Source organism: Triticum aestivum, chromosome 2B, assembly GCF_018294505.1.
Source record: "Triticum aestivum cultivar Chinese Spring chromosome 2B, IWGSC CS RefSeq v2.1, whole genome shotgun sequence".
In the NCBI taxonomy this organism is placed as follows: Eukaryota; Viridiplantae; Streptophyta; class Magnoliopsida; order Poales; family Poaceae; genus Triticum; species Triticum aestivum.
This window is the reverse complement of record NC_057798.1, coordinates 207,266,281-207,338,369: the sequence shown is the minus strand read 5'-3', so window position 1 is coordinate 207,338,369 and position 72,089 is coordinate 207,266,281. Positions and strand designations below refer to the sequence as shown.

The following is a 72,089-nucleotide window of genomic DNA, read 5'->3' as shown; positions in this document are numbered from 1 at the left end:
TATTAATTAACCCCCTTCTTCAAATTAGACGTGGCAGATGCGGAATGAACTCCTAGAACCAGATCGCATGAAAGCAATTCAAGAGGAATTGGCGGGATTCTTTCTTGACCACGTCATCAATAAAGCCGAGAATACCATGTGGAAGTTGATTTCAATTGCTAGGGGATTGTAATTAAGAGATCTTACATATTGTACATGTATGTAGCCAGTAGCGTCGGATACATGATACGAAAACTTGTTGTTCGACCAATCTCTCAGAGAAGGAGAGGTCGATCGATCACTTCTCTCGGTATGCATGACGAACTTCTGTACTCAATGGTTCTCTCGATCACTTATGTATATAGTACGTAGCGTCGACCAAGCACGGACATAAGAGAGGACACTTCTCTCTATTAATTAGCTAGCTAACACAATATATGAAACACCTAAATTAACCCCCCAAAACCCCCAACCCCCTCCCCCCTTTCAAAAAAACAAAAACCCCAGCCACTGGAATGCTGACGCGTGGATGCCTTTTGGTCCCGGTTGGTGCCACCAACCGGGACCAAAGGCCCCCCTACCTGGGCTTGGCGCACCGGCCACATGGAGGACCATCTGTCTCGGTTCGTGTTTGAACCGGGACTAAAGGGGGGAGGTATTAGTAACGACCCATTAGTCCCGGTTCATGAACCAGGACTAAAGGCCCTTATGAACCGGGACAAATGCCCTGTTTTCTACCAGTGTACTATCAACCCACAGGTACCAATATGATGTTTTGAGACAAAGATTGAATAAAAGAGTTGAACTAGGGTTTGAGAGGAGATGGTGCTGGTGAAGATGTTGATGGAGATTGACCCCCTCTTGATGAGAGGATCGTTGGTGATGACGATGGCTTTGATTTCCCCCTTTGAGAGGGAGGTTTCCCCGGCAGAACAGCTTCGCCGGAGCCCTAGATTTCTTCTACCCAAGTTCTGCCTCAAGACGGCGGCGCTTTATCCTGAAAGCTCTCTTCTGATTTATTTTTTCTAGGTCAAAACGCTTCATATAGCATAAGATGGGACCAGAGACCTGCCAGGGGGTCCACAAGCCCTGGGGCGCGCCCTGGGGGTAGGGCACGCCCCCCAGGCTTGTGGCCACCTGGTGGTCCCCTGTGGTAGTTTCTTCACCCAATAATTCTTATATATTCCAAAATAATTCTCTGTAAATTTTGAGGACTTTTGGAGTTGTGCAGAATAGGTCTCTCAGATTTACTCCTTTCCGGTCCAGAATTCCAAATGTCGGCATTCTCCCCCTTCACGAAATCATGTAAAATAAGAGAGAAAAGGCATAAGTATTGTACCATAATGTATAATAACATCCCATAATGCAATAAATATCGACATAAAAGCATGATGCAAAATGGACGTATCACGCACCTTTGATATGCTTGTGAGAGAGATGCCACTAGTGAACCTATGCCCCCGGGGTCTATTTATCCATTAATACAAAACTCCTACAATTTTCCAGTATGTTCTTTTACTTCCTTTTTGTTGGGGAACAAAGCGTGAAAATCAAAATAATTCCTACGAACACCCAAGATCTATCTAGGAGAAGCATAGCAACAAGAGGGGAGAGTGTGTCCAAGTACCCTCATAGACCAAAAGCGAAAGCATATATAACGCGGTTGATATAGTTGTACTCTTCGCGATCCAATCTAGTGCCGACGGACGACACCTCCGAGTTTAGCACACGTGCGGCTCAATGACATCTCCTCCTCCTTGATCCAGAAGGAAGTGAAGTAGATGAGATCACAACCAGCATGACGGCGTGGTGGTGATGGTGGTGGTGGAGTTGGAATACCGGCTGGGCTTCACTAAGCGCAAAACCGTGGACGAGAACTATGCAGGAGGGAGAGACGGGGCAGCAACCAAGACATGAGATTCTATCATCGCTATCTCCATACCTAGTTCAATCTCATTACCGGCAGGTCTCTTTACTCATTTCGTAATACAAGATCTCATGACTAACACGTTAGCCACATTGCTTGCAAGCTCTTTACGATGTTGTATTACCGATAAGTGACAAATCCCAGTCCTTATCCATGCCAAATCAACAGAACCTTTGGAGATACCTGTAGAGAATCTTTATGATCACCCAGTTACGAACTGACGTTTGATAGCACATAAAGTATTCCTCCGGTATCCAGGAGTTGCATGATCTCATGGTCTTAGGAATAGATACTTGACATGGAGAAAGCTATATCAATAAACTCAAGTGATCCGATCAAATGCTAAGCTTACGGTTGGGTCTTGCCCATCACATCATTCTCCTAATGATGTGATCCTGTTATCAAATGACAACTCATGTCTATTGTTAGGAAACCTTAACAATCTTTGATCAATGAGCTGGTCTACTAGAGGCTCACTAGGGACAACTTGTTTATGTATCCACATACATATTTAAGTTTCCGGTCAATAAAATTCTAGCATGGATAATAAACCTTTATCATGAACAAGGAAATATGATAATAACCAATTTATTATTGCCTCTAGGGCATATTTCCAACACTTTTTACTATTTTGCCACTTTGCCCTATCACTATAAGTTATAACCTTGTGGCTAGCCAGAATAAGGGGCGCGCCACAAGGCTACGAGCAGTCGCACTGCGGCAATATGTTTCGGCCACGCGCGAGTCGAGAACCACCGACTATCTAAGGTTGTGGCTACGGGACCATCCTAGGGTTGCTACATGTGTGCCCCATCATCTCAACCTCACAGCCACGCCGCAATCCCCTCTACCTCTCCTTGCTGCTATTTTGACTGGTTGGCGGTGAAGCTAGGTCGACACCCCTCTATGCTATAGTCGGTACATGGGTATGTTGGACCGCATCTCGATGGTGTGAAGCTGGTAACGGGGTGCGTTGTGACCGAAGGCATAAGACGTTGGAACCAGAAGCAGGGTCTGCTAAGCCCGTGGTGACTGCATGCTGAAACTAGTCGGCATGATGTTGCAAGGCCAAGATGCTGCAAGTGAGATGAATGCATGCTGGAACTAGTCAGTGTAATGTGGTGACCGCATGTTGAAAGTTGGAACCCCAAGTCTGCCATGTTGCAGACTCAACATCGACGATGTTGGAACTCCATGTCAGAGATGCTGGAACCCTAGTGTAATGATGTTGGAAGCCACAATGGCAATGCTAGAACCACATGGTGATGATGTTGGAACCCCGGACTAGCGATGCTGGAAGTGGCAATAATGAATCTGAAACACCCAGGCTGTCAGACTCAATGTCGGGGTTACGAACCAGCCGATGAGGACGGGCGATGCCGGTGTCCCACGGGATCGCGGAGGCGAGCTGCATCACCATGAACCGTGGTGCTGCAAGGGGGCGCATGACAGATGCTTTGAGTTGTAAGTTCTAACTATGTACCGGTGCGGCAAGCGATGATGAGCTGATATTGTAGTGGTGCTTACAGGTCGCAGGTACGGGGCTACCAGGAGCGGCATCATCGACAAGCTTCTACACGATAGGGTGAGTGTGGGGATGTTTGTCAGCGACAAGGTGCAGAGTACAGAGGAGGAGGCGCCAAGTTTAAACACGCGGCCCACACGCAAGCCTCGTCTTCCGTCTCGGCTTGATGGGCCTGAATGGGCCTTAGGCCATGTATGTATATAACCAACTATCACCACTGTAATCGGCACGACAAGGAAAACGACTGGAGACAGATAGGCAGAGAGAGAATAGCTCATGTTATCTTCCTCCTCGCTCCTCCTCTCGTTGTAATTCGAACTTCATCCATGGATATATAGATCGAGACCTCACAATCTTGCATCAGAGTCGTTCGATCCGGCGGCCGTTCTGGTCCACCACCACCACACCCGCCTCGCCGACAAGCTCTGGGTCGCAGCCATGGATCGAAATTCACCGGAGACCAAGGCCATCTACGATCTGCTCTGGGCGGATTTCGACAAGGCCAACAACGACTGCGCCGACTCGACGGTGCAAGCGATCGCCCAGATTGATGCCAAGCTCGATCGACTCTCGGGCCGCATCTGCGAGGTCAAGCTATCGATCGGGGTCGACATCGATGAGCTGCATCAGTGGCTTGACCAATCCGCGGCAAATTCGTCTGATCCACTTCGAGGCGCACCAGCTACGCCCGTAAGGGTACCTGGTAGCAGCCCAACTGACCCCTAAGGGCATCGCGTTGAAAATGAAAAGTGGGGGTTTGTACATAGGATCTATGTCCTGCCTCCGGTCAGAGGTATGCAGCACGATCAACTCATTCGAAGACCTCCACTGAATTCTAACAAAAATTTCTGACAGAATGCTACTGATGTTTTTGGCCTCGGTCCTCAATCGAACTTCCCTGTTTTAATGGAGAAAACCCCAAACTATGGCAGACGCATTGCGAGGACTACTTCAGGTACTGGGGCACTCCTTCAGTGTAGTGGATTTCTCTGGCAACTGCTTTGTTCGAGGGCACAACGGCGAGATAGCTGGAATCAGTGCACAGAAGAGTACCAAACAACTCATGGGATGAGTTCTGTCGCCTTCTTCAATTAAGGTTTGGCCACAACTTACATCAAACAATTCTGAGGAAACTTTTCAGCATACAACAAACTGGTTCAGTTGAAGACTATGTGGATAGATTCTCATAATTATTTGATCAGCTGTCAGCATATCAGAGTTCACCCAACACTGTTCATTACATGACATGATTTATGGATGGTCTGAAACCATCAATTAGACTTGTTGTAGGCATTCAACAACCAGTGGACTTGGATACTACTTACCAACTTGCTATGTTACATGAAGAATTGGGATCTGGTTCAGCACCTTCCCTTGTGGCCACTCCTTTTCAGCGCAAAGCTTCTGCTCTTCCACTCCCACCACCACCAGTTGCTAGTGGAAGTCAGTCTGTCCAGCGCCTATCTGAAGCGAAACGACCTCCTCTTGCTCATTCTTCAGCAGACAAATGGGAAGCTCTGCGTGCCTTTCGCAAAGCTAAGGGACTCTGCTTTACATGTGGAGAGAGATGGGGCAAGGACCATGTTTTTGGGAAAGAAGTCCAACTCCATGTAGTGCAAGAAATGATTGAATTTCTGCAAAATTCAGAGGATTTGGAGGCAGACAACTACATGGCACAGCATGAGGTTCACATGTTATCAATTTCAGTAGCATCACTGGGTGGGAAAACTGATGTGTCAGTTAAAACAATGCAACTCAGGATCCAGTTACAGGGACTTAATCTCACAGTCCTCATTGACTTTGGAAGCACACATTCCTTTCTGGATACTTCTCTTGCTTCCAAACTGCAAGATCTGTCACCTATACAGAAGGTTTTAGTTAAAATGGTCAATGGAGCTACAGTTCCCTGTCATCAGCAGCTACTAAAGGGATTGTGGTCTTGTTCTGGGCATAAGTTTAGTTGTGACTTCAAATTGTTTCCTCTAGGTAGTTATGATGGCATTATTGGGCTGGACTGGCTGTCAGCACACAGTCCCATGCTAGTTGACTGGGAGAACCATTGGTTATCCTTTTCTCATATGGGTTCAGAAGTTACACTGCTGGGTTCTGCAGCAGTTCTTCCCCAAGTGGCTATGTTACAGTTCTGTTCCCTGCTCACTACTGAGAACCTCCCAATTCATCTGGAAGTGAAGTCTGTTTTGGATCAATTCAAGCAAGTTTGTGAACCTCCCACAGGTCTTCCTCCTAGACGCGCTTATGACCACACCATCCCACTTATCCCTGGAGCAACACTAGTCGCATTGCGTCCCTATCGCATAGCCCCAGCTCTAAAAACCGAACTAGAGCGTCAGATTCAAGAGATGCTGGTCAATGGAGTCATTTGACCTAGCAACAGTCCCTTTTCATCTCCTCTTCTGATGGTCAAGACTCAAGAAAAAAGATGAGACATGGCGACCAGTCATTGATTACCATCATCTCAATGCCATAATAGTTAAAAGGAAACTTCCTATACCAGTTATCGATGAGCTCCTTGATGAACTGGTTGGTGCTGGCTGGTTTACTAAACTCGACTTGCGATCAGACTACTATCAAATAAGGTTAGCTCCTCTTGAGGAGTACAAAACTGCCTTCCAAACCCATCTTGGTCACTACAAATTCACAGTGGTATCGTTAGGTGTGACTGGAGCTCCCAACACATTTCAATTTGCAATGAATCACACTCTGTCCCCAGGGAATCGTAAATATGGTATTGTCTTCTTCGATGACATCTTGGTGTTCAGCATCACCTTTGAGGAGCATTTGCAACATCTGGAACAGGTTTTGTCAATGCTTGCTAAGCATCAATGGCGAGTCAAGCTCTCCAAATGTGAGTTCGCCCAACAGTAGGTTGGGTGTCTTGGACACATAATTAGCGCAGCTGGTGTTTCCACGGATCCCACCATGATCACAACATTTGACACATGGCCTACACCAACTAATGTCAAGGAAGTTCGTGCCCTCCTTGGTTTGGCAGGATACTACAGAAAGTTCATCCGTCATTACGGGATAATCTGTCGCTCTCTCACTGCACTTCTGAAGAAAGGAACAGTGTTTCATTGGTCTAAAACTGAAGACACTGCTTTTCATTCCCTCAAACAAGCCTTGGTGGCAGCACCGGTCCTCGCCTTACTGGACTTTAAGAAATCCTTTGTGATTGCTACTAACGCTTGTGATGTGGGCATTGGTGTAGTACTGATGCAAGACGACCACCCCCTCACTTATATCAGCAAGGCCTTGGGCCCACGTAATCAAGCCCTGTCAGTATATATGAAAAAGAATTTTTGGCCATTCTCCTAGCTGTTGAACACTGGCGTCAGTATCTGCTCTTCAGTGAATTTTTTATACAAACGGATCAGCACGGTCTAACTAGTTTGTCTGATCAGCTTCTACACACCAGTTGGCAGCAAAAAGCACTGACAAAATTTATGGGGTTGTGTTACATTATTCAGTATCGCAAGGGAACAGAAAACAATGTCGTTGATGCTCTTTTGCGTCGACCCCATACTACAGTTGAACTTCAAATTGTCTCCAATGCATATCCAGCTTGGTTTCCTGATATTATTGCAAGTTATCAGCATGATGAAGTGGCTCTCAAACTCGTCCAGAAATTAACCATGGATCTACAGGCAGATAGTAAATTTTCCTTGAAGAATGAATTGTTATGCACAGATGGATGCATTTGGGTGGGTGCAGATAGTGAGCTACTATCCAGAATTGTCAGTGCATTTCTTAGCTCACCTCTCGAAGGACATTCTGGGTTCCCAGTAGCATACAAGTGTATTCGTCAGCTATTTAGATGGACTGGTATGAAAAAACTTCATCAAACAAGCAGTTCAATGTTGCCTTTTCTGCCAGCAAGCGAAACCAGAGCGGGTACCATACCCTGGTCTCCTTCAACTGCTGCTAGTCCCTAATCTTCCATGGGAAATGGTTACCATGGACTTCATTGAAGGGTTGCCGCAGTCGGGGCGTTATAACTGTATCCTAGTAGTGATCGACAAGTTGTCCAAGTATGGTCATTTCATACCACTTCACCACCCATTCACAGTGCAAACAGTGGCCGAGGCCTTCTTAGATTCTGTTTACAAGCTACACGGTATGCCCTTGTCAATAGTCTCTGATCGCGATCGTATATTTACCAGCCAGTTTTGGAAGGAATTGTTCCAACATGTCCAGGGGACGCAACTGCATATGAGTTCAGCTCGACACCCTCAATCTAACGGGCAAACAAAAAGAGTAAATCAACAAGTTGAGTGCTATCTCCATTGCTTTGTCAGTGCACATCCCTCCAAATGGTCGAAGTGGTTATCTCTGTGTGAATATTGGTACAACACCAACTGGCATTCAGCCACTTCAAAAAGTCCCTTTGAAATTATCTATGGTCACCCCCCTAGGCACTTTGGCATTGCTCCAGATGGTGCCATTGCTTCCACAGACCTGTCCTTATGGCTTGAACACAGACAAGTGATTTTTGAATCAGTCAAGCAACAACTCCTACGAGCTCAGCAAAGGATGAAGACGCAAGCTGATAAATACAGAACTGAAAAAGCTTTTCTGTGGGTGATCAGGTCTTTATCAAACTGCAACCATATATATATAAGTATGTGGCTGCGCGTGCTAATCATAAGCTAGCATACATGTTCTTCGGTCCCTACACTATTCTGGAGCATGTGGGAGAAGTTGCCTATCGTCTGGATCTCCCAATCACCAGCAAGGTCCATCCGGTGTTTCATGTGTCTCTTCTACGCAAAGTTCTCAAGCCCACACACCAAGTTCTTTCTCAACTACCATCGCCTGAAGCGGCAGTGCAAGTACCACAGAAAATTCTACAGAGGCGAGTGATCCATCGTGTTGACAAGAAGGTGGTCAGGTCCTCCTTTAGTGCTCCGGCGATTCAGCTGATCTAGCAACTTGGGAAGACTTCAAAGCTATCAAGCAAAAATTCCCGCGCGCGCCGGCTTGGGGGCAAGCTGTATCTCAACAAGGGGGCATTGTCAGCGACAAGGTGCAGAGTACATAGGAGGAGGCGCCAAGTTCAAACGTGCATCCCACGCGCATGCCTCGTCTTCCGTCTCGGCTTGCTGGGCCTGAATGGGCCTTAGGCCATGTACATATATAACCATCTGTCACCATTGTAATCGGCACGGCAAGGAAAACAGCTGGAGACAGATAGGCAGAGAGAGAATAGCTCATGTTATCTTCCTCCTCGCTCCTCCTCTCGTTGTAATTCGAACTTCATCCATGGAAATATAGATCGAGACCTCACAATCCTCCTCGCTCATGGGTCATGTGTTGCAGAGGATGTGGTGAGAACAAGGAACAAGTTGGCTAGCGATTCTGGATGTTGATGAGCGTTTGATCTGACGGCTCACTCAGCCACCGATCTAGCTTTGCGTCGGTTTGCGCCGGCCAGCTATTATTTGTATGGGTGAATTATTATTATTTTTGAACAGATGAAGGGACCCAAAGATTCCACAAACTAGCTTATATTATCAAATGGGATACAATTACACACAAAGGACTCCAAAAAGGGATAAAAATATATAAATAGGTCCTCTCAAAATGCAAACCGGGCCCTAGAAGATACAAGAGAGAAGATACAAGGGGAATGCAACTAGGGCTTGACGCGACCAACGACATCGTCAGAGACCCTATGGTCACCATCTCCGACAAAAACCTTGCCTTCGCAGAGCAAGCAAAAAATGGGCCTCTCGAGAGGAGGTTGAAAAAGGAAGCATCAGGGTTTGTGGCAAAACCAACTAAGGCCACTGATGCATCCTGGTCATTGGATAATCTTGCTAGGTCTTGTTGAAGTTTGATCTACAGCTCTAGCAACAGATGTCGGAGCAGAGGGAAAATATGGTGAGGATGATCCTTGCGGCCAACTTCTATTATCCCTCGATCACCTGATCGAAAGCATCTCCAAAGGAAGAAATCATCTACATTTTCACCACCACCACCACCACGTAGCTCGAGGAAGAGGGTCGGATGACAATTGATATGCTAGATCTTGATCTACATTGGACTTATTGAGAGGGAGACCACCATGGAGGAAAGCACAAGGAGGAACATAGCCTATACTAGACGTCAATCCGCTAGCGCAGTTGAGATCCTTATAAAAAGATGAGCTTGAACAGACTACATCAAAATAGTTATTGGGTTGATAGAGTATAAAGATTTATATATACAAAAATTGTAATAGCAAATAAAACAAAGCCGTAATTTCGTTTTCTTATGGGCATATTGAGTCCACAAATAGCTAAAGTAGTGATGTTTTTGGTGTGGAAATTAGAAGTTAGATTAAAATAATATAGCTCATTCTTATAAATGAAATTAGAAATAATACTCCCTCCATTTCTCAAAATAGGGTGCGATTTTTCTGGCACTAAGACCATCAAGTTTTCATAATTGCTTTGGGACTCAATTTTTAGATGGCCCGAACTCTGGGACGTTCTGTTTAGTGCGTACCAAGCGCAGGTATGTGGCGCCCGCAGCGAGTTGGAAGAAGACCTAGCCCGCGTTACCTCATACATAGGTCAAGTGGGTCCCCACTCGCGAGCAGTACAGGCGTGAATTGGAGCATGCACGTTAGTTTGTTTTCTTTTGTTCATATTTCCAAAAGATAATGTCACTTAAACTAAATAAATAACTTGAATTTGAAAACGGCGGTACACATATCCAAAAAATGTTATATGTTCTTTGTAAAAAGCATGTATATAAAAATATTACCTATATGTACAAAACATACAATGTGTAGGATAGAAAAGTAGACATCAGAACTTATATTAAAAAAACTGTTAACAATTTATTTAACAAATGCTAAGGCAGTGTTTGTTTGTTTGTTAGCATAGTTTAAAAAATGTGTAAACGGATGCAAACAAAATTTAAAAAACATGTGTTTGAAAAACAATGCTAATTAGGTATTTGAAAAGTGCATAACATGCATAAAACAATATTTTGGGGGTATTGGAAAAATATTCAATGTGTATGAAAAAAGTATACATCAAAAGATATATTTAGAAAAACTTAACCATGTATCTAGAATGTGTTTATTTGCGTAAAAAATATTTTACATGTATATGAAAAATGTAAAATGGGTAAGAGTAAAATTAGATAACAAAATATATATGAAAAACATGTATTTGATTGTTTTAGAAGTGTATAGACAATGTTTCCATTGTATATGAAAAATGTAATATGTGTATGAAAAAAGATAGACATGTGTTATAAAAGAAAAAAAAACAGCAGAAAACTCATGAAGAAACAAAGAAAACCGAGAAACAAAAGAAAAAAAACTGATACAAAAGGTGAAACGCTGTGCAAAAAAGCATTAAACTATCGACAAATATAAAATTAAAACAAAACCGTTGAAAACCGGGCGGGCGAACGAATGAAGCAACCAAGTGAGCAAAACGCACTAATAGGACAGGTAGAGAAATAGCCATGACGCTACATAGTGAGCAAAGGCGGACGAACGCTGGCGCAGGCTGGCCCGACCTATTGGGCTACAATGGGAGGTGCTTAGGAGAGGTGTTTAGAGAAATAAACCGGGCTTTTCTTAAGCACCGGTACTTATTTGTACAGGATAGACGCTTAACTAAGCGTCTCTTCTGTAGAAATAGGCACCGGTGCTTCAGAAAAATCAGGGTTATTTTTCTAAGCATCTTTCTAAGCACCTCCCATTGTACAAGGCCTTACCCGGTTTGCTGTATTATTCGTGGCATCAAGCAGGCTTCCGCAGCGGAATGTGCAAAAACTGAAGGTGGCATCGGATTGCTAGGAGTGATAAACGATATAAATCATGGGACAGGTGGTTTTCACTCAGCTATTGTTCATGAAATAACAAACAGTAGACTAGCTTTACTTTATGTCCTTTGTCCATGACCGCAGGAACTATAATTTTGAGGCTAACAATCTCGTCAACTTTCCTTGTAATTTAGGCATAGGTAGACATGTTTGGGTGGGCATCCTCATGCCCGAACTATTCTACCGATGAACATTGTTATCAATGAATAAAGTGGCGGGATTTCTCAAAAAATAAATTCAAGCTGGCTTCTGCTACTGTAGCAGTTTTAAAATTCTTCATGAATTGCAAAAATGTTGACGAATAACATAAAATGTTTGTGAAATTTGAAACATGTTTTTGAATTCAAAAGACTTCATGAAGTAAAAAAAACATCACAAATTTGAAAAAAAAATCATGAAAACAAAACCCATTTGCGAACTTCAAAACTTGTTTCCAAATTTCATCAAATGATCACCGATTCAAAAAATGTTCCAGCAATTCGAAAAATTTGAAAGACTTATTAAAAAACTTCCCTGAAATACATCAATATGCACAAATTCGAAAAATAACCCGATTCCTAAAATGTTCGTGTTTCAGACCTTCTGTTCAACCATGGTGGATGGAACATGGAGCGTCTCCAACAACATTTTTGGGATGTAGATGTGCAGCAAATTCTGAGAATACGTACATCTCCGAGAGGCCGGGAAAATTTTATTGCCTGGTTTCCGAAAAAAGTCTGAACAATTTACTGTTAAGAGCGCCTACAAACTCGCTACTAGAGAACATGACGATTCATTTGCAGGAGGGGCTTCAAGTATGTGTCCAGAGGGAGATCGATCAATATGAAATTATGTTTGGTGGGCTAAAGTTCCTCTTAAAATGCGTATTACAGCTTGGAAGGCCGCGTCAGGTGCTCTTGCCACTGATCAAAACAAGTTATACCGACATATTGGTACTACTGATTGTTGTAGGGTGTGCGTCCGGGAGAGGGAAGGTTCTTACCATGCCCTAGTTGCATGCCCTCAAGCACGACTTGTGTGGCAGAGGATGCGAGAGTTATGGCCATTGCCAACTGATGATGTGTTACTAGGTAATGGTAAAGAGTGATAATAAGGTACGTGATATGGTCATTCTACTTATATGGAGAATTTGGCAACTTCGCAATAATGTTGTGCATGGCAAGGAAGTACCACCGGTTGATGTTACTATGGAATTTCTGGATAGCTATTATAAGTCTCTGGATCTAGCCAGGAATTATATGGAAGAAATTTTAAAGGGAAGATGTTGGCACAGAAGGAGGTTATTACTATTAGTATTCAGCAGGCCGCGGCTCCTGTTCCTTGGCCACCACATCCAGCAAATTGGGTTGCACTGTCTATTGACCGATCTTTCTCAGCTCATGATGGCAAGGCAGGTGCTGGTATGATCTTACGTCGTGATGATGGCTCTATTATATTTGCTGCGTACCGTGTTATATTTAATTGCAATGAAGCGCTCGAGGTGGAGATGCATGCAATAATGTAAGGGATGGCCCTTGCTTTACAACATACTGATTTACCAGTTAAGGTGCAATCTGATTCCTGTAATGCACTTTGATACTCTCTGGTGATAGTATGTCCCGATCGGCCTATGGCCATCTAGTAGCAGAGATTAAATTTTGTATGGATGAGAGGGAGTTTGTTCCACAAAAAAATAGTAGGACTCAAAATAGGGTAGCAGATTGTATGCCAAATTATAGTCGTACTGAGTCTTGTACTGCGGTATGGATGAGCAGATGCCCTCCATGTTGTGAGGACTTATTGCCTCTCGACTGTAACCCAGTGACTTTGAAATAAAATTTTCGTATTATTCGCAAAACAATGTACATGAAATAAATGTTCACAAATTCAAAAAAACACGAATTTATACAATTATTCTCTAATTTTGAGAAAGGATCTTAGTTCCTAAAATAAACATACAAAGAGGGGAAAGGAAAAAAAACTGGAAAGGATGGAAACACATAGAAAAAGAAACCGGTTCAGAGAATATTCTAGAACCTTTCCAAAACTAGTGGGAGAACATGCACGGTGAAAAATCAGAATATGGGTCCGTCCAAATTTGGTTCAGAAATTCTGAACAATGTTTACATTTGCAAAAATAGATTTTTTTTCAATAAGCGTGCATGTTTTTATATTGTGTTTGAAAGTTTTATAAATGTCCCTCTTTTTAAAATTGTTCACAAATACAAAAAAGTTATTATTTTATACCCTATTTAAAATAATGCTAGGATTTTTTGGCATATTATAGAAATGCGCTTGTTTTTCAAATATTTGTTCACACATTTTTGAAAGTGTTCCCATTTTCAAAATTTCTTCACAAATTAAAAAATTGTTTGTTTTAAAGAAAAGTCTCGAGTTTCAAATATTATTTGGAATATTAAAGATCTTCCTGTTTTCAAAATTAGTTCAAAAATTCAAAAAATATTTAGGATTTTCCAAAGAATGTTCATGTTTTATAAACTTGATCAGAATTTCAAAAATGTACTTATTTTTGAAAAAAATCACAATTCAAAAAACTTTTTGCATTTCAAAAAGTGTTCAGATTTTTAAAATGTGTTTGTGTTTACAAAGTTTATAGTTTTTTCCTTGTACAATGAATTGCTATATTAACCGGGGTCTATAATAAACCGCTATAGTTTACGGGAGATCTAGTAAACCGGGGATCTACAACACTCTCTCCCTCCGCTAGTGCTACAACGGTATGGGTGGCCCATCAAGATGTCTCTTGTCCAGCAACCTCCTATTTGATGCAAAGAGCGTCGAATAGAAGCTCTCTTTGTTCGCGTGTTGACTGTAGTTCCTAGATTTGAAGTTCTCTTTGCTCGTGTGTTGACTATAGTTCCCTGATTAGGAGCTCCCTTTGGGTGGCCCATCAAGATGCCTCATGTGTGGCAGCCTCCTTCTTGATCCCACGAAAATGGAATTCACAAGGATGCACTAAGTGTTGCTTTTGTAGCAATGATTAGTCAATTCAACATGTATTCATTCATTGCCCACATGCCAAGCTATTATGACGATCTCTCCATATAACTTTTAATCTACCCTCTACTCATGAGTACTATGAATATGCTCGGAAACAGGCTAGCGGGGTTGCATCCAAAGTTGAATCTCATATTCGTGTGGGAAATTCACTTTTGGTCATTTTGAACACTCGTGACGATTATATTTTTAACAGAAGAAAATTTGCCAATGTTTTGCAGGTTATCTTCAAGGCTACCAGTTGGATCCGTATGTTTTTGTTACAACGCAAGGAGGAGGATCAACTGTCCAAGATCTTTGGGTGCAACCTATGGGAGTTGTTCTATCATAATTTGTTCAATCGATTTGGTTGGCAGCCTGCTAGTAGAGTGATGCACGAGGCTCATTTTCCCTACATTTTTTCTTCTTAATTTGCCCTTTGTGGCAGCCATGTGTGGCCGTCTTTTGTTGAACTTAAATGTGTTCGGATAATAAACTTTTGAAATTATCAATATGATTTTGTGTGCATCACCTGATGCAGAGGCTGGGGTGTCCCCTCTTTTCGAAAGAAAGTACAATTCATTTTGTGGGCCATTTCTCTCATCGTTTTCTCCTTCGGGTAAATTTGTGATTGATCCCATTTTTGCATGCCCTTCTGAATTGTGATTGATCCCATATATTTCTCCATCCTGGAACTGTCAAAGGAGAGAATAAGAAGAAGAAAAACTCGGAGGTGAAGGCCCAAAAGAAAGAAGCCCGACAAGATTAGTAGATTGGGTTATTTCCCGTTTCATTGTAAAATTAATTTGAGGCGGGCTTAACTTCTCTTATGGTAAACATAGGGTAGCCTCGTGTGAAGGTGAGCGTAAAACCAGGTCCTCCCAGCATCATGCCAAAGGTCGCAACCTCCTTTTCTATTTTCCTTGTTTTTTGTTATTAGTTTTTCAATTTTTTTTCTTACTTTCATTTATATTTCCAAATATTCCAAATATAATAAAAAAAACTTTCATAAACATTTACTTTTTTTATCAAACATTCGAAAAATGTTTAATGTATATAGGAAAAATGTTTCTCATGTATATGAAAAATATTTTTAAAAATTGATAATGTATTTTAGAAAATATTAATCAAGAATCAAGTGTTTGAATTTTTTTAATCAAGCATTTGAAATTCCTCATGTATAAAAAAATGTGTACAAATCAATATAAAATGCGTATGGAGAAAATAGATCTTGTATTGAAAAAATGTTAATCAAGTATTTGAAAATGTTAAATTCGTGTAGAAAAAATTATTCCCATGTATAACAAAAAATATACAATTTTTATGAAAAACAGTTGATCATGTATTTTAAAAAAGTTAAATCTGTACAAAAAATGTTCCTTATGCATACGAAAAAAGTACAATGTACATTGTATAAATGTAGACATCAAGAACGTATATTTCAGAATAGATAATTCTATATTTAAAAAAAATTAAACATGTATATAAAAATGTTCTTGATGTATATGAAATTTGTACATTGCGTGTGAAAAAAGTGTTTTCCCATTAAAAAATTGTTCACCTTGTATTTGAAAAATCTTGATCATGTATTCATAAAAGTGTTCGAAACTTGTATATAACGAAAAAAAATTTGTTCATCGTGTATTTGGAAGACAATGAAAACCGAGAAAGAAACAAAGAAAAAAAAACAGTGGAAAACAAAGAAACAAAGAAAGAACACCAACGAGAAAGAAAAAGGGAAACCACTAAAAACCGACAAGGAAACGAAAAGGAAGGCGGAGAAAATGAAGAAACCGAGAAGGAAACAAAGAAAATCCACATATTTAGAAGAAAACTGAAAAATAAGGAAAAGCAGTGAAAACAGGAAAAAAGGTATAACGAAGAAGAAAAAGAAAAACAAAAGAAAACCGGTGAAGAAAAAAAAAGGAAAATAAATACCATAATAAAAAGAAAAAGGAAAAGAAGAAAACAAAGAAAAACTGAATTAGGTAGGAGAACCCAAAGAAAACCATGCGATGGAAATCAGTAAACTTGAACGAAAAGGAGCTAATCTTTACCTAATAATAAAGACAATTGAGTTTCTTTCGTCCGTCATGGCATTTTTTTTAAAAAAGTCCCTCTATTTCAGAGAATTCAACCCGCAGTCCTGTTTTAAGTCAAAACGAATCTTTTTTTCGTATTTTACACAAAAGTCTGTGTATTTTCTTGAAATCAACCCGCCGACTGGATTTAAGTTATACCCGAACCGTTATTTTACGTTTTACGAAACCCCCCCTGATGTTTTACGTAATTCATCCGCGGATCATATTTAAGTCAAACAAATACTTTTTAAAATCATTCATATCTTTCAAACCGTAACTCCAATTTGAACATGTTATATATGAAATTTGATTAGAAAAATATGTAGAATATGAATATGAGATCATATTTACCTATTAAGTATTTTTCAATATTATTTTGGAATGTATTTAAATCAAACAAATGATTTTCTATATTATCCATATCTTTTAAACCGTAACTTCGATTTTAACATATTATATATGAAATGTTATTAGAAAAATGTGTGGAATCTAAATATGATGTTAATTTTTCCTATTAAATATTTTTTAAACATTGTTTTCGAAGCAAACTTATAATTTATAGTGCAAGATCGATTTTTCTTTCGTACTGCGGCGATCCGGATTGCAAATAAACACCCCACTATAACCATATGGGGAAAAACATCGATAACTACACATGCATACCTCTGGAAAATGTCGCAGGAGAAAACAATAGATTTCTCATCGCGAGAGTGAGAGAAAGCGAGAGAGAGAGGGCGAGGGAGGAGAGAGGGAGAGAGAGAAACACCTTAGAATTAACCATATTCAAACATGTATTTTGTTGTTTTGTGTGAACACCGAGGTGATTGCCGGCGAGGGTGAGAAGGAGGATAAGCGGCAACACAAATGTGATGCCTCGCAAAAATAAAAGAGATGGACCTATTGAGTGATGGTTGTTGGGTTAAGAGCTTGTGTTATGTTTTTTCTCCCGTTGCAACGCCACGGGCTTTTTTGCTAATAATAATAAAGCAAATTGGGTTTCTTTTGTCCGTCATGCCATTTTTCAGAAAAGTCCCTCTATTTCAGAGAATTCAACCCGCAGTCCCGTTTTAAGTTAAAACGAATTGTTATTTTCGTATTTTACACAAAAGTCCCTGTTTTTTCTTGAAATCAACCCACCGTCCGGATTTAAGTCACACTCAAACCGTTATTTTACATTTTTCGAAAACCCCTCTGATGTTTTAGGTAATTCATCCGCAGATCATATTTAAGTCAAACAAATGCTTTTTAAAATCATCCATATCTTAAACCGTAACTCCGATTTGAACATGTTATATATAAAATTTGATTAGAAAAATATGTAGAATATGAATATGAGATTATTTTTACCTTTTAAGTATATTTGAATATTATTTTAGAATATATTTGAGGCAAACCAAATGATTTTCTAAATTATCTGTATCTTTTAAACCGTAACTTCGATTTTAACATATTGTATATGAAATTTTATTAGAAAAATGTGTGGAATCTAAATATGATATTAATTTTACTTATTAAATATTTTTAAAATATTGTTATGGAAGCAAACTTATAATTTATAGCGCAAGATCCGTTTTTTCATACCGGCGGCGATCCGGATTGCAAATAAACACTCCACTATGACCATATACGGAAAAGAAAACATCGATAACTACACGTGCATACCTCTAAAAAATGTTGCAAGGGAAAACAACAGATTTCTCATCGCGAAAGTGAGAGAGAGAGAGGGGGGGGAGGGAGAAAGAGGGAGAGGGAGGATAGAGGGAGAGAGAGACGCCTTAGGATTAACCATATTCAACACATGTTTTTTGTTGTTTTGTGTGAACACTGAGGCCATCGCCGGCGAGGGTGAGAAGGAGGATCGGCAACACAAATATGATGCCTCGCAAAAATAAAGAAGATGGACCTATTGTAGTCTTGAATGATGGTTGTTGAGTTAAGAGTGTGTGTTATGTTTTCTCTCCCGTTGCAACGCACGGGCTCTTTTGCTAGTTAAAAAAAAGACAAAACTAGGCCATCCCAATAGTTATACCGAGTGCAAAAAAGTTCAGGCGAGGAGCACCTATACAGCGCTGCAGGCGCCCGTTAACGATCCGGCGCCTGCAGTGCTGCTAGCATGGGCTGGCCCACTAGTCTGCTGCCCTATTTTTTTAGTTTTTTTAGCGAAAAAATATGAAATGAAGAAAGGTTTACAGATTTAAAGAAAAAAAGTTGATCCATTTGAAAAAATATGTTCATATCATTAAAAAAGGTTCATAAAATTTGAAAAGTTCATCAATTTGAAAAAAAGTTCATTCAAATTGAAAAAAGTTCATCCAATTTTGCAAAAGGTCATTAAATTTGAAAAAAGTTCATAGAAATTGAAAAAAAGTTCATGTATTTTTAGACAAAGTTCATGGAACTGAAAAAAAGTTCGTAAGTAAAAAAAAGTTCATCCATTTTCAAGACAAAGTTTTGATTAAATTTAGAAAAAGTTCATCAATATTCAAAAAAGTTCATCCATCTCAAAAAAGTTCACAGATTTTTTTTAAAAAAAATGGTCAACCGGCGCCTAGATGGACCGGCCCATTTACGGACGCCACAGGCGCAAGTTAGCAAAATGCACGTTAACTGGCGCCTATGGCGCCAAATAGGAAATGCCAGGGACACTCGCTAAAAGTGAAGTAGGCTAAGCAGAGAAGAGGGAAAATCGTCCATATAGGTTAACAATCATCCTCCCCGCCATCCAAGGAAATTTGTGATTATTGGCAATACATATATGTTCTATAAAAATAGTACACTTGAACAAAATCTATATATACACTTTTTAGAAAATGGAGGCAAAAAATCTATCTCATATATCTACTATCACTGTAAAAGAAAGAGAGGGCGAAGAACCAGATCATCCTATCCATCGAAACCTGTAATCTGATTTACGCTTTAATTACCCACCATGTCATTACTTTAATTAATTACCCATCATCTACTACCACTATAATCTTCGTTAACAAAATAGTCTTCGTTAATGAAATGCTAATCCCCCGCTTCCTCTCACCCCGCACGTCAACAACCGCTCTACCGTTCGGAAAAAAGCAAACAACACACGCCCCCATGTCCTCTCGCCCCGCCCGCATGACCTCGACCTTTCGCCCACTCCTCCTCCTCCCGCGTTGTTCCTCCCGCAGCCGGAGCCACCCGCCACACCCTTCGCTGCCGGATCCGCCCTTCGCTGTGAGAGACGCCGCCGAGCCCGTCCGTCGCGCCCGAGCCGCCGCCGGAGCCGTCCTTCGCCGCAGGAGCCACCGCCGCCGAGCCCGTCCATTGCGCCCGAGCCGTCGCCGAGCCCGTCCATTGCGCCGGAGCCGCCCTACGCCGCGGGAGCCCCTTCGCCGGGAGTCCGAGGACGAAGATGACAACGTCGACTACGAGGAGCATCGGGAGGCCAGGCGGCGCCTGATCCGCACTGTGCCGATCGTTGACTGGTTCGATGTCAAGAGCAACGAGGTATCCGCCACTCTGCTCCCCGTGTACCTGTTTCCCCTCCTGCGTCCTTTATTTCGTATGCGGCGAGGTGTTTGACGCGTGTTGTTCATGCCGCGCGCGTGGAATGCCGTGAGAGCGGTGACCGTCGACTGCTACTGATTTTGATTAGCTTCAGCGTTTGTCATTGGGTTGGAGAATTGCGAGGACTCTAGTTTTCTGCTGTGCGTTTCGGTGAAGCTCTTGAAGAAGATCGAGGTTCAGGTTTGATCAGAATTTGTTCTTTTTTTCATTTTTCAGGTCAAGACGACGTCTCCGAGGAAGTACTTCGTCCGGCCGAACGCGAGCATCATCCACCCGTGGGATTCTTGCACGATAACAAGTAAGCATGCATACATGCATACATACTCCAGGATTCTTCATTTGGTTCTGATGTGCGCGCATCTGCCTTCTTGTTTTGGGTTATAGTTACCCTACAGTTACAGAAAGAGTACCCCACAAATATGCAATCAAAGAATAAATTCTTGATTCAGAGCACCAGGGTGGCTGCCAGCACCGACATGGATGAAACCCCCCCTGACACTGTGAGCATAAAACTCATAATCACTGGTTTCTATGATATGATTTAGCCTTGCATTGTCATCTGGATAAAATGATTGGCATTCCTCCAACTATATTCCACCTTTATATGTATTCCTCAGTTCAACAAGGAGGCTGATAAGGTGATTGAGGAAATGAAGCTCAAGGTTGTCTACACATTGCCCAGTGGAAGCTCAGACGACTCTGGTGTCACATGTTCAGCAAATAGGAGCTTCAAGCAGGGCGACGACGATCTCTCGGTGAGATTTGCTAGCTCTATCATCTACGTAGGAAACATATGTTGGATCTGCTAATAAAAATTTATTACAAAGGCTAACTGTATTTCACATGTTTATGCTTTACCTTGTAGATGCTGAAGAATGCAAGCATTGAAGAGGTAACGCGCTCTTTCCAAACAGAAATTTCACATGTTTATTTAGAAATCTGACCAAAAAACTGCTAGCAAAGACATTTCCCCTGTTGAGTTCTGAGAAACAATTATTCTACCATTTTGACTTGACAGGCTTGAAGCCTCTACCGAACTTTGTAATGTTGCGTTGTGCATTTCCAAAAAATACACATTACATTCATCTTAAGATCTTTTTAATACTTTGCAGTACGCTTTTTGCACTGAGGTAGTTGCTATAGTCTTGCAAATACTATTTCTCTCTTAGATTCTTAAATGCAGAAGCAAATACACGCTACCTTTTCTTATATAAAATTGTGAAAAGAGCAAATATGGGAAATAGGACAACGTTCAAGCACCATCAAATCAGTGTTGAAATCAGCTTAAAGTTGATCGAGCATGAGAAAAGGTAGCTATACTTCTAGGCCGGTGTCATAATTGAGGTAGGAAGGGATGCCCAGAAGCCCACGAGCATGTTGCCCTATGTACATACTTAATTGTGCAATGGGACTAGAATTTGAAATTTTTTACCCACTTTTGTTCATCTGGAAAGGATGCCTAGAAGCCTACAATTCACTCTCCTGCAATTCAAGCCTTGGGATTGATCCAACAGTGTCGGAGTAATGGGCCACGGGTAGGCTCACCCGAGTCCCTGGATTTATCAAGACTTTGGGCCAACTCCGCCTGGCTGGACCCCGAGCTGAGGCTCCGCCCTTTGGGGCCGGCTGGCTTAGCGGCCGGCTGCCAGAGGGCGGCCGACCCAAGTCTACGGCGCTCCGAATGACCGGCTCCTGGCGGCCGCCTTGTAGAGAGGGCGGCAACGGGCAGGCGGCCACCTCACGACTACGGTGCGGCCGAGCCCTCATCGAGAGTACAAGTCAAAGCATGGCTACAGTGAAGCACGTCGCCTCCCACGCTCAAGACGGGCGTGGCAACAGTGCTCCGTATAGATGGAGATCTCCGCACGACGGAGCACTGTGCCGAATCAACCCTGACATCGCTCCGGGCAGGCGGAGCCCTGTTCCCCACGACGGCCTGTCGGTACGGTCTGCCAGAGGCGGGCCCTATCGGGCAGTGACCCTAAGGAAGACGGCGGAAGCTCGACCAGGAGGATTTCGAGAGGGGTCGGCCTCCAGCAGGTGGTCGTCCCTTGTCCCGAGGCGAGCACACCATTAAGATGATAAGACCAGGTGTGGCTACAGTGGCCTCCCGCCAAGCGGCGGGACTGTAGCCACGCTAAGATGACCAAGCCCCCGTCACCAACGACACGGCTACAGTAAGCAGCCACCAACCAGTCAGCGGGGCCCACCAGGCGGCGGGCACCAGCGGTCGGCGGAGAAGCCGGAGGCTGGGCCCAGCAGTCGGCCAGATTACCATTGTACCCCTGGGGGGTAGGCCTATATAAACCCCCCAGGCCACCCATGCAAAGGTTTCCCACTCCATTAGAACTAGCCACTCCCCTAGAGCAGGAAGAGAGCTAGCCTTGCCTCCTTCTGCCTCTAGCACACAGCTCAAGGAGCACCATTGTATCACTTGTGCCTTGGTGATCATGCGGAGACCCCGCAGAGCAGGACTAGGGGTGTTATCTCCTAGGAGAGCCCCGAACCTGGGTAAAGTACGCCGGGGTTCGTGTTCACGCCTTATCTCGCTTCCAGGCACCGGCGACGTTCTACTCGCTCCCACCATGATAAGCCATCCATTGGCATATGTCGCACCCAACCCCCGACATTTGGCGCCCACCGTGGGGCGAGGTGCATCGTCTCCCGAAGATCTGCTCTGGACAGGAACCCTGTTCCTTCCTGGCGAGCGAAGCCAGCCCAGCACGCCCGACGGCGCCAGCCTCGACGCGCTGCGCGGCGCAGAGATCGCCTGCGCGGCGAGCTGCCTCGCTGACCTCGTCGGCGAGATCAACCTCTCCGACGAGTCGGCCTTCGACGCGGGCACAAGCTGCCCTGAGAGCCGCCTCATCAGGCTCCTCGACCAGCTCCATGTCACTAGCGAGCCTGCTGTGGACCTGGAGTCCATCGGCTCGACCGATCCGATGATCGTCGACTCCGACACGGCGTTGCTCGACGCGTTCCCCACCAACGTGGTGGTCTACGACGAGCCGCCTCCTCGCGAGTATAATGGCGGGAGCACCGTCACGGAGGTACTCGTCATCAACAGTGAGGAGCACTCGGACAGGCGTGCTCAAGATCCCATCGACGCCACTCTGTGCGACCTCATGGCACCCATTCCCGAGGGCGCGGACGCTGAGGCGCTGGAGGCACGCCGCCTCCAGCTTGTCGAAAATTCTGGCCGCCTGGCCAGCACGCGCTGGCTTTCGGACGCCTATCGGCGCGAGATGGACCGGGCCGTAGGCGGCACGCCGGCTCCTGGGGGGCCTAGCCTCCTGGGCACAGTTCAGCAGCGTGGCGCGACCATCACCAGCATGTTCGGGGCAGAGTGCCCCGTCTACGCCACGCCTGCAGAGAACATCCGGGCCGCCCAGGCGGTAACGGATGAGATGAACAAGTACAACGGCGACGAGCTCCGCCACATGACGGAGTTAGTCCAACAGCTCCTGGACGCGGCTGTCGCGCAGCACGAGGCCGCCTGCCGCGTTGAAGTCCCAGTCGGACGAAACGACGAGCCGCCCCCACGCCGAGATCATGGGGCAACCTCCCGGACGCCGACTGGTGGCGCCCGCGGAGGAAAGGGCAATGAGCCGGCTGCTAGCTGCAGTCGGACGCGCCTCTCCATCGAGCGGGACGAGGACGGCCGCCCTCGCGCAGTAGAGCGGCGAGGCAACCTGCCGCCTCCCTTGCCTCGTGGAGCGAGGTACCCCACTCCGCCTCCTGTCACGCATCCGACACTCGGCGACCGCCTTGGCCGCCGAGAGGGAGTCGGAGAGAATGATGCTCGCCATCGGATCGATCGTCTCAACCGATCCCTGGCACTTGAAGAAGAAGATGCGCTGGGCCCACCCTGTTTCGGCCCCCGAATCTGAGATGAGCCTTTCCCCAAGGGGTTCACCCTCCCGCGAGACTCGCCCAAGTACACCGGCTCCGTGAAGCCGGAGGACTGGCTGGTCGACTACTCCACGGCTGTCAGCATAGCAAACGGCAACAAGCGCGTCGCCGTGAAATACGTCCCGCTCATGCTTCAAGGCACTGCCCGGACGTGGCTCAACAGCTTGAAGCCCCGCAGCATCAACACCTGGGTTGATTTCACTGAGGTCTTCATCCGCAACTTCACCAGCACCTACAAGCGGGCTCCCAAGCCCCGACAACTCTCCTTGTGCGTCCAAGGGCCCACAGAGTCGACTCGCGACTACCTCACGCGCTGGACCGAGCTGCGCAATTCTTGCGAAGGCGTGCACGAGGTGCAGGCGATCGAGTACTTCACTGCTGGGTGCCGAGATGGCACCCTCCTCAAGCATCGACTCCTTTGCGACGAGCCCGAGACCCTTGATGAGCTGTCGGTCATCGCCGACAAGCATGCCACGGCCGACTCCTCCATGAAGGCGGAAATACTGGTAGATGCGTCCGGCAAGGTGGCACCTCAAGCCCCTCGGACTCCGGTTGGTGACACCAGTCGACGACAGCAACCAGGTGATAACAAGCGGAAGGCCACCCAGCCGGCTTCTACCAGCCAGCAGGTGGCAACGGTCGAGGATCAGCAGCCAGAAGGGCAACCGGCCCCCAAGCGGCAGAAGGGCGGCAAGTCCAATTGGTTGCCCGCCTTCTCTTACAAACAAACCTTGGATGCACCCTGCAAGTTCCATAGTGGTGCGAAGCCGTCCAACCACACCACCCGAAAGTGTCACGGGCTCACCAGAATCGCCAAGGGAGATGGACTCCTGCCTCCTCCGCCTGCCGGACCGCCGCCTCCTCAGTCCCAGCAGCCGGCAGCCCGGCCAGTCGACGCCATACAAGACGAGTACCCGGAGGAACATGGAGCCTATGTTGTGTTTACTAGCATGGCCGACGACAGACGTAGCAGACGGCAACAACAACAAGAAGTGCAAGCAGTGGCCTCCAACACTCCAGAGTTCATGCACTGGTCCGAGAAGCCTATCAGTTGGAGCAGGGCCGACCACCCGGAAGTGATGCCTTCCCTTGGTTCATATGCCCTGGTCCTAGAAGCAACCCTTGCAATGGAGAGGCGAGCAGCCCGTTTCTCCAGAGTCTTGATAGATGGCGGCAGCTGCATCAATATCCTGTACCGTGACACAATGGAGAAGTTGGGAATCAAGCAGAAGCAGTTCGTCCCCAGTCGGACTGTATTCCATGGCATATTCCCTGGCCTTTCCTGCTCACCAATCGGCAAGACCCAGATTGATGTCCTCTTCGGAGACAAGAATCACTTCCGCCGAGAGCTAGTTTGGTTTCAAGTGGTGGACCTTGAGAGCCCCTACCATGCACTGCTGGGCCGGCCTGCTCTGGCCAAATTCATGGCGGTCCCCCACTACGCCTACCTTAAGATGAAGTTGCCGAGTACCAAGGGGATCCTGACAGTAGTCAAAGACTACAAGAAGTCGATCACTTGCGCCGCAGATAGCAGCCGGCTGGCCGAGTCCCTCGTGATTGCAGCCGAGAAACGGCTCCTTGACCGGGTGGTGGCATTGGCAGGCAAGAAGCCAGAAATTTCACCCACACCCCAGGAGTCGAAGGTTGAGGGCTCATTCAAGCCGGCCAAGGAAACAAAGAAAATACCCTTGGACCCGGAGCACCCGGAGAGGCACGCTGTCGTAGGCACATGCCTTGACATCAAATAGGAAAGCGAGCTCCTCGATTTCCTCTGTGAGAATCGGGACATCTTTGCATGGTCTCCCAAAGACATGCCGGGTGTTCCAACGGATTTCGCCGAGCACAAGCTACATGTCCGACCTGGCGTCAAGCCAGTCTGGCAGCCCTTGCGCCGCCTGTCGGAAGAGAAGAGAAGATTTGTCGGAGAAGAGATAGCCCGGCTTCTTCCAGCCGGATTCATCATGGAAGTGTTCTTTCCAGAGTGGCTGGCCAACCCAGTCCTAGTGTTGAAGAAGAACAAGTAGTGGTGCATGTGCATTGACTTCACCAGCCTCAACAAAGCCTGCCCCAAAGATCCCTTCGCTCTGCCAAGCATTGATCAAGTAATAGACTCCACAGCCGGATGCGAGCTGTTGAGTTTCTTGGATGCATACTCAGGTTATCACCAGATAAAGCTGAACCCGGCCGACAGGCTGAAGACCGCCTTCATCACACCTTTTGGAGCCTTCTGCTACCTGACTATGATGTTCGGCTTGAGAAACACCGGCGCCACATTTCAGCGTTGCATGCAGAAGTGCCTCCTCAAGCAACTCGGCAGAAATGCCCATGTATATGTGGATGATGTGGTGGTGAAGACGGAGAAGCGTGGCACGCTGCTGGAGGACCTCAAGGAGACCTTTGAGAATTTGCGCCGATTCCAGATCAAGCTCAACCTAGAGAAATGTGTCTTTGGAGTATCAGCCGGCCAGCTTCTCGGCTTTCTGGTCTCAGAGCGCGGCATAGAGTGCAATCCCGTGAAGATCAAGGCAATTGAGATGATTAAAGTACCCACCCGACTGCTGGACATGCAGAAATTCACCGGCTGCCTGGCGTCAGTTAGCCGTTTCATCAGTCGGCTGGGAGAGAAGGCTCTTCCCCTGTACCAACTCATGAAGAAGACCACTTTTTTCGAGTGGAACGACAAGGCAGACGAAGCATTTCTCCAACTCAAGAAAATGTTGGCAACCCTGCCTATCCTGGCGGCTCCGACTGAGAAGGAGCCCATGCTCCTCTACATTGCAGCCACCAGTCGGGTTGTCAGCATAGTCATGGTAGTAGAGCGCAAGGAGAAGGACAAAGCATTGCCGGTCCAAAGACCGGTGTATTACTTGAGCAAAGTATTGTCCGCTTCCAAGCAAAACTACCCCCACTACCAGAAGATGTGTTACGGCGTGCATTTTGCCGCCAAGAAGCTGAAGCCTTACTTTCAAGAGCACCCAATAACTGTCGTCTGCACAGTCTCGCTTGCCGAGATCATTGGAAGCCGGGATGCTTCTGGCCGAGTGGCCAAGTGGGCTATTGATCTGGCCCCTTATACCATCTACTACCAGCCTCGCACCGCCATCAAATCACAAGTGTTGGCCGACTTCCTTGTCGATTGGGCCGAGACCCAATATTTGCCACCTGCACCAGACTCCATTCATTGGCGGATGCATTTTGATGGTTCAAAAATGCGCACTGGTATGGGAGCCGGCGTCGTCCTCACCTCTCCCAAGGGCGACAAGCTCAAATACGTGTTGCAAGTCCACTTCGCCGCCTCCAACAACATAGCAGAATATGAGGCACTCATACACGTGCTCCGGCTTGCCAAGGAACTCGGCATTCGCCGGATCCTGTGTTATGGTGACTCCGACTTGGTGGTCCAGCAGTCGTCACGCGACTGGGACGCCAAGGATGCAAACATGGCAAGCTACCGCTTCCTCGTACAGCAACTCGGCGGATACTTCGACGGGTGCGAGTTCCTTCACGTGCCAAGAAACGACAACGAGCAAGCAGATGCCTTGGCACGAATTGGCTCCACCCGACAAGCAATACCAGCCGGCGTCGCCTTACGCCGCCTTCTGAAGCCATCTGTCAAGCCGTCTCCTGATTCAGACTCCATCTTTGTGCCCCCCCGAAGCAGTCGGATCCGACTTGGCGACCCCAGAGGCCGGCACGGGGATTTTGATAGGCGGCCCGGGGACTGCTACAGCTGCGCCCGGCCCGGGGACTTCAGAACCCGGCCCGGGGACTTCAGCAATCGGCCCGGGGACTTCTTCAGCACAGCAGGCGGAAGCAGCTGCCAACCCGCCGCCTCCCGGCCCAACCGCCCTCGTACAAGTTGCAGTGGTCGCAGTCGAAGAAATTGTGGCGCCCTCATGGGCTCAGCCGATCCTCAAGTTCTTGGTGAGTAAAGAGCTGCCAACCGATGAAATCTCAGCCCGACAAGTGCAGAGGCGAGCTGCAACTTACACCATAGTCAACAAAGAGCTGGTGCAACGAAGCGTCATAGGAGTTTATCAGCGGTGTGTGGAGTCGGACCAAGGCCAAGCAATACTCAGAGATATCCACCAGGGCGAGTGCGGCGACCATGCGGCTTCAAGATCACTTGTGGCCAAAGCTTCCCGCCACGGGTTCTTCTGGCCGACTGCCCTGGAAGAGGCCAAAGAGCTAGTTCAGAAGTGTCAAGGGTGCCAGAGGTTCCGCTCCAAGCCACACCTGTCGGCTTCTGCACTCAAGACCATTCCCATAGCCTGGCCCTTTGCTGTATGGGGACTGGATATGGTAGGACCATTCAAGACGGCCCGCGGTGGCATGACTCACTTGCTTGTCGCTGTGGACAAGTTTACCAAGTGGATAGAGGCAAAACCAATCAAGAAGCTGAATGGGCCGACTGCCGTGACTTTCATCGCCGACATCACCACGTGATACGGCATCCCACACAGCATCATCACCGACAACGGCACCAACTTCGCCAAAGGAGCCTTGGCTCGTTTTTGTGCAACATAGGGCATCCGCCTGGACCTAGCATCCGTTGCCCACCCACAGTCAAATGGCCAAGTGGAGTGTGCAAACGGCCTCATTTTGTCCGGCCTCAAGCCCCGACTGGTCGAGCCTCTGGAGTGTTCGGCCGGCTGCTGGCTCGATGAGCTGCCGGCCATCCTCTGGAGCCTGCGCACAACTCCAAACAAGTCAACGGGCTTCACGCCTTTCTTCCTTGTCTACGGTGCCGAAGCCGTCATCCCGACAGATATTGAGTTCGACTCCCCAAGAGTCACCATGTACACTGAGGCGGACGCCAAGGAAGCACGAGAAGACGGCGTCGACTTGCTGGAGGAAGGCCAGCTGTTGGCACTCAGCCGGTCGGCCATCTACTAGCAAAGTCTATGCCGATACTACAACCGCAAGGTGAAGCCAAGATCTTTCCTGGAGGGAGACCTTGTGCTCTGGCTGATCCAGCGAACAGCCGGACAGCACAAGCTCTCGGCACCCTGGGAAGGCCCTTTCATCATCAGTAAGGTATTGGGCAACAATGCCTACTATCTGATCGATGCCTAGAAGCCCAGAGCGCGCAAGAGGGATGATTCAGACAAAGAGACGGAGAGGCCATGGAATGCAAACCTCCTCCGAAGGTTTTACAGTTGAAAGCAGTATGTATCACACTACCTTTTGTACTATGCATAAAGACTCCGGGTCCCCCGAGAAGAGCTCGGGGACTGCCCTCTTTTATCTATATGATAAGTGTCATGCCTATGAGAATGTACAGTCTATTTTTTCTGCCTGGCACCGGGTTCGACCAGTCGGCCCGGAGCCTTGCCGCCTTCTACAATATGCCGCCTCCTGCAGCCGGACAAGTAGTGTGCCGGCACCAAAAACTTCCTTTGTCAGAAGCCACAGCTCGCAGAGCGATTGCATGGCGGGCAAAGGTTGCAAAGAAGTGCCCCACACGAAAGAATGACCAAGGAAGAAAACGCATATAGTAGAGGGCGGCATCGCACTTAGCCGTCTGGCTGCTTGGCAGCCAGACGGCCGGCCTCCGCCTCTATTACCAAAGAAACTCCGAATGGCTAAGTCCTAGCCCCCCTCACAAATGGCTAGAGCACTCAAATCAGCCGCGGTCCGCAGAGCTGCCGCCCGGCTGGTGAAAGCAAAGCCTAAGGGTTGGCGGCAAAGGAAAAAACCAAGGAGAAAAAGGGAAAAAAGGCTGGAGGTCGGCACAGCAAGCATAAGCAACGATAAATATTTACATGGATAAAGGCCTCTGGCCGGCATTCAAACAGAGTTTGATATACACCCCGAGGGTGGAATTGCACGAATTTAACAAAATGTTCAAAACAGCAAGCAGAAAGCAGATAAAACCCTAAGGAGTAGCAGAAGACTCCGGCTGGGCGGTGCCGGCTGGCGCGGCAGAAGGATCCGGCTGGACGGTGCCGGATGGCATGGCCAAGGACTCTGGCTGGATGCTGGAGTCGGCTGCGCCACCTGGCGCAGCAGGCGGCTCCGTCTGGGCGGAGGAGTCACCAGCGGCAGGCGGGGCATTGGAGTGCCGGAGGACGGTGTCGATGGCGTCCGTCGGAGGAACGGGCGGCGGGTCTGCCCCCACTTGGACGCCTCCAGTAGCGGGCGGCACCTCGGTGCGTGGCTTGTTGCTTGAGGCCCGGTCAGGCTGGGGCTGACCGTCCGCCCCGACCTCCGGCATGTCGACGTCGCTCTCCTCGTCTTCCTCCTCCTCCTCCTCTCCTTCCTCCTCCTCGTCTTCCCCTTCGTCGCTGGAGTCGATGACTTCAGCTGAATCTTCGCTGTCCTCTAGATTTAACCCGAGCCACTCGTGCGGAGCTTTGCCGCCTTCCTCGACCACCTCCGGCACAAAGACACTGGTGTCGGTGAAGTCGGCAATCGCCGCCGCCGTGTTGACGAGCTCAGCTTCCACCGCCGCCAGCTCCTCCTGCGCCTCCAGCCGGAACGTGGCTAACTGGGCTAGATCTAGCCCAGGGTACCACGCCTTGACGAATTCCAAGGCCCGGCGCGCCCCTGCCCGGGCTGCTGAGCCTTTCCAGGCCTCCAGGCGGCCGGCCGCCACCTCCAGCCAGTCGGCAGTCCGACTTGGGGTGCGCGGAGACGGTAGGCCTGGCCAGAGGGCGGAGACTGCCTGGGCTCCGACGCGCTGGAGGCGGCGCAACAAGCAATGAGCAGGCCGAAACCGGGCCAGAATGCTGAGGACCTGTTCACCAAGAGTCCGTCGGGAATCAGCAACGATCTGCGCACCCTCTGCCCTTCGCTCCTCGCGCTGGGCCTCGATCATCTGGATCGCGGCTATGGAATGGCCCGGGAAGAAGTCTGTCTGGGCAGAAGAAGAAAAAGGCCAAGGCCATAAGCAACGGCCGATAGCTCAAAACAAGAAACTAAGAGAATAAGGCTTACCGTTGACCAAATCTTCGATGCTGCTGAAGCAGACCGTCACCTGGGCTTCCTTGTCGGCCCAGGCGGAGCGCTCGACCTCAAACTCGGCGAGGAGGCCGGTCTCCGTCGTCTCCGCCTTAAGCTGGGCCGCCTTAAGGGTTTCTGCCTGCTCGGCAAGTTGGGTGACCAGGCGGTCCCGCTCCTTCGCCAACTTGCTGCACTCCGCCTCCTTGCCAAGCAGGGCGGTCTTGGCTTCGCCCAGCTGCTGCTGCAGGGCAGCATTGGCCTCTGAAGAAAGAAAGAGCAGAAAAAGGCGTCAGTCAAGCGGACAAGACAAAGGAAAGAAACAACCGAGGAGATTCGACCCGACTGCTTAGCAATCGGCCTGAACCTCGGGGACTACAGCCTGCGGGCGCGCCTTCGCGCCCCCGCGGAAAAGAAGTAGTTGACGAAAGAAAGTTACAACTAAGGAGATTCGGCCCGACTGCTCAGCAGTCGGCCCGAACCTCGGGGACTACAGCCCGCGGGTGCGCCAGCGCGCCCCCGCGAAGAAAGGAGACAGAAACTTACGCTGGCTGTCGGTGTCAAAACCGGCGGATCTCGGGTAGGGGGTCCCGAACTGTGCGTCTAGGCGGATGGTAACAGGAGACAAGGGACACGATGTTTTTACCCAGGTTCGGGCCTTCTCGATGGAGGTAAAACCCTACTCCTGCTTGATTGATATTGATGATATGGGTAGTACAAGAGTGGATCTACCACGAGATCAAGGAGGCTAAACCCTAGAAGCTAGCCTGTGGTATGATTGTTGTCCTGTCCTATGGACTCAAACCCTCCGGTTTATATAGACACCGGAGAGGGCTAGGGTTACACAGAGTCGGTTACAATGGTAGGAGATCTACATATCCGTATCGCCAAGCTTGCCTTCCACGCCAAGGAAAGTCCCATCCGGACGCGGGACGAACTCTTCAATCTTGTATCTTCATAGTCTTGGAGTCCGGCCGATGATGATAGTTCGGCTATCCGGACACCCCCTAGTCCGGGACTCCCTCAGTAGCCCCTGAACCAGGCTTCAATGAAGATGAGTCCGGCGCGCATATTGTCTTCGGCATTGCAAGGCGGGTTCCTCCTCCGAATAATTTATGGTAGATTGTGAACACCAGGATAGTGTCTGGCTCTGCAAAATAAATTCCACATACCACCGTAGAGAGAATAATATTTACACAAGTTCAATCTGCTGACGTATTTTGTGGCGTGACGTCACACCACAACCAAGCTTTTACTCGAATCATTTTTATTATACCGCCTCAGTGCATTTAGTGAAGCGGTTTCCTTGGCACGTCTTATCGAAGCAGAGATCGTATTCCCCTTATTCCGGGATTCCCATCAATACGGACGTGGGTAACCCAACCGCGCCATTGATTGCGGCGCTTGGGAGATAAGCGAGTTTTACCAGGCCGGTGGGGACGCATAGTCTTGTCCGCCCATATATAAGGGGATAAGGATCCACCTTTTTTACCTACGCCTTCTTCCTCCTTTGCTTATCCATCTCCGCGCACTCGAGCTCCAGCGCCCAAGTCCGCACATCTCACCTCGACCTTCTCCAGCCATGTCCGGAGCGGGAGGCAAGTGGATGGCCTCCTCCATTACGGAGGGACACATCAAGAAGCTGCGCAGCGCCGGATATCTGTCCAGCGACATCGCGCACCGGCTCCCCGACGAGGGGCAGCTCATCCCCACCCCCGGGCCCGATGAGAGGGTTGTATTCCTTCCCCATTTCCTCCGTGGACTGGGCTTCCCACTCCACCCCTTTGTCCGGGGGCTCATGTTCTACTACGGCCTGGATTTCCACGATCTGGCCCCTAATTTCATCCTCAATATCTCGGCGTTTATCGTCGTGTGCGAGGCCTTCCTCTGCATCCAGCCCCACTTCGGCTTGTGGCTAAAGACCTTCAATGTCAAGCCGAAGGTTGTGAAGGGCAGCCAAGCGGAGTGCGGAGGCGCCATGGTGGGATAAATGCCCAACGTTACTTGGCTCGAGGGCGCCTTCGTGGAAACCATCAAAGGGTGGCAATCGGGGTGGTTCTACATCACCGAGCCGCATGACCCTAAATGGGCAGCGACCCCCGAATTCAGATCTGGCATCCCCATGCGGCTCACCTCCTGGAAAGAGAAGGGCCTGCTATGAGGTAGTTCGGAAGAGCTGACCGGACTCCAGTCCTGTCTCCAAACCCTGGTGAACAAGAAGCTCAAGCTTGTCAACGTGATCCAGGTCATGCTCGTCCGCCAGATTCTCCCCTGCCAACAACAGGACTTAAATTTGTGGGAGTTTGATCCGGCACAGCACCGGACCTTGAGCGGGCTCTTCGACACTACATACGAAGATGCCTGGAGGGTGCTGTTCAAGGGTGCCGAAGCTCCCGCATCCGCTACCGAAGATCGCGGATTCAGCTCACAGCGTCCGGCTGGCGAGGTAAGCCATGTTATCCTTTATGGGACACTTGCTTTTCATGTTTTGACTTTTTTATGCAGGATCTAAACTCCCAACACCTTTAACAGGCCTAGCAAGCGACGTCCGGACAGGTTAAATGTCTGCCTCCCCTTCCAGAAGACCCAGCGGATGCCCGTCTAACAGGGCTGCTGGTCCCGGCACTTTACGTAGTGCCGGAGAAGAAGGCCAAGAAGAAGGCCACGGGAACCCGAAGGAGTTCCCGGCGTCAGGTGGTATCGGATTCATCGTCCGATGACTCCGAGGCGGACTCCTCCCATGAGGACAAGGAGGAGAAGAAAGAGGCCTCCCCCCCAGCGGGGGGAGAGAAGAAGAGGAAGGCCTCCCAACGAGGGAGGCCAAAGGGTCCAAGAAGGGAAGGACCCTTCCCCCGGACTGTTCCGCCAACATCGGCGACGGCGACGAGGAGTGGCCCTCAAGGGCCAAGCCCCTGGCGAGATCGTAAGTATCCGGACTCCCGAATAACTTCATGATTTTTCTTTTCGCCACACGGTGTCTTTCTAATGCCGCATACAACCCTGCAGTCCGCCCAAGGACGATCTTCACGCTTCGTCGAGCAGGTCCTTGGGTACGTCGGATGTGGATAGCACTTCACTTCCGACCGCCTCCACCCCCCATGACGCCGACGACGCCGAGGTGGGATCCCAGAGAGGGACCCACCCGGAGGAGGAGGCCCCGGAGGTGCCACAGGGCAACCTCCCGGACTTCGTACCGGACTCCGCACCGGAACCTGCAGTGGTTCCGGAGTCCGGCGGGCGGCCCCTTCGTAAGAAGGGCAAGACTGTGACGCCAGCGGCCTCCGTCCAACCGGAGGCGCCGGATAACTTGCTGGAGGCGCTCAACGGCGCTTCCATCAAAGAGGAACACCACACTGTCATGAGTGCGGTGATTCAGAAGGTTCAGCTCGCCAAAAGCGGGCTGACCGAGGCCTGCAGCAGCCTTCTAACAGGCTTTAAGGTAAGAATTTTAATATATGTAAAATAGTACCGCATAGACAGTAGCCCCTGATGCTCGGTTCGGTGTTCGGAAAGAAAAGCCGGACTGAGGATCTAAAAAGATATACGCAGGAGTCTTAAAAAATATGTCAATATGGGATTGTAGGCTGCGCTGCTGACCTCTGCCGCACTGACTTCGGAGGTCAATGCTTTGAAGCAAAGCCTTGAGCGGTCCGAGAACAAGCTCGGCCGTGCCAAGAAGCAACTCGAGGACAAGGAAGGTGAGTAACACCTTATTAAAGTTGTACCTTACAGAAAAGGATTTGGTTGCAAGAGAAATGACAAGGATAACGTGGGTACTCCAGGGGCCACAAACGAGGTGGTGACCCTGAAGGAGGCGGTGTCCGCGGCCGAACGTAATGCGGCCGCCGAGCGTGCTAGGCGAGAGAAGCAGGAGGCGCGGGTGGCGGAGGTACAACAAGAGCTCCAGGCTCTCGTGGAGAAACATGAGAGTTTGGAGCGCGACTTGAAGACTCGAGAGTCCGAGCTTGAATCGGCTCTTGAGAGTGCCAAAGCCGCTAAGGCCGAAGCCCACAAGGCCCTCCAGGAAATCAAGGCGTTGAAGAAAATAGCGGCGGGTAAGGCATTTTTCATGCAAAGCAAGCATGTGAATGTGAATTACCTATCACTTACCCGAATTCAGAGCTCTCCAGGAGCGTTCGTAGATCTGCCCCACAGCGTGTCCGATGCTGCCGCTTTCTACAGGGCCGAGGGGAGCTCGACGGAGAAGGTCTTCTAGTCTCAGTATGCTGAGGCCGGACATCCGGTGCCCCTTAGCGACTAGCTGAAGCAGCTGGTCGAGCTCCACAAGGTGGCCGAACAGGCCATGAAGGGCCTCATAGTTCGGCTGTGGCCCAAGGAGGCCATGCCTGGGAGCTACTTCGGCCTGGTGCGGCGGCTGGTGGATGCTTCTCCATGGGTTGAAGTCATCAAGCACTCCGCCTGCATTGAAGGTGCACGTCGGGCCCTTGCCCGTGCTAAGGTGCACTGGGGCAAGATGGACGCTGAGAAGCTTATGACGGACGCGCCACCGTCGGGCAAGGAGTATCGCACGCCCTAGATGTATTATAAGGGTGTCCTGAAGGGTGCCCGCATTATTGCGGGTGAGTGCTCCAAATATGTAATATTTGAGTAGACTCGCATTTTGTTATCCTGTGCGCTGAAGACTTTGTTCATATGCGCTAAGCAACGCTTGTTAATTTAAAATATTACCTTTTGTGCGGCCGTTTATCAAATCTGAGAGATGGCAAGTTGTCAGCTTCAGCCCCCATGCCACGAGTGCTGGGGTGTTCGGGATAAACTTGAGTGCTCTTGTTCCCATTTTTGGGTCCATCTAGGGAGGCGCTCAACACAACGAACAAGGCAACTAGACTTATAGTGCTTGAACACTCTCACTTAGCCATAGAATTCTATAATTTTAAATTTCGGCAAAGCCCCTAGTGTTAGGAAGATCGAGTTCGGGGCGCTATCCACGCCTGGGCCGGACGAAGCCGGTTCCTCGCTCTAAGCGGCATAAGTCTTTAGGGACTCGAAAAAACCTCTCGAACAGCGACCAGCTCTCGCCTCATCATGACGGTCAGTTTTAGCTTTCTCCACTAAGGTGCTCGCCCAGCTCAACTGGGGCACAATCATAGTGGTTCTCCCAGCGCTACCTTAGCCGATATAATGGAACGTAAGGTACCAAAACATGGGAGTCGGGCAAACCCAACTATTGACCCAAGACATGATTCGGAGCCGATGCATATAATGCTATAAGTTCAGGGTGCCGCACTTGTGAAAGTGTTCGGACTTATCACACCATAATGTGGGGAACTTAAGCCCCTGGTGTATTTAGCCGTACCAAAGTGTACGGATGCAACATGTCATAAATGAACATATGTATAAGAAAGGAATGCAATTATAAGCAAAAAAGAGATGCATTGTTTATTCAAGAAATACTGCCATGAATGCAGAACGATACAAATAGTGCGGTAAGCAAGGGGTGGGACTATTAAACATGTCCCCCTCCAGGGGTAGGCTGCGGAATGGTGTATAAAACAGATTTAATGCTCGTAATGGAGACCACCTGGATACTCGTCGTAGCCTTTCTCCTTCCCTGGCTGTTGCATCGTGAGTTCGGCAGGTCTACTGCCGGACAGGGCCTCTGGTGAACGGAGTCCTGTGGACAAGAAGAGAAAAAAAGGAAAAAAAGGATGACACATTTGGGAGCCCCTGGTGTGGTTAAGCCGCATTCTGGGCCTGTCGTGGTCGTGCCCCTCCCCCTATGCCCATGGTATCTCCAGAGCGTAATGATGTACGCGAAGTACCGGTCTTGCAATTTTCCACGAGCTGGGGTTGGGGCCGCATTGCTACGCGTGCTCGGGACGTGCCTGGTGGTCTTGTTGTAGGTTACTCTAGACACGTTTAGCAGTGTCCGGTCGCTTAACGGCCGGACTCGAGAATTGCCTTAAGTGGCTGCTCTGTACTTCTGCCGCGAGAGCCACTGTGTGTTCCTCCGTTCGGAGGGAGCGTTCAGTGTTTCCGTTGACCGTTATGACAACTCGAGGGCCTGGCATTTTGAGCTTGAGGTATGCATAGTGCGGCACCGCGTTGAACTTTGCAAACGCGGTCCGTCCGAGCAGAGCATGATAGGCGCTGCGGAACGGAACTATGTCGAAGATTAACTCCTCGCTTCGGAAGTTATCCGGGGATCCGAAGACCACTTCCAGTGTAACTGAGCCTGTACAATTGGCCACTACACCTGGTATGATGCCTTTGAAGGTCGTCTTTGTGGGTTTAATCCTTGAGGGGTCTATGCCCATCTTGCGCACTGTATCCTGATAAAGCAGGTTCAGGCTGCTGCCCCCGTCCATCAGGACTCTGGTGAGGTGAAATCCATCGACAATTGGGTCTAAAACCAATGCGGCGAATCCGTCGTGGTGGATGCTGGTGGGGTGGTCCCTTCGATCAAAAGTGATCGGGCAGGAGGACCATGGGTTGAACTTCGGGGCGACTGGCTCCATCGCGTATACGTCCCTGAGTGCACGCTTCCGCTCCCTCTTGGGTATGTGGGTTGCGTATATCATGTTCATCGTCCGCACTTGTGGGGGGAAACCCTTCTGTCCTCTATTGTTCGGCGGTCGGGTCTCTTCCTCGTCATCGCTATGCAGCCCCTTGTCATTGTTTTCGGCAATTAGCTTGCCTGCCTGCTTGAATACCCAACAGTCCCTGTTGGTGTGATTAGCTGGCTTTTCGGGTGTGCCGTGTATCTGGCACGAGCGGTCGAGTATTCGGTCCAAATTGGACGGACCTGGAGTAGTTCTTTTGAATGGATTTTTCCGCTGACCGGGTTTGGAGCCTCTGAATCCGGCATTGACTGCCGTATCCTCAGTATTGTCGCCGTTAATGCGGCATTTGCGCTTGTTGCGAAGCGACCTGCCGTTGCGGTCCTTGGTATCCGGACTGCCAGAATTTTTGCTGAGGTTGTTGCTGCGGGCTAGCCAGCTGTCCTCTCCCGCGCAGAAGCGGGTCATGAGTGATGTGAGGGCTGCCATGGATTTCGGCTTTTCCTGTCCCAGGTACCGGGCAAGCCACTCGTCGCGGATGTTATGTTTGAAGGCCGCGAGGGCCTCCGCATCCGGACAGTCGACGATTTGATTTTTCTTAGTTAAGAATCGTGTCCAGAATTGTCTGGCCGATTCGTCTGGCTGCTGAATTATATGGCTTAGGTCGTCAGCCTCTGGTGATCGCACATACGTGCCCTGGAAGTTATCAAGGAATGCGGCTTCCAGTGTCAGGACCCCGACTCAATGCCACATCGATCTAGCATGTAACACCTCATATCACTTTGCGGCCTCACGCACGGTATCCCCAGGGTGTCACCTTACCTTTGCCCGGGACCGTTTGCGCCTTTTGGCACACGTATATGATAGTGTCGCTAGCATCCATATGATAAGGAGCCCGGGCTGACATGACTAGTCGTAAACCCAAAGTGGCACAAACTTACAGGGACAGGCATCCATGACCCAGCATCGAACGTGTCGGTCATCAGTGAGTGAATCCAGGCTGTAGCACTGGGCTAGCAGGACTCCGGTGAACCGGGCTGTAGCGGGCTAACAGGACTCCGGTATTCATCGCGTGACATTTCCCCGAAGGGACAGACACAGGAACGAAGAAGGACACATGCCGGCCAGCCTAAGTGTTCCGGAGCAGTAGCAAGCTACCATGGCTCAGTGGAAGCACTAGGAGACATTTCCCGGTAAGAGAGGCTACTAAGGATAAACAACTAGATAGTCAGATCCCACACATATCAAGCATTTCAATAACATACACACAATATGCTCGATATGTGCAAATACAACATGGCATCACAACATGACTCTACAACTCAAGTATTTTATTCAATAGGCTCCGAGGAGCGTGATATTACAAACATGGGTCTCACGACCCAGCATTCAGAGCATACAAGTCAAAGCACAAGCGGAAGCTTAACATGTCTGAGTACAGACATCTACAAATGAAAAAGGCTGAGATGCCTGACTATCTATCAGATCCTGCCGAGGGCACAAGATCGTAGCTGAGGTAACAAGCTAAACATCGAAGTCCACGCGGAACTACTAGCGAGACTAAAGTCTCTCTGCAAAAACATAAAATAGGCAAACATGAGTACAAATGTACCCAGGAAGACTTACATCAGAACTACCTACAAATGCATCATTATCAACAAAGGGGGTGGTGGAGTTTAACTGCAGCAAGCCAACTTTGACTCGGTGGCTAACTTGAACTACGACTGCAAGTAACTCTTTTGAGGTGGCGCACACGAGTCCACATATTCACCATATCAATACACCACTATGGATCCTCTCCCGTCTCCTGACGAGAACGCCATCCGTAGCACTCACGCTTATCTTGCGTATTTTAGAGTATCCACTTTCACTTGTCTATGAACTGTATAGGCAACCCAGAAGTCCTTTTCCGTGGACACGACTATTCGAATAGATCATATTAACCCTGCAGGGGTGTACTTCTTCACACACGCTCTCACCACTTACCGCCGTTTACACGACATGTACTCGGCAACCTTCAAGTGGAATCCCTGCAAGGGTGTCGGCCAAGACCTGACTAACCACACAAGTCTCTCGTCCAGGTTTATCGCCTATTCGGGTTCCATCCGCAAGGAGATCCGGCCGGGGTGTCGCTCACGGCCCCAAACGATGTGTGCAGGGTTCCCAAGCCCACCATCCGGGTGCCACTTGGTACACCAGGCCACTATGCCTAGTCTGTCCCAAGCCCACCTGTACCGGGTGCCACTTGGTAGACTACTAACACTACCTACAAACACCAGAAACTAGTTGCAACTCCTGGACAGAGATCAGGTTGATTAATAAGTCAAGAGAGCTTGGAGCGCCCGGAGCCCAATGTGTGGTAGTAACTGTTCATGGATCACAAACACAGAACTCAGTTCCTGAGGATGGCTGCAATGAGACAACCCACCATGTACTCCTACATGGCCTCTCACCGCTACCTTTACCAAATCGTGTTCACACACTTAGCTCTCAACAGTAGGACATGTTCACCACATTCCAATTCATCCCCGATGAATCAGACCTGACACAACTCTAAGCAATAGCAGGCATGACAAACAAGCATGAATGAGTAGGCACATCAGGGCTCAAACAACTCCTACTCATGCTAGTGGGTTTCATCTATTTACTGTGGCAATGACAGGTCATGCAGAGGAAAGGGGTTCAACTACCACAGCATGTAACAGTTGAATCGTTGTTGTCCTAATACAGTAAAAGAGAGCAGGAGCGAAAGAGTGGGATTGTATTGGAATGAACAAGGGGGTTTTGCTTGCCTGGCACTTCTGAAGATAGTATAGCTCTTTATCGGTGTCATTGAACTCATCGTCGGAACCACGTCTATCGAGAGGGGACAAACACCGGCAAACAAGGAAGAACACAATCAATGCAATGCACAATATGATGCATGATCATGACATGGCAATATGCTGTGGTTTGAGATAATGCAACTAGCAGCAAGTTAAATGGAGTTGGTTTGAATTCAAGATTCAAATTCAAACTCCACATGTAGTTATTTAAATGCCATTCATTTTATTTGTCCTAAACAGTAGCCATAAGTTGTTCTAACATGCTTGAAACCAGTATATATGGATAGATTGGATTTTTCTGATCATTTTTCATATATAAATTATTTCATTTGGAGTTACGGTTTATTTTCTATGGATTTTAGAAGTTTTGGGCATTTTCTAAAATTTATAAATCATTTCTGATTTATTTTAATTCCAGAAAATAAATACTGCATCAGCATTGAGTAAGCATGATGTCAGCAGGGTCAAAGGGCTTCCCCGGGTCAAACCTGACCATGGGTCCCACTGGTCAGTGTCACGGGCTGGTTAGTGTCGCTGACATGTGGGCCCAGTCAACGGCCACGTCAGCTTGGTCAAAGCTGATGCGTGGGCCCACTAAGGTTAATTAATACTAAAACATAAACTAAGCTATGTTTAGTTAGACAGTGGGGCCTGTCTGTTAGTGGCTCTAGGGTTAATTAGTAGGGTCATTAGAGGCTAATGATGGGCCACGTCGACATCGCGGGAGTTCGGCCGGCGGCGACCCAAACCGACGACGGAGACGCTGCGGGAAGACGCTACAGGGGACGGTTTTGAGCGCGGTTTGCGGCTATGAGTTGCTGGCAGTGCCGCGCATCCGGTGGTGGCCGCGTGGTGTGCTGGGGGTGGGAGTAGCAGCGGCGGCGACGAGCCAGGCGGCCGCCGGAGTTCGGACCTTGACGGAAACGAAGCTATGGTGGACGGGAGGACGAACGGATGCTTGTTCTGGGCTCCTGGGACCATGCTGAGACAGACACGCGCTCAAACGCAGGCAGCAGCAACTGTGGCCGTGGCAGTTACGTGGCCGGCGGAGCAAAGCTCTCGGCCACGACGGCGAAGCTAGCTAGAGGGAGAAATCGACACGGGAAGTAGAGGGGAACGACGAAGGGGCTCACTGCGAAGTTGAGGAGAAGGTCGGCGGCTCAGGGGAGGCTTGACGGCGTCGGAATTCCGGCGGCGATCTCCTATGGCCGAGGGAGAAGATGAGGTCGAGGACGATGCGTCGGGGCTCTTCCAGTTGCGTGAGCCAGCGGAGAGGATGAGGGAGGCACTGCGGAGCTCGGGGGCGCGTCGGAGAGGAGAGGGGGAGGCTCTAGTCGCGGTGGTGCTCGTCGGCGGCGACGAGCTCACTCGGTTCGGGAGAGAGAGTGAAAGAGGCGAGGCAGGGAGAGAGGGGAGTGGTCGAGGGGGTCCAGGGGGGGTGCGTGGCGTCCAAAGCGACGTCGGGGAGGCGGCAGACAGCAGGAGGTGGCCGGGGCGCGTGGCCGCGCGCGCGGGGCACACGCCCGGCGTCCTTCTGTCCCAAGGAGGAGGACAACTGGCAGCTGGGCTGCACAGCACTGGGCCGTCCAGGAGCTGGGCCGGCCAGTGGGCCGCGAGGTAAGTGGCCCGTCGCCTTTCTCTCTGTCTCTCCTCTCTCTTTTGTTTCTGTTTTGCTATTTTATTTTTCTGTTTTGATTTAGTTTCTAAACCAAATCATTTTTGTAGCTTCTGAAAATTATTATGTGGCCTGATACAAAATATTTAGAGCCACTCACAAGTTTTTAGAATTTTTTGGAGTTATAAAAGTATTTATAGGAATTTATATCTCCAATTCAAATAAGTATTGATTTAATTCAAAGACCAAAATGTCCTGGAAAAATGTGTATCATCTCTGGTTAAGGTTTTCACCTTTTCCCATAAATCATGAACATTTATGAGGGCATTTTGGGTTTATTGAAAAAGATTTTATTTGATCCTATTTGAATTCTTTCTGATGCTAGGGTTTGATCAATCCCCATTTCAACTTAAATAATATTTAAACATGATGCACCAGACAAGTGCTAGCCTAGTGCAAGGTAAAGCTAGGGATGTGACAACTCACCCCCACTAAACAAGAATCTCGTCCCGAGATTCAGGCGTAGGGTAAGATGAGGGGGGGGGACGCAACTCACACAATCTTCATGATCCAGGTTGCACTTCATAAGGATGTTGATTCGATCGTCATCTTTGTCTCGACGTCTTGCTCTGAGAACTCCATCTAACATGACAACGAGAGGAAAGGGACAACTCCAGAAGAATCGATCTTCTCAAAGATCGAGCAACTCAGGATCAACTCATGAAGTGAGGCATTGAAAGATCTCTTGAGCTGACACACAAAACACACATCAAGAGGGATGGAAAGATGACGGAGGTTCAATTTGGTAGGCAATATTCCACACCTAAGAAGGTGGTGAACGGTTGTCAACGTAGCGAGGAGTTGAGTTGCAATGATACCATAACGGGGCACCTTAGGGAAGGTGACTCATAGAAATATCCCCTTAAGTGGCAAAAAGAATTACCTTTGATTCAGAGATCATTGAAACTCTTATACCAGCCTAAGGCAATTCTCGAGCGATCGTTTAGAGGGGTTCGGTAGAATGGCATACCCGGATTAGAATGGATGATGTGGATTACCTTGTTGAAAACAACACAAGGGATGAGTTTAGTAACTGGGGAGAGGCCCAACAGTAGAGAGTGAGTCCACTGTTGAAAAGTTATAGCATAACCAAGGAAACTGAGAGCAATCCCAGTTAGTGCTGATGAAAACACCTAGCGCTTGAGCATGCTCTCAAGAACTTGAGCATTTCCATATTCATCAAGGTTTTACCAACATCCATGATAGGGATCCCGGCAACACAACGTACTACCATAATGAATAGTGATGGACAATGCAGATGCAAAGGAAGATAACATCCTCTCAGATTTCACCTTAGCGAGGCCAAGGGGACAAAATCTGGATGATCGACCGAGAGACATTTAGCACTCGACTTCTAATGTTCTCCTTGATGTACTAGCGTATCCCATTCATAGATATGGTTTGGTATCTAGAACATCAAGTAAAGGTCGGACTTCGGGAGCACAAAAATCCATAAGGGACAACTAAGGAGTAAATCCTATGAAATCCTTATGGGGGGGTGGCCAACTTTTTCAATCAAGATACTACAATAATAGGTCTTCCGGCTGGGTGTGTTGGCCATGACATCCACTTTACCGTATTACAGAGAGACCAATATTATAGTTCTTGGGAAATGTTCCAACCATCATATCTGCCTGAGATTCAGATCTGGTTGGTGTCAGGATAATCCAGACTCATCGAGTCTAGAAAGAAAAATGAAAGTTTGCAACACAAATCGACGAGATGACGTTGCGAGATTCTCGGGGGATGAACTACGACAGTAATATCCAAAACATGAGCCATCTCTGCTACATACATGTGAACACGCTGTCGCAGACAAACATGACCACGTAGTAGTCTTATAATAAAACACTATCGAGTTCAGGTGGGGAACCATCAACGAGGATAATGAAGTCTTGTGCATGAACTAGTATTCGCACAACAACTCCTTTTCCCTTGAACAAATCAATCAGTGGCTTGGTGTGCTAGGAAACCCATATAGAATGGAGGCGGCCAACCTACCAACCCATAGAGTACTTCGCACATGTGCATGACCAACTTGGGACGATTCCAGAGGAAGCAACAACAAGCTTTCTCGAATTCACGGCGGCAACTTGCATCGATTGCACGTGAATTAAAGAAAGTCACTCCTTTCATCCAAACATATACCTCATGAATGGAACACGAAGGTAATGTTTACAAAAGTTTCCAACACTAGATGGATGTTCAACATGATCATGGAGGAGATAAGGATGTTGTCGATGGGCTCAACAACAATTCATCCAGGTTTCCATGAGGATGGAGTTCCATAATTATGTGAACAAGTGATAGCATTGGTCAGACCCAAAAGATATAATGGTGTATGCTCGAGGGAAATCCACGAGTAAGACAACATTACGAACATCGTTGGTTCTGATTTGATTTGATGATAGCCAACACTCAAATCAAAGGTTTGGGGTAAGACAATAGATCCAACAATTGACCACGAGGATCAATCAATAAAGATATCATCTTTCTTCAACACACACACGCAAATACATCCCTTTGGAATGAACTGAGTCGGACAAGCTTTCATCTTCCAACTCTCCAAGTTGTTGTTTAGCTTGACCAACTAGCTCAGGGGTATCCCACATAGATTCTTGGAGAAGGGGTGGTTTACAAAAAACCATCTTGATCACGAACTCAACATAGCGGTCAGGTGACAACCTGGTAATACTTCCGAGAAGATATTCCGAAAATCACAAACCATCGATATGTTACTAAGCTCGAGAACAACTTTGCTTTTCAGGGCAAGACGATATGATCAACAGGGCAAGGGTTTGACAAAATCCTAACTCATTGATCGAAGAGTGCACCAGAAATAAGGACTAGATAGCACGATCAACCTTAGGATGATGATTCAGTAACCAACACGCTAAGGATGAAATTATTGTCCATTAACTACCAAGCAATGGGGTTGCTAGCAGTATTGATTTCACACATAACAATTCACTTGTCAGCATTCCGGTTGCAACAACAAGGGAGCCAAGAAATGAATAATGAGAGTGAGAGGTATCACTGTACCAAGAGTTCATAGGATGGTGTGCAATTCCCATGATATTCCTGATATAAAGATAGTAATACTTCAAGGTAGAACAGACTAAAAACTGGATTGCATCTTGATCTGCGGAACACAACTGCTTTGACCCAAACCTGGATATGGAAGAGGTACCGGAGTTTGTTTCTCCTAGTCATTCTGGAATAGAAAGGCTGGATGGACCACAAGAGTAATAGGCATCGATGAACGAATGCACGCATACTCTTGAATATCAATTGATAGACAAGGTCAGAAGACAATTAAAGAGGGACAACCCAAAAGATCATATGATTTTCTGAGTTGTGGATGCATGGACTAGCATGTCGAACGAGTTCAACATATTTCTTCCAAATAACCCATGCAGAACGGTTGAACTGGCAGAGTCACAATATAGAATGGAGAACTCATTGAGAGCACTCTTGTTGTGATTTTTTGGTTCAGAAAGACTACTGCCATATTGGTTCATGGTATTGGAAGAACGATATACCACGGACCTCGAGGACTATCGCAAAGGTTACTAATATCCTAAAGGAACTAGCAACACTATCAACATGAGGTAAGTAGGGTGAATCTTGGGCTCAAGAGCCCAGGAATAGAATACCTAGCAAATAAATGGCATCACGGGATGCTCTCGAGATTGATGGCCAGAATCATCACACTGGGACACAAATCATGGCTAGATTACTAGATGATCCACTAAGACACCTAGGGTCATAATAATAACTCCAACATATATGTCGAGGCAATAAATTACCTCAACTCAGCAATTAGTGTGATCAGCCTGGCCCAAAGGAACATCAAAACTAGAGGGAAAGGATTGCAAGTGCATCAGATTGTTTAGAAACCTGGGATGACTCGGACAGCATAACGGCTGTAAATGCTCAAAAATATTGGAGACATGCTACAAAAATGGTGGCATAGCCACTCGAACATCATAACAACAAGGTTCTGAGATCAACTATGAATACACGGAGACAGTAGAAACTGAACTGAGGCTTGGATCCAACAATCCTATAAGTCTACGGATTAGTAACACGTGATCCTGATAGAAAGAAGAGAAAGCCTAGTTCCTTAACCCCGTAGGAAAGATAGGATGAGTCGGACCAGAAGGGCATAAGATATAAGGAGTAAAAAGAGCCTTACGTTCCATCCCACAATCAATTCCCCTACATATAACTAAAGCATTTCTAGACTCAACTTCGACCAGTTTGGCTTGATAATCCTACAGGCAGTCAAGCTCTAATACCAAAGCTGTCAGGACCCCGACTCAATGCCACATCGATCTAGCATGTAACACCTCATATCACTTTGCGGCCTCATGCACGGTATCCCCACGGGTGTCGCCTTACCTTTGCCCGGGACCGTTTGCGCCTTTTGGCACACGTATATGATAGTGTCGCTAGCATCCATATGATAAGGAGCCCGGGCTGACATGGCTAGTCGTAAACCCAAAGTGGCACAAACTTACAGGGACATGCATCCATGACCAAGCATCGAACGTGTCGGTCATCAGCGAGTGAATCCAGGCTGTAGCACTGGGCTAGCAGGACTCCGGTGAACCGGGCTGTAGCGGGCTAACAGGACTCCGGTATTCATCACGTGACATTTCCCCGAAGGGACAGACACAGGAACGAAGAAGGACACATGCCGGCCAGCCTAAGTGTTCCGGAGCAGTAGCAAGCTACCATGGCTCAGTGGAAGCACTAGGAGACATTTCCCGGTAAGAGAGGCTACTAAGGATAAACAACTAGATAGTCAGATCCCACACATATCAAGCATTTCAATAACATACACACAATATGCTCGATATGTGCAAATACAACATGGCATCACAACATGACTCTACAACTCAAGTATTTTATTCAATAGGCTCCGAAGAGCGAGATATTACAAACATGGGTCTCACGACCCAGCATTCAGAGCATAAAAGTCAAAGCACAAGCGGAAGCTTAACATGTCTGAGTACAGACATCTACAAATGAAAAAGGCTGAGATGCCTGACTATCTATCAGATCCTGCCGAGGGCACAAGATCGTAGCTGAGGTAACAAGCTAAACGTCGAAGTCCACGCGGAACTACTAGCGAGACTAAAGTCTCTCTGCAAAAACATAAAATAGGCAAACGTGAGTACAAATGTACCCAGGAAGACTTACATCAGAACTACCTACAAATGCATCATTATCAACAAAGGGGGTGGTGGAGTTTAACTGCAGCAAGCCAGCTTTGACTCGGTGGCTAACTTGAACTACGACTGCAAGTAACTCTTTTGAGGTGGCGCACACGAGTCCACATATTCACCATATCAATACACCACTATGGATCCTCTCCCGTCTCCTGACGAGAACGCCATCCGTAGCACTCACGCTTATCTTGCGTATTTTAGAGTATCCACTTTCACTTGTCTATGAACTGTATAGGCAACCCAGAAGTCCTTTTCCGTGGACACGGCTATTCGAATAGATCATATTAACCCTGCAGGGGTGTACTTCTTCACACACGCTCTCACCACTTACCGCCGTTTACACGACATGTACTCGGGAACCTTCAAGCGGAATCCCTGCAAGGGTGTCGGCCAAGACCTGACTAACCACACAAGTCTCTCGTCCAGGTTTATCGCCTATTCGGGTTCCATCCGCAAGGAGATCCGGCCGGGGTGTCGCTCACGGCCCCAAACGATGTGTGCAGGGTTCCCAAGCCCACCATCCGGGTGCCACTTGGTACACCAGGCCACTATGCCTAGTCTGTCCCAAGCCCACCTGTACCGGGTGCCACTTGGTAGACTACTAACACTACCTACAAACACCAGAAACTAGTTGCAACTCCTGGACAGAGATCAGGTTGATTAATAAGTCAAGAGAGCTTGGAGCGCCCGGAGCCCAATGTGTGGTAGTAACTGTTCATGGATCACAAACACAGAACTCAGTTCCTGAGGATGGCTGCAATGAGACAACCCACCATGTACTCCTACATGGCCTCTCACCGCTACCTTTACCAAATCGTGTTCACACACTTAGCTCTCAACAGTAGGACATGTTCACCACATTCCAATTCATCCCCGATGAATCAGACCTGACACAACTCTAAGCAATAGCAGGCATGACAAACAAGCATGAATGAGTAGGCACATCAGGGCTCAAACAACTCCTACTCATGCTAGTGGGTTTCATCTATTTACTGTGGCAATGACAGGTCATGCAGAGGAAAGGGGTTCAACTACCGCAGCATGTAACAGCTGAATCGTTGTTGTCCTAATACAGTAAAAGAGAGCAGGAGCGAGAGAGTGGGACTATATCGGAATGAACAAGGGGGTTTTGCTTGCCTGGCACTTCTGAAGATAGTATAGCTCTTTATCGGTGTCATTGAACTCATCGTTGGAACCACGTCTATCGAGAGGGGACAAACACCGGCAAACAAGGAAGAACACAATCAATGCAATGCACAATATGATGCATGATCATGGCATGGCAATATGCTGTGGTTTGAGATAATGCAACTAGCAGCAAGTTAAATGGAGTTGGTTTGAATCCAAGATTCAAATTCAAACTCCACATGTAGTTATTTAAATGCCATTCATTTTATTTGTCCTAAACAGTAGCCATAAGTTGTTCTAATATGCATGAAACCGGTATATATGGATAGATTGGATTTTTCTGATCATTTTTCATATATAAATTATTTCATTTGGAGTTACGGTTTATTTTCTATGGATTTTAGAAGTTTTGGGCATTTTCTGAAATTTATAAATCATTTCTGATTTATTTTAATTCCAGAAAATAAATACTGCATCAGCATTGAGTAAGCATGATGTCAGCAGGGTCAAAGGGCTTCCCCGGGTCAAACCTGACCATGGGTCCCACTGGTCAGTGTCACGGGCTGGTTAGTGTCGCTGACATGTGGGCCCAGTCAATGGCCACGTCAGCTTGGTCAAAGCTGACGCGTGGGCCCACTAAGGTTAATTAATACTAAAACATAAACTAAGCTATGTTTATTTAGACAGTGGGGCCCGTCTGTTAGTGGCTCTAGGGTTAATTAGCAGGGTCATTAGAGGCTAATGATGGGCCACGTCGACATCGCCGGAGTTCGGCCGGCGGCGACCCAAACCGACGACGGAGACGCTGCGGGAAGGCGCTACAGGGGACGGTTTTGAGCGTGGTTTGCGGCTATGAGTTGCTGGCAGTGCGGCGCATCTGGTGGTGGCCGCGTGGTGTGCTGGGGGTGGGAGTAGCAGCGGCGGCGACGAGCCAGGCGGCCGCCGGAGTTTGGACCTCGACGGAAACGAAGCTACAGTGGACGGGAGGACGAACGGATGCTTGTTCTGGGCTCCTGGGACCACGCTGAGCACAGACACGCGCTCAAACGCGGGCGGCAGCAACTGTGGCCGCGGCGGTTACGTAGCCGGCGGAGCAAAGCTCTCGGCCGCGACGGCGAAGCTAGCTAGAGGGACAAATCGACACGGGAAGTAGAGGGGAACGACGGAGGGGCTCACTGCGAAGTCGAGGAGAAGGTCAGCGGCTCGGGGGAGGCTTGACGGCGTCGGAATCCCGGCGGCGATATCCTGTGGCCGAGGGAGAAGATGAGGTCGAGGACGATGCGTCGGGGCTCTTCCAGTTGCGTGAGCCGGCAGAGAGGATGAAGGAGGCACTGCGGAGCTCGGGGGCGCATCGGAGAGGAGAGGGGGAGGCTCTGGTCGCGGTGGTGCTCGTCGGCGGCGACGAGCTCGCTCGGTTCGAGAGAGAGAGCGAAAGAGGCGAGGCAGGGAGAGAGGGGAGTGGTCGAGGGGGTCCAGGGGGGCTGCGTGGCGTCCAAAGCGACGTCGGGGAGGCGGCAGAAAGCAGGAGGTGGCCGGGGCGCGTGGCCGCGCGCGCGGGGCACACGCCCGACGTCCTTCTGTCCCAAGGAGGAGGACAACTGGCAGCTGGGCTGCACAGCACTGGGCCGTCCAGGAGCTGGGCCGGCCAGTGGGTCGCCAGGTAAGTGGCCCATGGCCTTTCTCTCTGTCTCTCCTCTCTCTTTTGTTTCTGTTTTGCTATTTTATTTTTCTGTTTTGATTTAGTTTCTAAACCAAATCATTTTTGTAGCTTCTGAAAATTATTATGTGGCCTGATACAAAATATTCAGAGCCACTCACAAGTTTTCAGAATTTTTTGGAGTTATAAAAGTATTTATAGGAATTTATATCTCTAATTCAAATAAGTATTGATTTAATTCAAAGACCAAAATGTCCTGGAAAAGTGTGTATCATCTCTGGTTAAGGTTTTCACCTTTTCCCATAAATCATGAACATTTATGAGGGCATTTTGGGTTTATTGAAAAAGATTTTATTTGATCCTATTTGAATTCTTTCTGATGCTAGGGTTTGATCAATCCCCATTTCAACTTAAATAATATTTAAACATGATGCAACAGACAAGTGCTAGCCTAGTGCAAGGTAAAGCTAGGGATGTGACATCCAGGTCCTCCCAACACCCAATTGATTCTGCTGGCAAGCTATTAGGCCAATGTCGAGCTGGTCCTTTAAGCTTGAGTGGGAGGTATTTGATGGCGTGAAGATCATCACCGCGGGTCATGTGGATATGAAGGAGATAGTCTTTGATCCAAACCGCGGGGTCTGTTGTGCCATAATAGGATTCAATATTCGCGGGTTTAAACCCTTCGGGGATTTGATGATCCATTACTTCATCTGTGAAGCATAGTGGGTGTGCGGCGCCTCTGTATTGGGCTATATCAGGACGTAGCTCAAACGAGCTTTGTCTACTGTGTTCGGCCCGGCCGGACTTGCTGTGTCCGGCGCGACGGTAGTCGTCGCGTATCATGGGGCGCCCACGCGATCCGTAGATTGATCTTGATTGTCTTCCCTTATCCTCCAATATATCTCGCAAGTCCAGAGCGTTCCCCTGTGGCTTTGTGCTTTTCGAGCGATGCCGGGGTACGGTTTTAGTGTAGGGCTTAGAGGCCTCTCTGTCGCGGCCACGGGGTGGTCGGCCAGCCGTATTGTGCGCTGGTGATGCAGGTCTATATGCCTCCTCCTCTAATCGGGGGAGCAGCTTGCGTTTGGGGTAGCTTTTGGAGGGGCATTCGAGTTCATGCTCTTCGGCCGCAAGGACTTCAGTCCATTTGTCGGCTAGCAGATCTTGATCAGCTCTAAGATGTTGCTAGTTTTTCTTGAGGCTACTTGCCGTGGCCATAAGCCTGCGTTTAAAACACTCTTGTTCGACGGGATCCTCAGGCACGACGAATTCGTCGTTGTCGAGGCTTGCCTCGTCTCCAGAGGGAGGCATGTAATTATCATCCTCTACCTCTTCGTCTGCCGCTCTCTCATGAGGGCTGGCTTCTCCGTCCTCCTGTGCTGAATCTTGCTAGAGGGGGTTGTCTTCGGCACTGTCTGGGGTGTTATTATCTCCGGTGCCGGAATCTCCATTCTTGCTATGGCGGGATTTAGAACGGCGCCGCTGACGCCGGCGCTTAGGCTGTTTCTTGGAGGGGTCTTCCCCCGCTGTTCCCTCGCCATTCCCATCCTTTGGGATATCCACCATGTATATGTCATATGATGAGGTGGCTTTCTAGTGCCCAGTAGGCGCTGGTTCTTCGTCGTCTCCAGCATCGTCGTCCATACCGTCGATGTCTTCGGAGTCGAAGTCTAGCATGTCGGTTAGATCGTCGACAGTGGCTACTAAGTGGGTGGTGGGTGGGCTTTGAATTTCTTCGTCGTCCGCATCCCAACCGTCCTGACCGCAGTTCGGCCAAGGCTCTCCTGATAACGAGAGATACTTTAGCGAATTCAGGATGTCGCCGAAAGGTGAGTGTTGAAAGATGTCCGCAGCGGTGAACTCCATGATCGGCGCCCAATCGGATTCGATTGGAGGGGGCGCGGGAGGTTCGGAGTCCGGCGAGGAGTCCGGAACCTCGGAGTCATGAGTTTCACAAGGGACAAGGTCAGTATTCGGCTCCATCGCCATAGAGGTTGCAGGCCCCGAGGCGGTGTCTAGCCACCCGTCCTCGATCTGCGCAGCCGGCTCCGAATTAAGGGTCAGAGCGGACTCTGTGCGGCCTCCAGGGCACTGTCCGGCAGTGGAGCTAAATCATGCCCATCGTGACAGTGTGGCGCGCTCGGCTATGGCTTGAATCCATCGAAGATCAAGTCTCCGCGGATGTCAGCCCTGAAGTTCAGACTTCCAAATCTGACCTGACGGCCAGGGGCGTAGCTTTTGATCTGCTCCAGATGGCCAAGCGAATTGGCCCGCAGTGCAAAGCCGCCGAATACGAAGATCTGTCCGGGGAGAAAAGTCTCACCCTAGACTGCGTCGTTGTTGTTGATGATCGAAGGAGCCATCGAGCCTATCGATGACGACACAGAGGAACTCTCAATGAAAGCATCAATGTCGGTGTCAAAACCGGCGGATCTCGGGTAGGGGGTCCCGAACTGTGCGTCTAGGGGGATGGTAACAGGAGACAAGGGACACGATGTTTTTACCCAGGTTCGGGCCCTCTCGATGGAGGTAAAACCCTACTCCTGCTTGATTGATATTGATGATATGGGTAGTACAAGAGTGGATCTACCACGATATCAAGGAGGCTAAACCCCTAGAAGCTAGCCTATGGTATGATTGTTGTCCTGTCCTATGGACTAAAACCCTCCAGTTTATATAGACACGGGAGAGGGCTAGGGTTACACAGAGTCGGTTACAATGGTAGGAGATCTACATATCCGTATCGCCAAGCTTGCCTTCCACGCCAAGGAACGTCCCATCCGGACGCGGGACGGAGTCTTCAATCTTGTATCTTCATAGTCTTGGAGTCCGGCCGATGATGATAGTTCGGCTATCCGGACACCCCCTAGTTTGGGACTCCCTCACCGGCTCTCGGCCAGATGGGCCGTCTGCGTCTCCAGCTCCCAAACCTTGGAGTTGTAGGCGGTCGCGCGGAGATTATGATAGTCCTGCAGAAAAGACACTAGATGAAGTCAGCAGTCGACAAATTGCAAGTTAAAGTTCCGACCCGCCTGCTCAGCAGCTGGCCCAGAACTTGGTGACCACACCCAGTGGGTGCGCTTGCACGCCCCCACAAGAGAAGCAAGAGGACCATCCGAAGAAGAAACCCAAAGACAACTTACCCGGATGGCGGTGCGCGACTCCAAGTAAGCCTCGTTGCAGCGCTTGAGCGCCTCCGCCTCTGCCCGGAGCTTGGCCTAGACGACAAGAGATGCCTGGTTCAAGGCGCCAGTCCCGCCCCCGTGTATCCAACCCACGGGCGCGGCGCTGGTCGCCTCAGTATCGGGGGCCGACGAGCTCGTGGCGCCGATCTCCTGCGGCCGCGGTGCTGAGGCCGCCTTCTCCAGATAGCGGCGTGTGGGGATGCGGACCGAAGGAACAAGGACCGTTACCACCGTATTTTCGACCGGCGGCACCGGAGGCGCCACTCGCTACTCGTCCTGCGGCTCGCTGGCTGGCGGAGGCGGCGGGGGCGGGGGCGGCGACACGAAGACATCCGGCATGGCTACGTCGCCGCTCCCCTGCTCCCGGATCGGGAAGTCACCACCAGCTCCTCCGGCCGTCGCCTCGAATTCAGGCGGAGGCGGCGCAGTGTTCAGGGGCGCCACGAGCAGCGGCTCTTGGCGGCGTACGGCCTCCGCGAGCCACTCCTTCTCCGCGGCCTGGGCCTCCGCCTGCGCCAGCGCCCTTTCAGCAGACGCAGCGGACAAGGCCGCCTGCTCCCTGGCCAGGCGGTCAGCCTCTTCCTCGCGCGCCTCCCACGCGTTCCGCTCTATCGCCTCTCGGAGGTTGGCGGTCGGGTCGATGCGCCAACTGGTCGAGGAGGTCGCCACCGACCTGAGGACCGAGCCGGCGCCCGACTTCTCGAGGGTTAGCGGGGCCCTGAAACAAGGAGACAAGTCGGAAGGCTTTCATGCCAGATTGACGAAAAGACAAGGAGAAAGGGAAGGATACTTACATCGACACCATAACAGGCACCTTCGGCTGCCTCTGATATTGGGCCATCTTGGCCGCGGTTTCTTTCCGCCTGGTCACCGCGGCCGGGTTCTTGGGCTTCTTTGGAGCGCTGCCGAACAGGGTCAAGCCCTGTTTCTGCTTGCGCTTGCCGCCTGGAGTGGGCGGTCCAGAAGAGGGGCCAGCGCCAGTGGTGGCGGAGCTCCGGGCGGGGCACGGCTCGTCTTCGTCTTCGTCGTCGTCAGGCCAAGTCTCTACGCCGCCGCCTCCCTCGGAGCCGCCTGCTCCACTACCTCCGTCAGCCCTGCCACCGCCGCCTGTCGCATCGTCAGCCAGGGCGGCCGCCCCCAAGTCAGGGTCGTCCAAATCGCTCTCCGCCCTGTCCCCCTGGAGGGCATCACCCGGCCCCAGGAGGGCGGCCGTTGCCTCGGACATGTAAATCTGCAACCAAGAAAGGGCGGCGTCATAAAAAGAAACGAAGCTGAAGGAAACAGTTCAAAGGACAAAAAGAAGAAACTTACAGCGGGAGGAGGGTTGTGGCGAGAGTATGGCCGCTTCCCGTACCGCCACTCCTTCTCTGACATTTTGAGGTCGGAGATCTCGTTTACCATCCGCGAAACTTCAGCGGGCGGCATCCCTTTCGTGTACAGCCATCACGGATCGCGGTGTCCGCCCATCTGGAAGATCGGATGAGGGCGGCTCTGGAGCGGGAGGACCCGGCGCTCGACAAAGGCGACGAGGAGGTCGGAGGCCACGAGGCCCTCCGACTCCTGGAGCACTCAGAGTCGGCCGATGGCGGCCGCCGCGTTTGCCGACACCGGCTTCAGTTTGTACTTCCAGGAAGTGCGAGCTCCGGTGGGGGGCCGGCCTCATAGGCCGGCAGGTTGAGGAAGTCGGCAGCTGGGTCCATGTTCTCGACGTAGAAGTAAGACTGCTGCCACATCTTCACCGACTGCGCCAGCTTGATGACGGGGAAGGCGTTCCGCTTCGCCGGCCGACGCACAGCGACAAAGCCCCCGCACTCGGCTGCCGTCTCCTTGGCGGAGGTGCCGAGCTTCCCATAAAAGAATGCTCCCCGATGCCGAGGTAGCCCTCGCATGCCGTTACGAAGGCGGAGAGCAGAGTCACGGCGTTGGGCGTGAGGTGGTGAGGCTGAAGGTTGTAAAAGTTGAGAAAAGAGCGGAAGAAGTCGCTCACCAGAAGGCCGAAGCCGCGGAGGAAATGCGAGCGGAAGACGACCCGCTCGCCTTCCTGCGGCACCGGCGAGATCTCCGTCTCCGGCGGCACCCGCGCCTTGACAAAGGCCGCGCTGGGCATCCGGCTCGTGTCGCGGAGGAAGGAGATGTGATCCTCGATCACGGTCGATCCATCCCAGTCGCCCATGGCTCTGGCTGGCGGCGCGGGGAGGAGAAACGTGTCAGCGGCGGGCAACGACGGCGGCACTACGGCAGCATCAACAATGGAAGAAGAAGAAGAAGAAGAGTGGGAGGGGGCGCGTGAGCTTGCCGCACCTCTCCCCCCTCCCTACTTATAGCGCCCGGGCTATGAAGCCGAGGGGGCGGGACGTGGGGTCGTGGGATTAACTGCGCCCATGTCCCCACGACCCCCCGTTTCCCACGCACATTCACCACACCGTAAATAATCGTGGGGAATGGCAACCATCCCCTTCGGCGCAGTGGATCCGCCCGGTTGCCGAGGCACGGTAGTGGCAGGCCCGGTCCAGTGTCACGTCCCATCCAGAACGTGGGGCGGCAGGCTGACCAGGCTGACGTGCGCCGCGTGGAGCGTCCGTGGCGGGCGGTGGCCTGGGAAGCTTAGCAGGCACGCCACCTACCTCCCGCCTTGAAGTTCAAAAACCTATCGTACAGGCTCCGCCTGGAAGAAGTCGGCCTCGGCAGTCGGCTGGCCGCATGGCGGGCCGGCACCTTCCCGGAGCCCAGTGAGGGAGGAAGCCGCTGAGGCTTCGCAGCCCCTCGACCGTGGTGCCTCACCGGCTTCGGGGACTACTGTCCGAGTAATGGGCCACGGGTAGGCTCACCCGAGTCCCTGGTTTTATCAAGACTTTGGGCCAGCTCCGCCTGGCTGGACCCCGAGCTGAGGCTCCACCCTCTGGGGCCGGCTGGCTTAGCGGCCGGCTGCCAGAGGGCGGCCGACCCAAGTCTACGGCGCTCCGGGTGACCGGCTCCTGGTGCCCGCCTTCCAGAGAGGGCGGCAACGGGCAGGCGGCCACCTCACGACTATGGTGCGGCCGAGCCCCCATCAAGAGTACAAGTCAAAGCATGGCTACAGTGAAGCACGTCGCCTCCCACGCTCGAGATGGGTGTGGCAACAGTGCTCCGTATAGACGGAGATCTCCGCACGACGGAGCACTGTGCCGAATTTACCCTGACATCGCTCCGGGCAGGCGGAGCCCTGTTCCCCACGACGACCTGTCCGGACGGCCTGCCAGAGGCGGGCCCTATCGGGCAGTGACCCTAAGGAAGATGGCGGAAGCTCGACCAGGCGGATTCGAGAGGGGCCGGCCTCCAGCAGGTGGCCGTCCCTTGTCCTGAAGCGATAACACCATTAAGCTGATAAGACCAGGTGTGGCTACAGTGGCCTCCCGCCAGGCGGCGGGACTGTAGCCACGCTAAGATGACCAAGCCCCCATCACCAACGACACGGCTACAGTAAGCAGCCACCAACTAGTCGGCGGGGCCCAATAGGCGGCGGGCCCCAGCGGTCGGCGGAGAAGCCAGAGGCTGGGGACACTGACAGACGGGTCCAGCAGCCGTCCAGATTACCATTGTGCCCCTGGAGGTAGGCCTATATAAACCCCCCAGGCCACCCATGCAAAGGGTTCCTACTCCATTAGAACTAGCCAGTCCCCTAGAGCAGGAAGAGAGCTAGCCTTGCCTCCTTCTGCCTCTAGCACACAGCTCAAGGAGCACCATTGTATCACTTGTGCCTTAGTGATCATGCGGAGACCCCGCAGAGCAGGACTAGGGGTGTTATCTCCTAGGAGAGCCCCAAACCTGGGTAAAGTACGCCGGCGTTCGTGTCCACGCCTTATCCCGCTTCCAGGCACCGGCGATGTTCTACTCGCTCCCACCACGATAAGCCATCCATTGGCATATGTCGCACCCAACCCCCGACAAACAGAGACAGATTACAATGATAATTTTCTCAAAAGAAAATGTTGAATTGCAATCCTAAATCAATTCTCTGTTTATGATTACTTGTGTATTATTCTGGTTCTTGTTCCATTATAGTGCATTCTTCCATAGCATAAGGAATGCTTTTTTTATCATTTATATATATACTCTGTTATTTTTAATCATGACCTATGATGGATGACTTGTAGTATATCTTCGTCGGTTCTTTCGAAGTGGATGGGAGAAAGTGAAAACTGGTCACGAACATCATTTGGAAGAATGTTGGACTCAGACATAATGGTCCCTAATCTAACATGGAGTAAAGGGAACCCATTTACGAATTTAATTTTTCCGCGGTTAGACCGACGTGTTCCCATGTAATTCTCAATGTATGCTGGATTGTCTCTTTCTATCTTTATGGAATGACATGCAATTCTCTTGTGCATTCGGGAAAAAAATTGGGCAACCTTTAAATTCTGATGAAGCCTTTGATACTTCTTCTTTTATCTTGTAAATTTCTTTTTACAGTGTTAACGCACGACTTAACTATTATTATGGTTTTCCACCGCCATTTTGTTTGTTAGTTATACATGTTGGGACTGTTCATTTTTGTATTAGCCATTTTCAGTTCCTCACATTTGATTTCCGTTGAAGTTATTTTTACTGATCAACATGTTGCTATTTCTGCAGATGACACTTCAATCTTCTTTATATTCAAGTGCAGAAAGATTTCAGGATGTGTCCTCTTTTTTTTGTTGGCACTATCGGGTCACGCCCTCTTGCAATGCAAGATTATCCATATTTTGAAGTCATTTTTATGCTGATGTCATTATATTTTTTCAAATAGATAGATGCCATGAGTAAACACTTGTTGAGTTGCGGGCTGGTATTGTTGAATTAGAGGCTGCTACTGACTACCAATATTGTAAAGATACTGACATGATGTGTTCCATACTGAGAATCACGAGAAGATTTTTATTGAGCTTGAGTGAGTAACTGTATCTACTTATTTTGTTAACCACCTTCGTAGTGTATGCTATATTTAGGTTGTGGACTTATTGATCCCTTAGGGTTGCTTGTAAATGCATGTAGAATAGATTGCTAGGAGCAGTTCACTAAACAATCTTGCAGAACGAATTGCATCTTAATGTGACTTGACTGAGTACCATTTTAGCTTGTAGTATATGTCAACACATATAGATTCATAGGGCTTGCAGAAAGCATATTAGATCTGAGTATGGGATTAGCTTCAGCATATAGAGTAGCAAGGAGCGACAAATGTTTACAGGGTAGATATCGTGCATAGAAGAAACCTAAGGAGCATGGTTACTATCATGTGCAAAAACTCTTTGATTGAGATAGCAACAGTAGCAAGGTGAATTGCAATGTATGAATATATTGTTGTTAGTCTATTAGTTTGACTTTGTGTAGATGGCATGGTATTTGGAAAGTAAAACTCTTTCCGCTTTTTTGCAGCAAGGCTGGTGTGGATCATATCACTCTTATTAGACTTATTTTGTCGATGATATTGATGAATCTGGAGGAGATGCCCTTAGATATCATCAAATACTATCGAAAATAGCAATTTGCATGATGTGGTGGGATGGAGTACCGCCTTCTTGATCTTTTATGGTTTATTCATGTTGCTGAAGTGCAAACGTATGAGTCAAGGGTGGTAGTGCCATGTGCTTTTTTACACATGTCATTGTACTTGTGATTTCCTGAATATTTTGTTAAATAGTGAAGGATATTTTGGAACAATGATGTTTTCAATTTTCAAGACACATGATAAGAGACCAACTGGTGAAACTGGGCATCGCCTCACATATAGCTTTTTAGTTTAAGATAGTACTCCCTCTGTAAAGAAATATAGTGATCTAAATGCTCTTATATTTCTTTACGAGGGGAATATGTTTTTATTTTCTGCTATGATTTGTCAAGTTGCTTATGATGTTTTGAACATCTAACAAATGTTGACAAAAAGAGCATATTTGGTATGCCTTTCTTGCACAGGTCCAATGTTGGATAATCATAACATCAATGAAATTTCTAAGATTACGTGTGTTACACGTGCAAGCTTACTAGTATTAATTAAAGAGAATAGAATAGAGTTTTTAGTGTTACAACACCCCCTAATACAGTTCTCCCAGCATGATTTCTTCCAATTTCTTAACACCCTTAACTACCCAAAGCACCACCTCTTGTTTAATCTCATGGAGAAGGATTGCCGGTGGGGCGCTCTTCTAGCAAAACACTCATGCATTACTTTCATTCTAAATGGCCCAAGAGGTGAGCCTAGCAAGCGAGGCAACAGTCTTGCAGTTTGGGATGCTAGCGTCAGAAAGACCAACCCACCAAGATTCTAGTATCAATGCTCCCAGGTTGCAGCCAGTCTTTGATCATGCCTCATAATCTAGTTGTGTACTGACACTTGTATAGGAGGTGGTCCATTGACTCCTATACACTTGCATAGCGGGCATAGGCTATAGTTCGGCCGCCCACGTTTGGCCAATCTATACGCAAGTCCAAATCCTATTTTGAATGACCAACTAAATGAAAATTTTCACTTTTGGCGGCGCCAAGGACTTTTTTTAAGATCAGATCACTAACCACCCTTGCTGGATGGTGCCTTGAAATTGATCTCTCTAGCGGACTTCACCTAGTAAATGCCACTAGGGGTGTGCTCCCAAACAATGTCATAAACCATAACATACAAATTATTTGCACAACTTTCTTAAAAGTTACCCATACAAACAAGAAACATGGACATATATCTGCAGAAATTAGTGATGCATGAAAGAGCCATGTAAGTTAGGAAGAAAAGAATTGCATGCATCGATAATTCATTGATTGTGTGCATGATGTACATATATAGGTACAGGGTGGACCAGCCTCTACTTGTCTCCCAAGATGTACAAATATACAGAGAGGAGAGAGAGGAGATACAACGGTATAAATACAAGACCCTAGTCCTATACATATATAACAGACAACATATGTTCAACACCCCCCCACAGTCGAAGTGTCATTGGAGACGCAGAGATTGGACCGAAACTCCTCAAAGATTGTGGTCGGTAGTCCCTTTGTCATAACATCGGCGAACTGCTGAACGGTAGGCACGTGTAGAACCAAATCCTCCCGAGCGCCACCTATTCTCGAATGAAGTGTATATCAAGCTCGATATGCTTCGTGCAGCGATGATGAATAGGGTTGGCGGGGAGGTAAACGGCAGAGACATTGTCGCAGTAGTCGATCGTGGCTTTGTGAACCTCACAAAGCAACTCCTGGAGCAACTGACAGAGACAAGAGCACTAGGCAACGTCGTTAGCCACTCCCCGATACTCTGCCTCGACACTCGAGCCAGAAACCATGGGTTGTCGCTTGGACGGCCATGAAATTAGCGAGGGCCCGAGATAGACACAGCAGCCTGACATAGAACGGCGAGTGTTGGGGCAGCAAGCCCAGTTGGCATCGGAGTAGGCAACAATGTCGATGGAGGCCGAAGCCTTCAGGGTGAGACCCAATGTCATAGTGTCACGTATGTATCGAAGAGTACGTTTCACCAGAGTCCAGTGAGAATCACGGGGGAGTGCATGTGAAGGCACACCTGCTGCACTGCATACTGCAGGTTCGGGCAGGTGCGTGTCAGATAGTGGAGGGCACCGACGATGGAGCGATAGAACACAACGTCAGGCGCAGGAGAGCCCTCCAGGGCAAAGACCTCCACCTTGGTGTCAACAGGCGTGGGGGCGGGCTTGCAGTTAAGCATACCCACTCGCTCGGGCAACTCATGAGCATACTTCTGCTGATGCAGAAAAACCCGTCGGCACGGCGAACGACCTCAATGCCAAGGAAGTAATGCATAGCTCCCAAATCCTTGAGGGAAAACTCGTCCCGGAGATGACTCGTGAGCTGCTGGAGAAGCTCAGTTGAAGATGCCGTCAGGATGATGTCATCGACAGAGCAGAAGGTACCCAGTGGCAGCACCCTGATGATAAACGAAGAGTGAAGCATCGGAGCGGGTGGACTAAAAGCCAAGCTACAGGAGGAAGGCCGCGATACGCTGGTACCATGCTCGTGGCGCCTGCTTCAACCCATAGAGAGAACGGGAGAGCAAGCACACGTGATGTGGATGCTCAGCGTCGATGAAACCGGTGGGCTGCTGACAATACACTTGCTCTACAAGGTGCCTATGCAGAAAGGCGTTGGAAACGTCCAACTGATGCACAGGCCAAGCGCGAGAGACCGCCAACTGAAGGACGGTGCGGATCGTGCCTATTTTGACAACCGAGGTGAAAGTGTCGGTGAAGTCCACACCGGCACGCTGTCGAAATCCGCGAACCACCCAACGAGCTTTGTTGCACTCGAGAGAACCATCAGGGTGTGTCTTCTGGCGGAACACCCACTTGCCACTGATGACGTTAGCATGGGGAGGCTACGGAATAAGATGCCACATACGGTTGCGCTGGAATGCGTCGAACTCCTCCCGCATCACCGCAAGCCAATGAGGATCGCGAAGGGCTGGGTGAGTGGAGGAGGAAATGGGTGATGGTGTCGATGTCGAAGCGGCACACACATACTCCTCTGAAGTGTAGCGCGTACTCGGCCGATGCACACCGACCAGGGCCCGTGTCGTCACGCCAAGAGGTGGTACAGCAGCCGGAGCGGGCTAATAGCGACGGGCGAGGGTGGAGTCAAGCCCGTCGTAGAGGGGCTGGCAGGTGAGCCAGCGGCAGCAGCGCCGCCAGTAGCGCCAGCGACGATAGTGGCTGCAGCGCCAGCGGAGCCAGCAGCGGCGCCGACAGCAGCAAAGCCAGCAGGGGTGCCGACAGAGGCGGCCGCCATGACTTCATCGTTCACCGGTCCAGAGGAAGAGACGCTGGCCGAGGCACCTGAGGGAGACGCCTGGTCCGGCTCGACCACGGCAGCGGTACCGGAAGAGGCTGCAAAGGGAGTCGCGACCATTGGTGAAGTAGGGAGCAGTCGCTAAACCGGAGGGGCGGGATTGGGCCGCGATTGGGCCGCGCGCCATGCTGGGGGTGCAGCGAGCGACTCCGCTGAAGGCGCTATAGATGGTGGTACCTGGTGAAAGGAAATACCCTCTCGTCAAAGTACACGTGCCGTGAGGTGTACACACGGTGGAAAATGGGGTCATAGCACTGGTAACCTTTGGTGTTGGGAGGGTAGCCAAGGAAGATGCAAGGAAGTGATCGTGGTACGAGTTTGTGGGGGGCGGTGGACGCGATTCTAGGATAGCACAAACACCCGAATCTGTGAAGGCCATCATATGAGGGAGGCATGCCGAAGAGGAGGTGGTGAGGGGCATAGTTCCAATGGGGACAACACGGTCGAATGTTAAGAAGAAGAGTGGCGGTGGCGAGAGCATCAGGCCAGAACCTAGGAGGGACATTAGAGTGAAAGAGTAATGTGCAAACGCAATCATTGAGAGTGCGTAGGATGCGCTCAGCACGGCCATTCTGCTGTAAAGTGTAGGGGCAGGTTAGGCGGAAAATGGTGCCGTGAGGGGCAAGAAGATCCCGAACGGCAACATTGTCAAATTCTTTTCCGTTATTGGTTTGGAGTGCAAGTATGGGGCGACCGAATTTTGTGATGACATAGGAATAAAATGCTGTGAGTGTGGCTAAGACATCGGATTTGCGAGGAAGAGTAAATGTCCACACATAATGAGAGAAATCATCGAAAATCACCAAATAATAGAGATAGCCGTTTTACTTGCAACTAGAGATGTCCAAACATCACTATGAAGTAATTGAAACACAAAAGTGGAAATAGTGATGGACGCACTAAAGGGTAGATGAACATGCTTGCCGAGACGGCAGGCCTCACAAGTGTGGTCGTCGATCTTATCACATGAGAACGAAAAACTCCTAAGAATTTAACGTAAAACGGTGGAGTTGGGATGTCCCAAGCGAGCATGCCATAGGTCGACACCAGCGGCAAGAGCAACTGGAGGGGTGGAGGTGGTGGTGCCGACGTGCACAGGATAGAGCTCATCGAGACTATCACATCGGTGGAGGACCATACGGCTACGAACATCCTTCACAGAAAAACCAACATCATCAAATTCGATGGTAATAGGTGTTGGGGAACGTAGTAATTTAAAAAAAATTCCTACGCACACGCAAGATCATGGTGATGCATAGCAACAAGAGGGGAGAGTGTTTTCCACGTACCCTCGTAGACCGAAAGCGGAAGCGGAAGCACAACGCGGTTGATGTAGTCGTACGTTTTCACGATCCGACCGATCAAGTACCGAACGTACGGCACCTCCGAGTTCAGCACACGTTCAACTCGATGACGTCCTTCAAACTCCGATCCAGCCGAGATTTGAGGGAGAGTTCCGTCAGCACGACGGCGTGGTGACGATGATGATGTTCTACCGACGCAGGGCTTCGCCTAAGCACCGCTACGATATTATCAAGGTGGATTATGGTGGAGGGGGGCACCGCACAAGGCTAAGAGATCCAAGGGATCAATTGTTGTGTCCTTCAAGGGGTGCCTCCCTTCCCGTATATAAAGGAGTAGAGGAGGGGGAGGGGGCCGGCCACCCTAGGCACGCCCCATGAGGAGTCCTACTCCCACCGGGAGTAGGACTCCCCCTTTCCATGTTGGAGTAGGAGAGGAGAGGGAAGGAGGGAGAGGGGGAAAGGAAAAGGGGGGGGGGGGGGCGCCGCCCCCCTCCTTGTCCAATTCGGACTTGGGGAGGAGGGGAGCGCGGCTGCCCCTTGGCCGCCTCTCCTCTTCCACCACTTGGGCCCATGAGGCCCAATAACCTCTAGGGGGGCTTCCGATAACCCCCCGGTACTTCGGTATATATCCGATAACCCCCGGAACCGTTCCGGTTTCCGAATATAGTCATCCAATATATCAATCTTCATGTCTCGACCATTTCGAGACTCCTCGTCATGTCCGTGATCACATCCGGGACTCCGAACTACCTTCGGTACATCAAAACATATAAACTCAATATAACCGTCATCTAACTTTAAGCGTGTGGACCCTATGGGTTCGAGAACTATGTAGACATGACCGAGACATGTCTCCGACCAATAACCAATAGCGGAACCTGGATGCTCATATTGGCTCCTACATATTCTACGAAGATCTTTATCGGTCAAACCGCATAACAACATACGTTGTTCCCTTTGTCATCGGTATGTTACTTGCCCGAGATTCGATCGTCGGTATCTCAATACCTAGTTCAATCTCGTTACCGACAAGTCTCTTTACTCGTTATGTAATGCATCATCCCGCAACTAACTCATTAGTCACATTGCTTGCAAGGCTTATAGTGATGTACATTACCGAGAGGGCCCAGAGATACCTCTCCGACAATCGGAGTGACAAATCCTAATCTTGAAATACGCCAACTCAACAAGTACCTTCGGAGACACTTGTAGTGCTCCTTTATAATCACTAGTTATGTTGTGATGTTTGGTAGCACATAAAGTGTTCCTCCGGTAAACGGGAGTTGCATAATCTCATAGTTCTAGGAACATGTATAAGTCATGAAGAAAGTAATAGCAACATACTAAACGATCAAGTGCTAAGCTAACGGAATGGGTCAAGTCAATCACATCATTCTCCTAATGATGTGATCCCATTAACCAAATGACAACTCATGTCTATGGTTAGGAAACACAACCATCTTTGATCAATGAGCTAGTCAAGTAGAGGCATACTAGTGACACTATGTTTGTCTATGTATTCGCACATGTATTATGTTTCCGGTTAATGCAATTCTAGCATGAATAATAAACATTTATCATGGTATAAGGAAATAAATAATAACTTTATTATTGCCTCTAGGGTATTTCCTTTAGTCTCCCACTTGCACTAGAGTCAATAATCTAGATTACACAGTAATGATTCTAACACCCATGGAGCCTTGGTGTTGATCATGTTTTGCTCGTGGAAGAGGCTTAGTCAACGGGTCTGCAACATTCAGATTCGTATGTATCTTGCAAATCTCTATGTCTCCCACCTGGACTTGGTCCCGGATGGAATTGAAGAGTCTCTTGATGTGCTTGGTTCTCTTGTGAAATCTGGATTCCTTTGCCAAGGCAATTGCACCAGTATTGTCACAAAAGATTTTCATTGGACCCAATGCACTAGGTATGACACCTAGATCGGATATGAACTCCTTCATCCAGACTCCTTCATTTGCTGCTTCCGAAGCAGCTATGGACTCCGCTTCACATGTAGATCCCGCCACGACGGTTTGTTTTGAACTGCACCAACTGACAGCTCCACCGTTCAATATAAACACGTATCCGGTTTGTGATTTAGAATCATCCGGATTAGTGTCAAAGATTGCATCAATGTAACCATTTACGACTAGCTCTTTGTCACCTCCATAAACGAGAAACATATCCTTAGTCCTTTTCAGGTATTTTAGGATATTCTTGACCGCTGACCAGTGATCCACTCCTGGATTACTTTGGTACCTACCTGCTAAACTTATTGCTAAGCATACATCAGGTCTAGTACATAGCATTCCATACATGATAGAGCCTACGGCTGAAGCATAGGCAACATCTTTCATTTTCTCTCTATCTTCTGCTATGGTTGGGCATTGAGTCTGATCAACTTCACACCTTGTAATACAGGTAAGAACCCTTTCTTTGCTTGATCCATTTTGAACTTTTTCAAAACCTTATCAAGGTATGTGCTTTGTGAAAGTCCAATTAAGCATCTTGATCTATCTCTATAGATCTTGATGCCCAAAATATAAGCAGCTTCACCGAGGTCTTTCATTGAAAAACTTTTATTCAAGTATCCTTTTATGTTATCCAGAAATTCTATATCATTTCCAATCAACAATATGTCGTCTACATATAATATCAGAAATACTACAGAGCTCCCACTCACTTTCTTGTAAATACAGGCTTCTCCAAAAGCTTGTATAAAACCATATGCTTTGATCACACTATCAAAGCGTTTATTCCAACTCCGAGAGGCTTGCACCAGTCCATAAATGGATCGCTGGAGCTTGCACACTTTGTTAGCACCTTTTGGATCGACAAAACCTTCTGGTTGCATCATATATAACTCTTCTTCTAGAAATCCATTCAGGAATGCAGTTTTGACATCCATTTGCCATATTTCATAATCATAAAATGCGGCATTTGCTAACATGATTCGGACAGACTTAAGCATCGCTACGGGTGAGAAAGTCTCATCATAGTCAACCCCTTGAACTTGTCAAAAACCTTTCACAACAAGTCGAGCTTTGGAGACAGTAACATTACCATCAGTGTCAGTCTTCTTCTTGAAGATCCATTTATTCTCGATGGCTTGCCAATCATCGGGCAAGTCAACCAAAGTCCATACTTTGTTCTCATACATGGATCCCATCTCAGATTCGTGGCCTCAAGCCATTTTGTGGAATCTGGGCTCATCATTGCTTCCTCATAGTTCGTTGGTTCGCCATGGTCAAGTAACATGACCTCCAGAATAGGATTACCGTACCACTCTGGTGCGGTTCTTACTTTGGTTGACCTACGAGGTTCGTTAGTAACTTGATCGGAAGTTTCATGATCAGTATCATTAGCTTCCTCACTAATTGGTGTAGTGGTCACAGGAACCGGTTTCTATGATGAACTACTTTCCAATAAGGGAGCAGGTATAGTTACCTCATCAAGTTCTACTTTCCTCCCACTCACTTCTTTCGAGAGAAACTCCTTCTCTAGAAAGGATCCAAATTTAGCAACAAAAGTCTTGCCTTCAGATTGTGATAGACGGTCTACCCAATAGTCTCCTTTGGGTATCCTATGAAGACACATTTCTCCGATTTGGGTTTGAGCTTATCTGGTTGAAGTTTTTTCACATAAGCATCGCAGCCCCAAACTTTAAGAAACGACAACTTTGGTTTCTTGCCAAACCACAGTTCATAAGGCGTCGTCTCAACGGATTTTGATGGTGGCCTATTTAACGTGAATGCGGCCGTCTCTAAAGCATAACCCCAAAACGATAGCGGTGAATCAGTAAGAGATATCATAGATCGCACCATATCTAGTAAAGTACGATTACGACGTTCGGACATACCATTATGTTGTGGTGTTCCGGGTGGCGTGAGTTGCGAAACTATTCCCCATTGTTTCAAATGTAAACCAAACTCGTAACTCAAATGTTCTCCTCCACGATCAGATCGTAGAAACTTTATATTCTTGTTACGATGATTTCCCACTTCACTCTGAAATTCTTCGAACTTTTCAAATGTTTCAGACTTATGTTTCATTAAGTATATATACCCATATCTGCTCAAATCATCTGTGAAGGTGAGAAAATAACGATACCCGGCGCGAGCCTCAATGTACATTGGACCACATACATCAGTATGTATGATTTCTAACAAATCTGTTGCTCGCTCCATAGTTCCAGAAAACGGCGTTTTAGTCATCTTGCCCATGAGGCATGGTTCGCAAGTACCAAGTGATTCATAATCAAGTGATTCCAGAAGTCCATCAGTATGGAGTTTCTTCATGCGCTTTACGCCAATATGACCCAAACGGCAGTGCCACAAATAAGTTACACTATCATTATCAACTCTGCATCTTTTGGCTTCAACATTATGAATATGTGTACCATTACTATCGAGATTCAATAAAAATAGACCACTCTTCAAGGGTGCATGACCATAAAAGATATTACTCATATAAATAGAACAACCATTATTCTCTGATTTAAATGAATAACCATCTCGCATCAAACAAGATCCAGATATAATGTTCATGCTTAACGCTGGCACCAAATAACAATTATTCAGGTCTAAAAGTAATCCCGAAGGTAGATGTAGAGGTAGCGTGCTGACTGCGATCACATCGACATTGGAACCATTTCCCACGCGCATCGTCACCCCGTCCTTAGGCAATCTTTGATTAATCCGTAGTCCCTGTTTCGAGTTGCAAATATTAGCAACAGAACCAGTATCAAATACCCAGGTGCTACTGCGAGCATTAGTAAGGTACACATAAATAACATGTATATCATATATACCTTTGTTCACCTTGCCATCCTTCTTATCCGCCAAATACTTGGGGCAGTTCCGCTTCCAGTGACCAGTCTGCTTGCAGTAGAAGCACTCAGTCTCAGGCTTAGGTCCAGACTTGGGTTTCTTCTCTTGAGCAGCAACTTGTTTGCCGTTCTTCTTGAAGTTCCCCTTCTTCTTCCCTTTACCCTTTTTCTTGAAACTGGTGGTCTTGTTGACCATCAACACTTGATGCTCCTTTTTGATTTCTACCTCCGCAGCTTTTAGCATTGCGAAGAGCTCGGGAATAGTCTTGTTCATCCCTTGCATATTATAGTTCATCACGAAGCTCTTGTAGCTTGGTGGCAGTGATTGAAGAATTCTGTCAATGACACTATCATCAGGAAGATTAACTCCCAGTTGAATCAAGTGATTTCAGTACCCAGACATTTTGAGTGTATGTTCACTGAAAGAACTATTCTCCTCCATCTTGCAGCTATAGAACTTATTGGAGACTTCATATCTCTCAATCCGGGCATTTGCTTGAAATATTAACTTCAACTCCTGGAACATCTCATATGCTCCATGACATTCAAAACGTCGTTGAAGTCCCGGTTCTAAGCCGTAAAGCATGGCAAACTGAACTATAGAGTAGTCATCAACACGCGACTGCCAGGCATTCACAATGTCTGCAGTTACTGGCGCAGGTGGTACACCTAGCGGTGCTTCAAGGACGTAACTCTTCTGTGCAGCAATGAGGATAATCCTCAAGTTACGGACCCAGTCCGTGTAATTGCTACCATCATCTTTCAACTTAGCTTTCTCAAGGAACGCATTACAATTCAACAGAACAACAGCACGAGCCATCTATCTACTACAAACATAGACAAGCAAAATACTATCACGTACTAAGTTCATGATAAATTTAAGTTCAATTAATCATATTACTTAAGAACTCCCACTTAGATAGACATCCCTCTAATCATCTAAGTGATCACGTGATCAAATCAACTAAACCATGTCCGATCATCACGTGAGATGGAGTAGTTTTCAATGGTGAACATCACTATGTTGATCATATCTACTATATGATTCACACTCGACCTTTCGGTCTCAGTATTCCGTTGTATTTGAACGTACAACCTATCACACCCAATCATCACGTGGTGTCTCAGCACGAAGAACTTTCGCAATGGTGCATACTCAGGGAGAACACTTATACCTTGAAATTTAGTGAGAGATAATCTTATAATGCTATCATTAATCAAAGCAAAATAAGATGTATAAAGGATAAACATCACATGCAATCAATATAAGTGATATGATATGGCCATCATCATCTTGTGCTTGTGATCTCCATGTCCGAAGCACCGTCATGATCACCATCGTCACCGGCGCGACACCTTGATCTCCATCGTAGCATCGTTGTCGTTTCGCCACCTATTGCTTCTACGACTATCACTACTGCTTAGTGATAAAGTAAAGCAATTACAGGGCGATTGCATTGCATACAATAAAGCGACAACCATATGGCTCCTGCCAGTTGCCGATAACTCGGTTACAAAACATGATCATCTTATACAATAAAATATAGCATCACGTCTTGACCATATCACATCACAACATGCCCTGCAAAAACAAGTTAGACGTCCTCTACTTTGGTGTTGCAAGTTTTACGTGGCTGCTACGGGCTGATCAAGGACCATTCTTACCTACGCATCAAAACCACAACGATAGTTCGTCAAGTTAGTGATGTTTTAACCTTCTCAAGGACCGGTAGCCACACTCGGTTCATCCAAAGTTGGAGAAACTGACACCCGCCAGCCACCTATGTGCAAAGCACGTCGGTAGAACCAGTCTCGCGTAAGCGTATGCGTAATGTCGGTCCGGGCTGCTTCATCCAACAATACCGCCGAACCAAAGTATGACATGCTGGTAAGCAGTATGACTTGTATCGCCCACAACTCACTTGTGTTCTACTCGTGCACATAACATCTACGCATAAAACCAGACTCTGATACCACTGTTGGGGAACGTAGTAATTTCAAAAAAAATCCTACGCACACGCAAGATCATGGTGATGCATAGCAACGAGAGGGGAGAGTGTTGTCCACGTACCCTCATAGACCGAAAGCGGAAGTGTTAGCACAAGGCGGTTGATGTAGTCGTACGTCTTCACGATCCAACCGATCAAGTACCAAACATACGGCACCTCCCAGTTCAGCACACGTTCAGCTCGATGACGTCCCTCGAACTCCGATCCAGCCGAGCTTTGAGGGAGAGTTCCGTCAGCACGACGGCATGGTGACGATGATGATGTTCTACCGACGCAGGGCTTCGCCTAAGCACCGCTACGATACTATCGAGGTGGATTATGGTGGAGGGGGGCACCGCACACGGCTAAGAGATCCAAGGGATCAATTGTTGTGTCCTTCAAGGGGTGCCTCCCTCCCCGTACATAAAGGAGTAGAGGAGGGGGAGGGGCCCGGCCACCCTAGGCACGCCCCATGAGGAGTCCTACTCCCACAGGGAGTAGGACTCCCCCCCCTTCCATGTTGGAGTAGGAGAGGAGAGGGAAGGAGAGAGAGGGGGGAAAGGAAAAGGGGGGCGCCGCCCCCCTTCCTTGCCCAATTCGGACTTGGGGGGAGGGGCGTGCGGCTGCCCCTTGGCCGCCTCTTCCCTTCCACCACTTGGGCCCATGAGGCCCAATAACCTCCGGGGGGGTCCGATAACCCCCTGGTACTCCGGTATATATCCGATAACCCCCGGAATCATTCCGGTGTCCGAATATAGTCGTCCAATATATCAATCTTCATGTCTCGACCACTTCGAAACTCCTCGTCATGTCCGTGATCACATCCAGGACTCCGAACTACCTTCGGTACATCAAAACATATAAACTCATAATATAACCGTCATCTAACTTTAAGCGTGCGGACCCTACGGGTTCGAGAACCATGTAGACATGACCGAGACATGTCTCCGGTCAATAACCAATAGCGGAACCTGGATGCTCATATTGGTTCCTACATATTCTACGAAGATCTTTCTTGGTCAAACCGCATAACAACGTACGTTGTTCCCTTTGTCATCGGTATGTTACTTGCCCGAGATTCGATCGTCGGTATCTCAATACCTAGTTCAATCTCGTTACCGGCAAGTCTCTTTACTCGTTATGTAATGCATCATCCCGCAACTAACTCATTAGTCACATTGCTTGCAAGCCTTATAGTGATGTACATTACCGAGATGGCCCAGAGATACTTCTCCGACAATCGGAATGACAAATCCTAATATCGAAATACGCCAACTCAACAAGTACCTTCGGAGACACCTGTAGAGCTCCTTTATAATCACCCAGTTACGTTGTGACATTTGGTAGCACACAAAGTGTTCCTCTGGTAAACGGGATTTGCATAATCTCATAGTTCTAGGAACATGTATAAGTCATGAAGAAAGCAATAGCAACATACTAAACGATCAAGTGCCAAGCTAACGGAATGGGTCAAGTCAATCACATCATTCTCCTAATGATGTGATCCCATTAATAAAATGACAACTCATGTCTACGGTTAGGAAACACAACCATCTTTGATCAACGAGCTAGTCAAGTAGAGGCATACTAGTGACACTATGTTTGTCTATGTATTCACACATGTATTATGTTTTCGGTTAATACAATTCTGGCATGAATAATAAACATTTATCATGATATAAAGAAATAAATAATAACTTTATTATTGCCTCTAGGGCATATTTCCTTCAATAGGATTCTCACGAGCAAGACGGCAAACAGAAACAAGGCTCGTGACTAAGTCAGGTGAAACAAGGTCACTAGACATAGTAAGTGGCATGGATGTAGAAGGAAAATAGTGTGATCGACATGGGTGATGAGTAAAGATAAACCGTTGCCAACGGTGATACGAGTGGGAGTGTGAACGGGAGTGGAGGACGTTAGGTTACCGGGATGAGATGTCATATGGGTGGTGACACCCGAGTCCATGTACCAATCTCCGCCACCATCGTGTTGTCTGGTGACGGCGCCGATGGCAGCACAACCAAAGAAGTAGGGTTCTACGGCGTGGTGAAGCCGCCGTAGGGCTGAACCGGGGCGGTCAGAGCCGCGTAGTCCCATGGCGGGGAAACCTGCGGCATGGTGAAGCCGCTGAAGGGCTGAACCAGGTCGGGCGGAGTGTGGCTACCGGCCATCGGCGGGGCCG

General features: G+C 48.5%; 1 protein-coding gene across 3 annotated transcripts; it reads left to right on the top strand.

Moving 5' to 3' along the window:
- The first annotated feature begins 19,381 nt into the window (after positions 1-19,381).
- On the top strand, positions 19,382-58,694 carry LOC123044386 (uncharacterized). Of its 3 annotated transcripts, XR_006420056.1 has the most exons (7): positions 19,382-19,813; positions 20,090-20,171; positions 20,258-20,373; positions 20,491-20,628; positions 20,739-20,765; positions 57,570-57,867; positions 58,356-58,694. XR_006420056.1 is itself a non-coding variant. In XM_044467114.1 (6 exons), exons 1-6 carry the CDS (start codon positions 19,421-19,423, stop codon positions 57,684-57,686), a joined length of 873 nt encoding a protein of 290 aa, XP_044323049.1. In that variant the 5' UTR covers positions 19,382-19,420; the 3' UTR covers positions 57,687-58,694. The 3 variants fall into 3 exon arrangements, 2 of the variants coding, with proteins under 2 accessions (XP_044323049.1, XP_044323050.1); XM_044467114.1 differs by having other exon boundaries at positions 57,570-58,694; XM_044467115.1 differs by lacking the exons at positions 57,570-57,867; positions 58,356-58,694 and adding an exon at positions 57,089-57,548.
- The last annotated feature ends 13,395 nt before the right edge of the window (positions 58,695-72,089 follow it).

Bases quoted from the DNA above. Each gene is read 5' to 3' on its own strand.
- LOC123044386 (XM_044467114.1), top strand. From the start codon at position 19,421: ATGTCCTCTCGCCCCGCCCGCATGACCTCGACCTTTCGCCCACTCCTC. The intron at 20,629-20,738 runs GTGAGATTTGCT...TTTACCTTGTAG, and splicing joins AGGGCGACGACGATCTCTCG to ATGCTGAAGAATGCAAGCAT. The intron at 20,766-57,569 runs GTAACGCGCTCT...CTATTTCTGCAG, and splicing joins AGAATGCAAGCATTGAAGAG to ATGACACTTCAATCTTCTTT.